The sequence below is a fragment of the Gossypium arboreum genome, chromosome 7, assembly GCF_025698485.1.
Source record: "Gossypium arboreum isolate Shixiya-1 chromosome 7, ASM2569848v2, whole genome shotgun sequence".
In the NCBI taxonomy this organism is placed as follows: Eukaryota; Viridiplantae; Streptophyta; class Magnoliopsida; order Malvales; family Malvaceae; genus Gossypium; species Gossypium arboreum.
In genome coordinates this window covers 52,541,583-52,613,671 of record NC_069076.1, presented here as the reverse complement: position 1 = coordinate 52,613,671, position 72,089 = coordinate 52,541,583, and the positions used below count along the sequence as shown (strand labels likewise).

General features: G+C 36.1%; 1 protein-coding gene and 1 non-coding gene across 2 annotated transcripts; both read right to left on the bottom strand.

Annotated features, from left to right (window-relative positions):
• Positions 1–36,758: 36,758 nt before the first annotated feature.
• On the bottom strand, positions 36,759–41,000 carry LOC108457710 (indole-3-glycerol phosphate synthase, chloroplastic-like). The gene is made up of 10 exons (XM_017756796.2): positions 40,707–41,000; positions 40,389–40,631; positions 40,103–40,279; positions 39,341–39,415; positions 39,201–39,245; positions 38,933–39,097; positions 38,560–38,638; positions 37,533–37,615; positions 37,350–37,418; positions 36,759–37,070 (listed from the first exon to the last, which is right to left on the bottom strand). The coding sequence occupies exons 1-10, from the start codon at positions 40,854–40,856 to the stop codon at positions 36,987–36,989; spliced, it is 1,170 nt and encodes a 389-aa protein (XP_017612285.1). The 5' UTR covers positions 40,857–41,000; the 3' UTR covers positions 36,759–36,986.
• Positions 41,001–69,886: 28,886 nt separating this feature from the next.
• On the bottom strand, positions 69,887–69,993 carry LOC128295867 (small nucleolar RNA R71). Its single transcript, XR_008286416.1, has one exon. It is a non-coding gene; the product is annotated as a small nucleolar RNA R71 (small nucleolar RNA).
• Between the last annotated feature and the right edge of the window lie 2,096 nt (positions 69,994–72,089).

Sequence of the window (72,089 nt, the reverse complement as noted above, 5' to 3'; positions counted from 1 at the left end):
ATGCGGAAGGATCGATTGAGCAATTTGCCCATTTATAAAAAACACGCGGATCCTTCCCGGGTCACGGGTCAACGCGCGATCCTCTACTAAAACGGTGCCGTTTTAGTGCTTATTGACTAAGCCAAAACGACACCGTTTTTATTATGCTATATATGCCAAAACTTAACCCAAAATTTATTTGGTAATCAGTTTTAAAAAAAAAACTTTAAAATCCTCTGAAAGAGGAGAAAAGGGAAGCCCTCCGGCTCCGGTCTCCGGCCTCCGGCCACTGGACTGCAAGTACCCACGCGCTGCACGCGCCACCTTACACGGCGGAGGGAAGGCTAAACACCCTTGTTTCTCAACGCAAATCCGTCGGTTATTCTCTTTTATACTCTTAGCAATATTTGTATGTAATCGTAGAAAAACAAAATAAAAGTAAATTAGCTCTGTTTTTTAATTTTTATTGTATATGCCTGCTAAAAGCTTTGTATTCTTGACAATCTGCTGTATTTTTTGTATATATGCCTATATAAAAACTCTCCCCCCTTTACATCATTTTGATTCGGGCTTTTATAGCCATTGAAAATAATATTCTATCTGTTTGATTTTATTCCCTGCCATATTTGGATTGCCTCTGTTGTTCTTCTTTCCTATTTTGCAGATACCAGTGCGAAATTCGGCGACGATGGGGTGTCGATTCGTGTGCAGATTATGGTAGTCACGACGCTGATGGAGGCATCGATGAGGGATCACTGACACGTTTCCAGACGAAGAGGCATGATGTCTGCGGCGCAAAGCTTCTGGAAACCCTAAGGTTTCCTATTTCAATTTAAGGTTTGGGCCTTATTGGGCTTTACTGATTTGGGTTTTAGGTATTTGGGCTGAAAGTTTTGGGGTGCAGCCGGGTATAGGGTCAATTTTGGGTTTAGACCAGTTAGGCTACAAGTGTAACCGAGTTTGGGCTATCGAGCCTTTAGGCCTGTTTATTGTAAATGGACTGTTAAATGGACTTTATTATTTTTAAATAAATTTTGTTTTTGTTTTTATTATTTATGGGTTTGGGTTATTACAGATAATGCATGCGATTCAATTGTATTGAAACTATTATAGCATGAATTGCTTGATTGTAGAAATGAGATAATGTAATGAGAATAGAGATAGTAAAATTCCCGAATGAACCTCAGGAAATAAATCGGATATTCATGCTATGACATTTGGGTCACTTGTGTGAGCTAGTGTAAGACATTTCTGGGACATGCATCAGCCACATTATGAGAGCCAGTGTAAGACCATGTTTGGGACATGGCATCGGCATTGAGACGAGCGATAGTGTAAGACATGTCTGGGACATGCATCGGCTATGAGATGTGTAGTGTAAAACCATGTCTGGGACATGGCATCGGCACAAATATACTAGAGCTTGTGTAAGACCATGTCTGGGACATGGCATCAGCATCTAACCCCACGATTGAGGCTAAATGAGTATCTAATAAAGTTCCAAATGGTTCAACGGTGACAGTATGATTTGAAGTTAACAAGGAAAGCATAACCGTGTTGTGAGTGGTATAGGTGCCTATATGATATGTACGAACTGTGAGCTCGATATATGTTATATAAGGTGTATTGAATATTGATAAGTAAGTTGTGCTTAGGCCACTTGTGTATTATGACACATGTTGATGAATGGTAAAGTTATGTTGTATATTTATTTATGTGCAACTTACTAAGCTTTATGCTTACTCCCTCTCCTTTTTCATTTTCTTATAGTGCGCCTATCTAGCTCAAGGATCAACGGAAGTCAGAGATATCGATCACACTATCAATCGAAACTTTTGGTATAGTTTGATTTATATTTTTGAATATGGCATGTATAGGGAACTAGACTTGTGTTTTGTGTCACTGAGAGTTGGTCAAATGTATTGGTTTGGATTGGAAACCCTTCATTTTGTATTAAGCCTTGAATGTTGGCTATTATTCATTTTGATTTATAGGCAAAGATGTTATTTTCATGGATGAGTAAAATGCACTAATGGAATGTGGTTTATTGTGGCTGATTTGGATGCATGAGATAGCCTTGTATTGGTTTTGGTTGCTTATGTGTAGGTTGTGTATATAAGGGTGTCAATGGGGCTTGGTAAATAGCCTTATATTTCCACACGGGGAGACACACGAGCATGTGTCTAGACCGTATGTGACACACAGCTTGCCCTATGGGCATGTGGTTCGACCGTGTGTCCCCTGCACGTAAAGATTTCAAGTCAGTATGCATGATAATAAACACACGGGCAGAGACACAACCTTGTGTCTTAGCCGTGTGATGTACATGGCCTAGCACACGAGCTTGTGCCTTGGCCGTGTGACATTTTGGGGATGCTAATGTCAGAAACAAAATGTCCATGTTTTTTCACACGGGCTAGGACACGCTGTCTCACACAACTTTAAATATCTCATTATCGGAAATTCCTTTGCTTACATGGTTTCTTTTATAAGAAACTAGACTCATTAAGATTTAATTCCATGTTTTATTCAGCCTCTAATTCAAGTCCATAAATTTATGGTGATTTTCTAAAACCACGTTACTGCTGCTGTCCTAAGCAGATTATTTCAAATTACACTTAAATTTCCAAGCTCAAACACTTAAGAACTTACCATTTGAGCTTAGAACATATCATGGCCCATCATATCTTATTAAATCAACTCAATATGTTCTATTATGATTGAATTTACTCAACGTTTAATCACTTAAAACTTACCTCGGAAGTGGTCGACGACTAGATATCCACGGCTATTCGTTTACTTTCTCTTTTCCTTTATCTGACTTTGATCCTCTCTGCTCTTAAGCTTAAGTGAAACAATAGATTGGCTTAGGTACTTAACTAATATTATTCACTTGACAATCACATTTGGCAATCACATATCATTTTCAATATGTATTAATTAATAAAACATGCCATGACTCGATTTCATGCTTATTTAATCTATATCTAATTCACATTCACAAGCAAAGAGTCACTTAATTTATCATTCTTTCTTATACAAGAATTTAATCATATTGCCAAATGTCCTTATGTGTACATGGTACATACATAAGGCATACATATACATAATTCATATTCATTCCATTTAAGTACTTAAAACTTACAAAGGAATCAAACTCAAATACTTAAGAACCTACTTTTCAAACACACCTATAGCCAAAACATATGTATATGAATATAAGATTTTCCTCATTTGAAGAAAGCACAAATACATAATTCACTCTCTCACATACCCTTTTGCACATCACATTATCATATCCATTCAACACTTTCACTAAGTGTAGCCCAATATCTTATTCAACAACTAATTCGGATAACACATAAAGAACATCTCAATTTATATTCATTCAAAATCAAGCTAAAACTAAATTTAATTACTCAACTTAATATGCGCATTTATCTACCAATTCAAATGACAAGTTGAATTCATGGTCGAATGCAACAATCAACCCAATTACATAATCAATTTATCACTTAGGTGCTAATTTGAATAATTCTCATACAACTATTATCAATACACATTAATTTTTGTATAAGCCCCCACATTGCCGATTTTCACAATCAACATAGTCACAAGGGCTCACCCTATCCACTCAAAGTTCAATTCACCAATTAAGCAAATGCTATTAATGCTAAGAAATTTTTTTACAATTTATCCTAGTTTGCCGAAAGAAATTATGCCCTAATTCATGAACTTAAACAACATTGGCCAACTTTCCAAGCTCATTTGAGCCATCAAGCACATTTAGTTTGTTCATACTCAACTAGAATCAATTATCCTCCCAAAATCATCAAACATACAAAATATACCCCATTAAGCTCATGACCGATTGCTACATGCTTCATGAACACAAAATTTTCACATGGGTCTTGTTGCAAGCTTCAAAACCAACCAAAATTCACAAATTTTCAAAGAAAATAACATGAACCTTACCTTATTTGAAGCCTTCTTTGCCGAATGCCCTAAGCTCAAAGGTTTCTATTTTTTTCTCAACTCACGGCAAGAAGAAGAAGAAATGGCCTTGTTATTTTCACCTCAAACATGTTTTATTCATTTATTTTATTAACTTTTATTATTTCTATTTTATGAAACCATTTTCTTTAATATAAACAAATATATTATTAACATTATTTACTAACATACAAAGCACAAAATGCCAAAACAAAGTCATCATTACCTTCCACTAACATTAAAAGGGGAAATTTGACATGCAACTCCACTATTTTGCATGCATGAATCAACTAGTCATCACACATTTCCCCATCATACTTTCAAAGTTTACTACTAAGCCCTTTTTAGTGAAATTCACATTTATAACTCTAAGTTAAAACATCAAAAATGTCACACATGAATTAACACATATTATAGGCATCAAAATGAATATTAAATTATTTTTATGTCTCGATTTTGTGGTCCCGAAACCACTTTCTGACTAGGGTCAAATTAGGGATGTCACAACTGCCATTCATCTCTGAGTGGGGGACACTTTGGTGGTTCTCGCACTGTTGAAAAGATTTTACAAGTAGGATTCTTTTGGTGTATGCATACGTGAAAAACTGTGATAGATGTCAAAGAACCGAAAACATATCAAAGAGGAACGAGATGCTTTTGACAAATATTTTAGAGGTAGAACTATTCGACGTATGGGGCATTGATTTTTTAGGCCCATTTCCTTCTTCTTGTGGAAACAAGTATATTTTGGTAGTTGTGGATTATGTATCCAAGTGGGTTGAAGCTGAGGCATACCCAACAAATGATGCTAAGTTAGTCATGCGATTCCTACATAAGCATGTATTTACACGGTTTGGGACTCTTAGAGCTATAATTAGCGATGAAGGATCTCACTTTGTGAATAAATGACTTAAGTGGTTGCTTGACAGTAAGATGTGAAACATAAAATTGCTACTGCCTATCACCCACAAACAAATGGACAAGTTGAAAGGGTGAATCGTGAAATCAAAGGTTTTCTTGAGAGGGTAGTGCACCCTAATAGAAAAGATTGGTCTCGAAGGCTCAATGATGCTCTATGGGCCTATTGAATTGCTTTTAAGACATCGTTAGGAATGACTCCCTATCAGCTACTTTTTGGAAAGGCATGTCATTTGCCGCTTTAGTTGGAAAATAAAGCTCATTGGGCCTTGAAACAATTAAATTTGGATCTCAAGCAAGCCAGTAAGAGAAGGATGCTACAGCTTGATGAATTGGAAGAGTTGAGGTTATTTTCATAAGAGAATACCGAGACGTGTAAAGAAAAATCTAAGAGATGGCATGACAGTCATATACAACCTCGTGAATTTAGAGAATGTAACGCCCCGTACCCGAGACTATCGCCGGAGTCGAACATAAGGTGTTAATAGACTTAATTCATTACTTAAACAGCTCAAACAATTTATTTTTAAAATTTTCAGTCAAGCTAACAATCTGCGTCATAGTTGCTTAAAAATTCATATCTCGAGTTATGAAACTCAAAATCCAATTCTGTAAATTTTCCCTGAAACTAGACTCATATATCTATTTACTAATTTTTTTATAGAATTTTTGGTCAAGTAAATTATTACAGTTTATTAGTTAAAGTCTCCCCTGTTTCAGAGTTTGACTGCTCTGACCTCTGTGTATTACGAATCAAATATCTCCCTGTACAGAGTTTCAATGACTATACCGTTTGCTTCTAATAAAACTAGACTCAATAAGAAATCTGTAAATATAAATTATGACTTCTAATTATCTTTGAACAATTTATGGTGAATTTCCAAACTCAGAACAGGGGATCCAGAAATCGCTCTGGCTCTGTTTCACAAAAATTTAAACATCTCATAAAATATAACTCATATACCTGTTTTGTTCCATCCATATGAAAATAGACTCATAATTATTCAATTCCATATTTGATTCACCATCTATTTGTATCTCTACTATTTTTAATGATTTTTCAAACTCACGTCACTGTTGTTGTCTGAATCTATTTTATGGTAAATTTTACCTATTCCATGTTTTCCATGGATTAGCTAGTAATTTAGCATACATAACACCAAATATGATCATGATTAGCCATTCCAATGGCTAATCATTACCAAGCATTTCCTTACCACTCAATAACCATATCATAAGACCATATACACAAAATGATTATAATGCTATACATGCCATACTCAAAATATACAAGCCATTATGCCAAGATGGTATACGGATAGTGTGAGCGTGCCTCCGACCGTTTCCGATTTTTGAGCTGGTTTGTCAACACTACAAGGAATGAAAAGGAGGGAGTAAGCATAAATGCTTAGTAAGTTCACATGCAAATAGCAAGTAACATAACTATATAAGCAAACATAAAACATCATTTGCATAATCATCGTCGAGACATTCATATCACATTTTCATTTATCATCTTACCATATTGTTGTTATATCGAGTTTTCAACGCGAGGGTTAAGTACATACCTGTTCAAAGTATTCATTTCACAAAACTTACCAATACGTGCCTTTCATCTCGAGTATTCCTCCTCTTGAGTAGAATTTTACCCGTTGAACACATCGGAATATAATTCGGATACATGGAAAGTTTGCACATAAGTGCTACATATGTAGCCAAGCTACCATGTAACCCGCCCATAAGTGAACTCGGTCTCAACTCAACGAGCTCGAGCGTTAACATCCATAAGTGAAATCGGACTCAACTCAACGAGCTCGGATGCCTAGTTACATCTCTTGAACTCGGACTCAACTCAACGAGTTCGGACATTCGCATCCATAAGTGAACTCGGACTCAACTCAACGAGTTCGGATGCCCAAATATCCTAGTGACATGTCACTTGTATCCTAATCTATTCCTAAGGTTCAAACGGGATTTTCCTCGAACACATCTCCATGCCATCTTCCGTAAAATACCGAAACCAATACTCGGTAGCACTTTATATTTAACAAATAATTCACATAATTTGCATTTTATTCGAAAATAACCACAAAGCATATATTTCATGATAAAAATAAGCATATCATATAATTAACATCAATAACTTAAAAATAACAATTATACTACATTATTTACACATGAACTTACCTCGTATGCGAAAATGGCTACTTTTACCATTTCGTCCACAACTTGGTATTTTCCCCATTTTAGCCCGAATTTTAGTTTTCCTTGCTAATCAAGCTTGGAAGCTTGAAAAACCCTATCCATGGTTTCTCCTTGCTACATTCGGCCATGGGGTTGAAGATGAGCAAAATTGGCTTTTAATTTTGTATTTTAATTCATTTTACCCTAAATGACCAAAATGCCCTTACTACTAAACTTTCCAAAATTCCATCCATGTCCAATTTTGTCCATAGACTTAGAAATTGGTAAAATTGCTATTTAAGACCTCCTAATTAATATTTCAAAACAATTTCATACTAGAAACTTCTAGAATGCAAGTTTTACAAATTATTCGATTTAGTCCCTAATTTCAATTTAAGCACTTTATGCATAAAATTTCCTCACGAAATTTTCACACAATCATGCAATCATATCATAGACCTCAAAATAATCATAAAATAATTATTTCTATCTCGGATTTTGTGGTCAGGAAACTGCTATTCTAACTAGGCCCAAAATCAGGATATTACAGAGAATGTCAGAAAGTGTTGTTTAATTCAAGGAAAATGTTATTCCCTAGGAAGCTCAAATCCTGATGGAGAGGACCTTATACCATCTACAAATTTTATCCATATGAAGTTGTAGAATTGTACGGCAACCATGGAGTATGTTTAAAGTTAATGGTCAACGTCTCAAGCACTAATGGGACAGTGAAGTTGAGAGAATTAAAACCTCATTCAAATTAATAGACCCTTAGTTTTTATGATCATACTTTTTAATAATTAATTATAAATTATATTTTCTTAAATTAGTACATTTAATTAATTCTGTCTAAAGAGATTGGAACTTAAGCAGGACTGTTGTGACCCCTACAACCTTTCCTGGGAATTAATTTAATGTAATATTTTAAGAAGAAATTTTCTAATTAAATTTGGAAATTTTATTACCATTTTAATATTTTTTTAATGTTCATTTTATTTATTTGTTTAATAAAGGGGTCAAATTGGCCCAAGTACTAATCAGCTTATTTTATCTTAAGCAATCTAGTTTGTAAATACAGTTTGGGCTCAAGGCCTAAAACAACGAAGAAGAGAAACTTACCCCACATTACCGTCCAAGGGTTCCCTAAAACCCTTAATTTTGCCAACATTTTTTCCCTTTCTCTATACTTTCCACCCAAGTCACCCTTGTAGCTAAATTTTTGCTACAAGTTTCCATAATTCACCACTATATAAACCCATCTCTACCACCATAATTTTCACAACCCTTCAAGAAATTAGTTTAAACTCTAGCAACTCATTCTTTTTCCTCTTAGTCATCAGTCTAAAACCCAAAAAATTTCCCCAATTTCCATCTCTTGTAGCAAAGCCATTGTTATTTGCCGTCGCGAGTCTTTTGTTAGAGCAACCTTATCGCTGCCACATGCCTATAACCATGGCAAACATCTTGCTAATATCCCTTGTTGAATTCTTTTATCTTCCTTTAACCGAAATTTTGCCTATTTTTCAAGAAAAATCATCATGTCTCATAAAAGAACTAGATCTTCTAAGACCTCTGCAGAAAATCCAATTGTCATTCAAGATAAGGAAGCAAAAGAAAGGTTTGGTTCCATCTTCAAAAATCAACCCATGATGTTGGAAAAAGGTTTCAACTTGGAGAACAATGATAAGATGGTTGTGTCGTAGCCAAAATGAAACACAATTAATGCCCTCAATTGGAACTATTTTTTGTGATGCACAATCATTTCCCAAAGAGGACTTAGTTCGAGAGTTCTATGCCAACCTAACTATGCCATATGCTACTGAATTTATTGTTTACAAGAAGAAGGTACCCCTAACTTCTAAGTCCATTAATTATTTGTTTAACCTACTTGATGTTGAAGAAGATGAGTACTTTGCCATGATAACAAATATAAATTGAGATTTTATTCAACAAGTGCTTCATGTTGTGACAAATTTGGGATCCCAATAGATTATAAGAAAGTATAATAGTCATTCTTGCCAAAAGGAATATCTAAAACAAATAGCTAAGGTATGGTTCTACTTTGTGCCTATCTCACATAGTTCCACCATCTCGATAGAGCAAATTCTTTTATTGTATGTAATTATGACAAAAAAGGTCTATCAATATTGGGAAGATTATTCTTAAAGAGGTCCACGATTGTGCTAGAAAGAAGATAGGAAGTGTTTAATTCTCATAATTGATAATTTCACTTTGCTTAAGGGCCCAAGTTTAAACAAAAGCAAACTTGAAGGGCTGGTATGTTCAAGGTTGCATCACAGCCCATGATCTTGAAAGGTTAGCAGAGAATGTCTATGAGCTAAACCCAAAGGAACCAAGTGAACCAACCGAACTAGAAACGAATGAGTCATCGAACAAATCCAAACTGGAAGCTAACTCAATTGATGAGACAAAAGAAACAGAATCTGAAGAAGAACTGAACAATTCAGAACTAATAAAGGAACCAGAAATTTTTGAACCAAGAAAGGAGATGAATGTTGATGAGCCCATTGAACCATGTATTGATCCTAAGTTGACCATTCCTATGCCCACTTCTTCAAATACTATGAAGAAATTAGAATTTTCAATTATGATGGATATGATGAAATTTATGCATAACCACAATAGGGTTATTAGAAATATGCGAAGATTAGAGATGATTCTGTATGAAATACTATTAAAAATATCTTTAACAATTTTGTTCCTGAGTTCCCAGATTATATCTTTGAGTCACTGAAGGAAGATGAGGATGAAAGCAAGAATGAAGCATCAAAGGAGGAAGACAAAGAGGATAAGTCAAATAAATAAAATGGGGGAATTTCTTGTCTTTAGTATTTATTTCTTTTTAGGTGTTTATTTTTATTTCCTAGTTAGAATTTTGCTTTTACATAATAAATAGCAAGCATGAATAAAATACACTATATTCCTCTTTGTTAGGAAAAGCAAAGTGATTTGGTAATGTGAATGAACATGTCTAGGGTTAGATTGTTGAGAAAGACTTGGTACTTAAGCAGTCTTTATGGCTCACCTCTCTTTTCTTACAACCCTAACTGGTGTTCAGTTTTCATTCATTACTTTGTTTTTACAATGAGGACATTGCTTCATTTTAAAAAGCGGTAAGGCAAAGGAAAATATTTTACAGCATGAATTTTTAAAATTTTCAAGTATATTTCAATCTTTTTACCTAAGTATGTTGAAATGAATGAATGTTCAGAGAGAATTTTTGTTTATAAGTTTGTTCAAATATAAGCATAATTTCTAATTTTATCTAAGTTATTCTTATGTTATAATGAGTGATGGAATGCTTGTATGCTCGTCAGTCTTATGTAGTATTTTCCATGAAAATTTAATTTCTTTGGAAGTGGACATGCATGAAGGTTTAAGTCTTTAGAATTGACTTAGTAACTTTCTTGATTCAAAATCCTAGGAGGTATAAGGATCTAAACATGATATAGGCACGTTTTCTTTAGATCGTTTGAGCCTTTCAAGCCAACCTTATTAAATTAACCCTTGAAACTTTACTTTTGAGCTCAATGGTCTGTTTATATTGCAAATTACCTACATTATAAGCCATATTATCATCTTTTTAAATTTATCCTGTTTTGTGCACCTATCTTAACTAAATTTGCCTTAGTGATCAAAGTTTGAGGAAAAATACAAAAGATGTACATGCTCTTCTCATTTTTTTTTTAAAGATGAAAGAACAAAGAAAAATTTGTTCACAAGAATAAAAAGCAAAGAAAAGATTGCTCAAATTTTGAAAAATAAAATCAAGAGCAAAGAATTTTGCTCAAAGTCTAAAAAATAAAGGTTGAGCATGAATTCGAAATAAGCTTGGAGGTGCTCCAAAGACCCATTTGTATGAAGGTTGTGACGCAGAAGGATCCAAGGCAAAGTTAGGGTTAAGATGATTGAACTTAAAAATTCACTTCTCTTTATCCCTACCTTTAGCCTAACCTTATTATAACCTAATAAAAGACCTATTGATTTGATGATTATACTGACTACATTAGTGGAGAGGAATTTCTAAGTTTAACATATGAAGACCACTAATTAAACATTGTTATTGTTATGTTTAGATTGATAAGAAAAGTTTATTGATTGGTGAATGTTATATATGACTCTGAAATGCATGCATACTATAACTCATGTTGACAATATGTTGTATTTAGTATAAAGTTTGGAAATAATATTTGCATTTAAGCTACTTATTAATAAAAAGCATTTTTTAGCATGATTTTGTTTATGCATGATTATGTGCAAAGATTGATGCTGCTTTATCATATTGCAAAATTGTCTTAGCAAAAGTTGTGATGTGCCTGAACATTTCGCCTGACGAGCCATGGTTTAAGTTTGGGGGTGTCTAAACTTGAAATTATATAGGATTTTTCTATATATTTTTACCACCTTTTGACTTAATAATTATATTAATCTTGAGTAATTGTTAATAAATTAAGTGGATTTTGCTTAAATGATAATATAAGACATGAATTTATGAAGTATGTGAAATTATGCTTTAGTACATAATTTTGTACATAAATTTTATTATTTTCATGTTAATTATTAATATGTGATTTTTATTATGCAGTGGGTCCATGGAAGATGAGATTACCATAATGATGCATGGACATGGACACATTCACCTTACTTGGACAGTAATACCATGCAAAATTGGGTCACAAGGATGCTAATTTGACCTAGTTAAAGTGTGTTACAAAGTGGACATGTCTGATTAATTTTTGGATTATGAAATCGTCCAATAATGGGGAGTCAAGCCCAATTTCAGCACAAGTATATGGCTACCAAAAAATCATCTTTGCAATCTTTCATTGGAGGTTCTTGCAATTGCAATTTAATCAGAAATTGTCACTGTAACACCCCGTACCCGAGTCCGTTACCGGAGTCGAACACAAGGTGCACAGACTTAACTTAATTGTTTTCACATCCATAAAAAATTTCCAGACAAGTTGGTTATTTGCGTCCACTGTCGCCTTTAAAAATCATATCTTGAGTTTCAAAACTCGAAAATCAGTTTTGTAATTTTTCCCTGAAACTAGACTCATATTTCCATCTACATATTTTTTCTAGAATTTTTGGTTGAACCAATTAGTACAGTTTATTAGTTAAAGTCTCCCCTGTTACAGGGTGCGACTACACTGACCTTCCTGCATTACGATTTGGATATCTCCCTGTACAGGGCTTCAATACTGATGCTGTTTATTTCCACGGAAACTAGACTCAAAAAGGAATCTGTACATATATTTCATGACTTCTAATTGTCTCTGGTCAATTTATAATGAATTTCCAAAGTCAGAACAGGGACTCCAGAAACCGTTCTGGCCCTGTCTCACAAAAACTTAAATATCTCTTAACATACTGTTCATATGATCGTTTCGTTACTCTCCTATGAAATTAGACTCGTCAAGGTTCGTTTACAGAATTTATTCACTATTTAATTCCATTCTTACTATTTTTAGTGATTTTTCACATCCACATCACTGCAGCTGTCAACATCTGTCTTTAAGGTAGGCTTTACCTATTTCATAGTTTCCATGATTCAACTAGCCCTTAAACATAAATAGCACAAAATATGATCATGATTAACCATCCCAATGGCTAATCGTCTCCAAACATTTCCATACCTCTTAACGAACAACATACAATGATTATAATACCATGCCCAAAGTATACTTAAGCCATTTTCGCATGGCTATCCAAATTTACACAAAACCGAAAGGTACATGACCTACAACAACAAAAGGGTAGTCCTATACATTAACCAAGATATCCTCTCACTACTAGTCTGTTCTATACATGCCATAAGATATTCCAAAACATAGCAGTACCAAACAGTGGATAGTGATAGTGTGACTAGTTCTTGACGATCCCCGAGCCCAGTAGCTTCCAAATGAGATCTATAAAACAGAGGAAACAAAGTACACGGAGTAAGCATTACAATGCTTAGTAAGTTTCAAGCAAAGTGTCAACAGATAACAATCAAATTATAACATAGTTGTTCGTATTTTTATTTCACTCTTCCTTCGGGCATACCGCCCCTTTTTCCGAATATGCACATCTCATCATATACAATAGGCAGATAAACTTTCACATAAAAGTGAGCTCATGTGACATAGATATATTGTATGATTTCACATAACCTCTCACACTGATCCGATGTTACATAATCATAGGAATAGTCTCATAGATTGCTCTCGTATGCATCATGATTTAGTTCAAATCAAGCTCACATATAAACTTGGAGTACATACCTGTTTAACCTTTCGCATTGCGTATATTTATAAGCAATTTTTTTTTATTACGAAGTCTTACCCGGACATAATCTCCACACGTAGTCATCGGGTCTTACCCGGACATAATCTCCACACGTAGTCATCGGGTCTTACCCGGACATAATCTCCAAGTTTCATGTACATTTAATCACATGTTACAACATTCACATTAGCCATTCGTCTTTACCACATATACATATCACACATATATTTCACATTAGCCATTAGGCCTTATCACATATATATACACTTTCACATTCACCACATCGGCCATTAGGCATTATCACATATATATACACTTTCACATTCATCACATCGGCCATTAGGCCTTATCACATATATATACACTTTCACATTCACCACATCGGCCATTAGGCCTTATTACATATATATACACTTTCACATTCATCACATCGGCCATTAGGCCTTATCACATATATATACACTTTCACAAATTTTAATATCAAGGATCCATCTAACACTCATATATCATTTTACAATATCACGATTTAGAATTCAAGTATGGGTTCAATCAATAGCTTATGAGCAACTAAAACAAGTTTTATCCATGTGTACAACAAAATCACATATTCGCTACGAGCTGTTTTCCTGAGCAATGGTCACTAAATTATTTATAACAGGAGCTAAAAGACTCCAAATCACTTGCCGTTAATTTTCTCTGAATATAGACTCATACATCTTCCATCCATAAAATTTTCAGAATTTTTTGTTTGGCCAATCAATACCATATTTTTCTTAAAGTCTCCCCTGTTTCACTGTTTGACTAATCTGACCACTCATCACTACGAATCAAATTTTTCATTGTACAGAATTCATAATGAGTTCTATTTGATTTCATTTGAAACTAGACTCATTAAGGAGTCTAAGCATATAAATCTTATCTTATAACCATTTTTTTACAAATTATAATGATTTTCCAAAAACAGAACAGGGGATTTCGGAGTCATTCTGACACTGTCCCACCGAACTGTAGATATCTCTTTATAGGAAATTTCTTTGCTTCCACGGTCTCTTTTATAAGAAACTAGACTAACTAAGCTTTGATTACATATTTTATTCAGCCTGTACTTCCACACCAACAATTTATAGTGATTTTCTAAAATCACGTTACTGCTGCTGTCCAAAGCGATTTATTATAATTTGCTCTTAAATTTCCAAGTCCAAACCCTTATGAACTTACCATTTGAGTTTAAGACATATCATGGCCACATCATATCTTATTAAATCAACTCATTATGTCCTATTATGATTGAATTTACTCAACGTTTAATCACTTAAAACTTACCTCGGAAGTGGTCGACGATTAGATGTCCACGGCTATTCGTTCACTTTCTCCTTCCCTTTATCGGATTTAGATCCCCTTTGCTCTTGAGCTTAATTTACACAAATAAATTCATTTAATTATTTTTCACTTGGGCAATTCCATTCAATACATGTATGTCATACAATTCAAGTACAATGACCTTGCTCAATACTATTTAAACATCATGCATTACCGAATTTCATCAACACCATCTAACTTCATATAGAAACACATATTGTCCACACAAGTCAAATGCATCATTTAAATTGTCAAAGTCCACAACTTAGTCATATTTCTCTATCATAGTTTCTTCACTTAAACCGAATTAGCAAGCCCATATAGTCCTTGGCCGAATGCTATTTAACCCAAGTCGTCAAGAATTTCATTATTTAACACCTTAGATATCCATAGCTAGATAGGTTATTTGTACATACATATATATACATAAGTGCATAAATACTATGTTACTAACAATTATTTCCTTGCTTAGCAGCCGAACCAATATACACATTACTTCATATCTACCCGTCACGTTTTCTCTACTTAAACCGAATAAACTTGCACATAAGGTCCTTGGCCGAACCTCACTAAAAACAAGTCAACCAAAATCTTAGTATTTATCATGTGTATAACCTTATTTACCTTCCAAAAATCACAAAAACATCAAACTCTTAATGTTATGTACAAGGTCGAATCTTAACATGATCCAACCTCCAACTCATTCCTTTCAACAACCAAAACCGAATGCTCAAGCCATCACCGAGATTTCAAAATTTTGCCATGGTTTGTGTAAGAAATTAGCTAATTAACTAGAAACAAGTTTAAAACTTAAGAATTTAACACAACATACTAACCTTCCCTTAAGCTCAAGGTGACCGAAACCTCTCTTCTTCCTCCTTTCAAACCGGCCAAGAAGAACCAAAGGATGAAGCCTTTCTTTTTTTCTTTTTTTTTTTCCTAGTTTCGGCAAAATGGGGGAACAACCACAAACCTTTTTTTTTTCTTTGTTTCCATCATATTCCCTTTCATTATTTTACTCCCATGCTCCTTATTTTATCATACCTCCCATGAAACACTAACTTAACATGTTTATGACATGTTTTTGCCCATTACACTTGGTCCACCATACCTGTCATGGCCGGCCACTACTAATTAGGGGGGGGGAAATTGACATGCAAGTCCCCCCTTTTATTTCATGCACTAATGGATCCTTATGTTTTAACCTATCACATTTCAAAATTTTCTCACATAAGTCCTATTTACTAAAATTCACCTACAATTAAACAAAATTCAAATATGAAATTTTCACACATGCATGTATACATATAATAAGCATCAAATATGACAGCTAGTTATTTTTATGACTCGGTTTTGTGGCCCCAAAACCACTTCCCGACTAGGGTCACATTAGGGGTGTCACAGTCACACAAACTATGCCTTTGAAATCGTCCACTCTATGCTAATTATAACATGATTCTATGTTTGAAATAATCAACCAGACCACCTCCCTTTCCACAATTTATGGCTGACCATGCAATGGATAATATGGAGAGATTTTAAACTCTATTTTTTCTAAACTTCACCCTCACCTTCACCTATAAATACCACACTACTCATCCCTCATTCTTCATCCCTTCATTCATAACACATCTCTCATTCTACATTCTTTTCTCTCACTTCATTTCCCTTTCCTTTTTCCCCATGCCTAGCCACTCCATTTTCCCTTCCATTCTTTAGCACAAAAGCCTTGACAAGACTATCTCTTGGCCGACCACCTTAAGAAACCCTTAGAAAAGGAGCAATAGGCGGATCGGAGAAACACCTCAGTCAAAAAGATCCGAATGGCTGCTGAATTGAATTAAAGTTTAATTTTTCTTCCTTGTTGTTTAATTTAAACATGTTTACTAAGTGTTTATTGATCTTGCAATCAACAATGATAGCTTAATTCTATTTAGCTAGGATGATTATGTTAGTTCAATAATATTTGTTTGATTCATGTTTAACGTGTCATTCAATCATGTTTTCAATTAAAATCAAGATGTATTCCACTCATACGTGATTGGATGCATTCAGATTAGCTGAGCGATCCTAACTAGAGTACGGCTAGTAGACACATAATTGAATAGTGCAATGCTCAATTTAGATCATTAAACCGACTAAATTAGAGGTTCATTGTGACAGCCCAAAATTGACCCTAGTCAGAATGTGGTTTCGGGACCATAAAACCGAGGCATAAAAATAATTTAAAATTTATTTTGATGCCTATGATATGTGTTAGTTTGTGTGTGACATTTTTGATGTTTCGATTTAGAGTTATAAAGGTGAATTTCACTAGAAAGGACCTAGTAGTAAACTTTGAAAGTGTGATGGGGAAATGGGTGATGACTAGTTGATAATGCATGCAAAAATAAGGGATTTGCATGTCAAATTCCCCCCCCAACATGTAGTGGCCGGCCATGACAAGGGTGTATGGGTTAAACATGTCATGAAACATGTTTTGTTGATGCATTAGGGAGAAATGATAAAATAAAGAGTATGGGTAAGTAAAGAATGAAAAAAAAATGTGGGTGAGTGTGGTATTCCCCCCCCCATTGTCGTGTAAGTAAGAAAGAAAAACAAAAAAATTTGTTCATCTTTTCCCTCCTTCCTTTGGCCGAAATTTCTAAGAGGAAGAAGAGATTTTTGCTTCATTTTCTTTATTTAGAAGAGATCTAGAAGGAGGTTTGGCTATACTTGCATCAAGATTAAGGTATGTTTGAGGTTGTGTCATGAGATTAATGCATGTTTTAGTTGCTAACTTGATGTTCATGTTAGCCATGGTTCAAATCCTTGTTATGCCATGGAAATGGTATTTGGCCAAGGTTGTTATTGTGTTAAAGCCATTGCATGCTAAATGTGAAGCTTGCTAATGATGCATGCAATGATGGATTGACTACTCTTGAAATTTCTTTGTAGCAATCTTGAGTAAGACATTGAGTTTTTTTTTGTTTAACCATGACCGAAGTTGAATGGGGTATGATTGTGATGTATTCGGCCATGATGCATTCATGAGCATGGTTTATGCTTCTTGCATGTTAGTTAAAATTTGTGTTTTGGATGGTTATGAACACTTTGAAATTCGGCCTTGCACCTATATGTGTATATGTGTTTGCACATGATGATTTGGTTATGAAGTAAATGATAAATATGTTGTTTAAAGAAGAAATGGTTGAAGAATGTTGTGAAATTTGCATGTATAATCGGCCATATGAGTGCTTGATGCTATGTTATAATTATTGAGCTTAAGTATGTGGATGTAAGTGTGTGCGGCCTTATAAGGGCTAAGTACCTTGGATTCCCCTTTTGATATTCAAAACGATTAAATCAATTTATTTGTTAACATAAAGCTCAAGAGCAAAGGGGAACTAGCTCCAACAAAGGAAAAGAAAAGGTGATTGAATAGCCGTTGGAAGCGCTCGATAATCTCCAAGGTAAGTTTTCGAGTATCGAAACTTAGATTTTGATTCGATTGAACGAAGTAATAAGCAATCGAAATTGTGCCTTGTATGTGGCCATTGGGCGAAATGATATTCTTGATTAAGTAAATTGTGCATAAAAGTTTGTTATGAAATTGAAACAAAGATGTGTATGAATGTGCGAATTGTGATATCCGGGCTAAGCCCAAGGCAATTGTGCGAGTTGTGATATCGGGCTAAGCCCAAGGCAATCGTCGAGTTATGATATCGGGCTAAGCCCAAGGCAATTGTGCGAGTTGTGATATCCGGTTAAGTCCCGAAGGCATTTGTACGGGTTACCATAACCGGGCTATGTCCCGAAGGCGTTTGAACGAGTAGCTATATCCGGTTAAACTCCGAAGGTATGTGATTTGAAAATTATAAGCTTGCTGTAAAATTTTCAGCAAATGCACTTGTGAAGTTCCCAACAACAAGGTATGTTTTGTGTGTGCCTTGCACACTATGAGTAAGTGCGTATGAATATTCGCTCCAATGATAAATGAGCTATCGGCATTAACTAAGCCGTTATTTGTGTATGAACATGAGAGTTGGGATTGTGAAGTAAGCATGTCTTTGAGAAATTGTGCATATGAATTATTGTTTAGCTACTTGAATGCTATGCTTTGGTTGTGTGTATATTATGGCTCGAAACTTACTAAGCATAAATTGCTTACTCCGTTTCTTTGTTTCTCTGTTTATAGATTTTGCTCGTTAGCGATCGGATTCGGGATCATAGAAGTTGAAGTCAACCACACTATCAAAGCCCTTTTCGGTACTCCTTTAGTTGAGTTTTGGATATGGCATGTATAGGACTACCCTGGGTTATTTTTAAGTACTTGTGATGTATATGTGTACGGCCATGCAAAAATGGTTCGTAAAAGTGGAGTATGGAATTTGACCATATGTGGTTTGTAATTATATTTGGTTTCATGATGTGATTATGGTTCGGAATGATAGAGTTGGTCACATGATCAGCCATTGGAATGGCTAAATATGATCATATGTGGACCTAAGTATGACTAGACTATAGTTGGTCCATGGGAACTACAATATAGGTAAAGCCTACCTTAAAAACAGAGGCTGCCAGCTGCAGTGACGTGGATGTGAAAAATCACCAAAATTTGTAGGAATGATGTTAAATAGTGAATAAATTATGTGATCGAACCTTGACGATTCTATTTTCATATGAAAGTAACGAAACGATCATATGATCAGTATACCGAGAGATATTAAAGTTCTCGTGAGACAGGGCCAGAACGGTTTCTGGGTCCCCTATCGCGACTTTGAAAATTTGCCATAAATTATCCAGAATGAATTAGAAGTCATGCCTTATATTTGCAGATTCCTTTTTTAGTCTTGTTTCATTGGAAACAAATGGTATCAGTATTGAAACCCTGTACAGAGAGATATCCAAGTTGTAACGCGCAAAGGTTAGTGTAGTCGACCCCTGTAACATTGGCGACTTTAACTAATAAACTGTACCAATTGGCCCAACCAAAAATTCTAAAAATAAATCCATGGATGGATATATGAGTCTAAATTCAGGGAAAATTTACGGAATCAGTTTCTGAGTTCTGAAACTCGAGATATGCTTTTAAAGGCGACAGCGATGCAGTTTTCCAGCTTGCCTGGAATGTCAAATTGGTCGGTGCCATAAGTGGTTTTGGCTTGTTAACCTCGTGTCCGACACGGCGACGGTCTCGGTTCGGGTGTTACAATTTTATTGGTATCAGAGCTACGGTTTAGTCGATTCTAGGACTACCGCGATATGTTTGGGGTCTAGCTATACATGCCATTAAGTGATGAATTGATAGTGTGGTGATTTCTGACAATTTGAATTTGTGTTTGTTTTTTTTGCAATGGATCCCGATCCCAACCGAGCAATAGCTGATGATGTGGAGAGTGTGGCGCCTGCTCCCGCGTAAGGGACAGCACCGGCGGACTCTCAACCTATGGCTAGCAATCCAAATGATGAGGCTAAGCAAGCCTTTTATAGTGTGATGAATGATTGGTTCAACCAATACATTCGAACTAACACGGCTGTTCCACAACCTCCATTCCCAACTAATGCAACCCCAAGACCTACAATACCTCCGTGAATCGACCAAATAAGGTCAAGTAAGCCCCAATCGACGAATTAGTAAACATGGGGCCACCGAATTCAAAGCTACGGATAGCGACGATGCTTAGCAAGCTGAATTTTGGTTGGACAACACTATCCGGTGCTCGATGAGCTATCTTGTACACGATGAGTGCTTAAAGTGTACTATCTCCTTGCTACGCGATTCGCCTACTATTGGTGGAGTACTCGACTTACATTGTGCCTAGAGAGCAAGTAACTTGGGAGTTCTTTCAAACCGAGTTCCGAAAAAAGTATATCAGTCAGAGATTCATCGACCAAAAGCGAAAGGAATTTCTTGATCTTAAGCAAGGCTCTATGTCAGTTACCGACTACGAACAAAAATTTATGAGGCTTAGCCGGTACGCGCGAGAATGCATTTCGTCCGAAGCTATTATGTGTAAACGCTTCGAGGATGGGCTGAATGATGATATAAGGATGTTTGTTGGCATTCTCGAAATACGAGAGTTCGTAGTACTTGTTGAGCGAGCTTGTAAAGCCGAAGAGCTTAGAAAGGAGAAACAAAAAGTTGATGTGAGAACTGGAGAATTTCGAAAAAAGGTCCTCGGGAAAGTCTCTTCAACAGGCATCGAAGAGATTTCGAGATGATGTGAACCGGTCTAAAGGCGCTTCGGGCTTTTCTAGACGAGATCGCGATCGACCCCCTGTGACCACACAAGTCACTTCGATCGCCAGTGGTGGAAATGATCGTCGAGAGAGAGCGGAGTGTCTGCATTGTGGCAAATGGCATTCGGGGAGCTGTAGGTTCCGTGATCGCTCCTGCTATAAGTGTGGATCGGCCGACCACTTTATCAAGGATTGCCCGAGGTTGCTTGAACAAAATGTAAGTCAAAGTGGAAACTCGGGTGCTACCACTGCTCGAGGTAGGCCATCCAGAAATGCGGGCAATGCTAGTGGCGGTCAGAGAGGGTCGAGAGATGTTACAACAAGACCCGAGGCTCGTGCTCCTGCTAGGACTTATGCCATACGCGCACGCGAGGATGCTGCCTCACCAGATGTTATTACCGGTACTTTCACTCTTTTCGATACTAATGTGATTGCTTTGATTGACCCTGGTTCTACTCATTCTTATATATGCGAAACCTTAGCATCCAAGAAGACTTTGCCTATTGAGTCTCTCGAGTTTGTAATTCGGTGTCAAACCCTTGGGTCATTACGTGCTTGTCAACAAAGTGTGTAAGAAAAGTCCCTAGTATTTTGAGGTTCTTGTTTTCCGCGGACTTGATGCTTTTGCCGTTCAACGAATTCGACGTTATTCTTGGTTTGGATTGGTTGACCATGCACGATGCGGTTGTAAATTGCAAAAGCAAGACTATCGATCGAAGTGTGCGAATAACGAGATAATTCGGGTTGAGTCTACGGACTTAAAGGGTTGCCGACTATAATATCGCAATGTTGGCCCGAAATATGTAAGAAAAGGGTGCGAAGCGTACCTTGCGTATGTGCTCGATGACAAGGAGTCGAAAAGAAACCCGAATCTGTGCGATGGTTTGTGAATACCGGATGTTTTCCTCAAGAATTGCGGGTTTACCTCTGCTCGGGAAATAGAGTTTGGCATCGAATTGGTACCGGTACCACTCCAATTTCGATAGCTCCGTATCGTATGGCACCAATGGAATTAAAGGAGTTGAAAGCTCAGTTGCAAGAATTGGTGGATAGAGGTTTTGCTCGCCCGAGTTTTTCACCTTGGGGTGCACCAGTGTTGTTTGTGAAAAAGAAGGATGGAACCATGAGGCTGTGCATCGACTATCGTCAGCTTAATAAAGTGACGATAAAGAACAAATATCCATTACCGCGTATCGATGACTTGTTCGATCAACTGAAGGGAGCCTCAGTGTTCTCGAAAATAGATTTGAGATCGGGCTTTTATCAATTGCGAATTGGAGATTCGGACGTACCCAAGACTGCCTTCAGAACGAGATATGGTCACTACGAGTTCCTAGTGATGCCGTTTGGGCTTACTAATGCCCCTGCGGTATTTATGGATTTGATGAATCGGATCTTCAGACCATATTTGGATCGGTTCGTAGTTGTCTTCATTGATGACATTTTGGTCTATTCGAAAAATGAGACCGAACACGCTGAACACCTAAGGTTAGTGCTGCAAATTTTACGGGATAAGCAATTATATGCTAAGTTCAGCAAGTGTGAGTTCTGGTTAAGAGAGGTTAGCTTCTTGGGGCATGAGGTATCTGCATCGGGTATTCGAGTCGACCAACAAAATTTCAGCCATACTTAATTGGGAGCCTCAGAAATATTACCGAGGTTCGAGTTTTTGGGGCTTGCTTGGTTATTACCGACGATTTGTAAAGGTTTCTCAACGATAGCCACGCCAATGACGGTTACTCCAAAAGGATGTTAAGTTCGAATGGACGGAGAAATGTCGAAAAGTTTCGATCAACTGAAAACTTATTTGACTGAAGCCCCAATTCTAGTGCAACTCGAATCTGGCAAAGAGTTTGTCATCTATAGTGACGCCTCCCTACTTGGGTTAGGTTGCGTACTGATGCAAGAAGGTCGAGTTATGGCCTATGCGTCGAGGCAATTAAAGCCACATGAGAAAAATTATCCGACCCATGGTCTCGAATTGGCTGCCATCGTATTCGCCTTAAAGATATGGCGACATTACTTATTTGGTGAGAGCTGCCATGTGTATTCGGATCATAAAAGTCTCAAATATTTTATGACTCAAAGAGACTTAAATCTGCGACAAAGACGTTGGCTCGAGTATTAAAGGATTATGAGTGGTCATTGACTATCACCCGAAAGGCGAATGTGGTTGCGGATGCCTTAAGTCGTAAATCATTATTCGCTTTACAAGCGATGAATGTGCACTTGTCCGTTCGATCCGACAATGTGTTAGTAGCTGAATTGAAAGCCAAACCATTATTGATACATCAAATTCGTGAAGCTCAGAAAGTCGACGACGAGTTGGCTGCAAAACGGGCTGAGTGTGTTCCGAACAAGGACTTGGAGTTTCAAATCGATGATGACGATTGTTTGAGGTTCAAAAGTCGTCTGTGTGTTCCAAAGAATTCGGAACTTATTTCGATAATTCTGAACGAAGCCCATTGTAGCCAAATGGCAATCCACCCGGGGAGTACGAAGATGTACAACGATTTGAAACGTCAGTTTTGGTGACATGGTATGAAACGAGACATCTCCGACTTTGTTTTGAGATGTTTAATATGTCAACAAGTGAAAGCGGAACATCAAGTGCCTTCAGATTACTTGACCGATCACGATACCCAAGTGGAAATGGGATCGAGTCACAATAGACTTTGTATCCGGACCGCCATTGTCGCAAGTAAGAAGGATGCGATTTGGGTCGTTGTAGATAGATTGACTAAGTCGGCTCACTTTGTCCCCGTCGTCTGTGTTCTTCAATGGACAAACTAGCCGAATTGTACGTTTCTCGATTGTGAGATTACACGGTGCCTATTTCCATCGTGTCGGATAGAGATCTGAGATTTACCTCGCGATTTTGGAAGAAGTTGCAAGAAGCTTTGGGTACCAAGTTGCATTTCAAGACCGCCTTTCACCCCCAAACCGATGGTCAATCCGAGCGGATAATTCAAATACTTGGGGATATGTTGAGATGTTGCATCCTCGAGTTCGATGGTTCATGGGAACGGTATTTGACTTTGATTGAATTCGCTTACAACAATAGTTTTCAATCAAGTATTAAGATGGCACCTACGAGGCTTTGTACGATCGTAAATGCCGTACACCATTGTTTTGGACCGAGCTCGGTGAAAGCAAAATTTTCGGTGGATTTGATTAGAGATGCTGAATGAAAGTGAAAGTAATTCGTAAAAGTCGAAGATAGCCTCCGATCGTCGAAGTCGACGCTGGTCTCAAACGAAAAGACATCGAGTATCGGTGGGAGATAAAGTGTTTCTCAAGGTTTCGCCTTGGAAAAAGATACTCGATTCGGTAGTAAGGGCAAGTTGAGCCCGAGGTTCATTGGGCCATATGAGATATCCGAGCGAGTCGGTCCAGTTGCATATCGTTTGATTTTGCCCCCTGAACTCGAAAAGATTCACGATGTCTTTCATGTTTTGATGCTTCGACGCTATAGATCTGATCCATCGCACGTGATTAGTCCATCAGAGGTTGAAATTCAAGCTAATATGAGTTATGAGGAAGAACTGATTCGTATCCTATCACGTAAAGTGAAAGAGTTGCGAAACAAGCGGGTTCCGCTAATGAAAATGCTATGGCTCAAACAAGGGATAGGAGAAGCTACTTGGGAAACCGAGAACTCTATGAAAGAGCGATACCCAACCCTATTTACCGGTAAGATTTTCGGGGACGAAAATTTCTTAAGTGGGGGAGAGTTGTGACAGCCCAAAATTGACCCTAGTCAGAATGTGGTTTCGGGACCACAAAACCGAGGCATAAAAATAATTTAAAATTTATTTTGATGCCTATGATATGTGTTAGTTTGTGTGTGACATTTTTGATGTTTCGATTTAGAGTTATAAAGGTGAATTTCACTAGAAAGGACCTAGTAGTAAACTTTGAAAGTGTGATGGGGAAATGTGTGATGACTAGTTGATAATGCATGCAAAAATAAGGGATTTGCATGTCAAATTCCCCCCCCAACATGTAGTGGCCGGCCATGACAAGGGTGTATGGGTTAAACATGTCATGAAACATGTTTTGTTGATGCATTAGGGAGAAATGATAAAATAAAGAGTATGGGTAAGTAAAGAATGAAAAAAAATGTGGGTGAGTGTGGTATTCCCCCCCCCCCATTGCCGTGTAAGTAAGAAAGAAAAACAAAAAAATTTGTTCATCTTTTCCCTCCTTCCTTTGGCTTAAATTTCTAAGAGGAAGAAGAGATTTTTGCTTCATTTTCTTTGTTTAGAAGAGATCTAGAAGGAGGTTTGGCTATACTTGCATCAAGATTAAGGTATGTTTGAGGTTGTGTCATGAGATTCATGCATGTTTTAGTTGCTAACTTGATGTTCATGTTAGCCATGGTTCAAATCCTTGTTATGCCATGGAAATGGTATTTGGCCAAGGTTGTTATTGTGTTAAAGCCATTGCATGCTAAATGTGAAGCTTGCTAATGATGCATGCAATGATGGATTGACTACTCTTGAAATTTCTTTGTAGCAATCTTGAGTAAGACATTGAGTTTTTTTGTTTAACCATGACCGAAGTTGAATGGGGTATGATTGTGATGTATTCGCCATGATGCATTCATGAGCATGGTTTATGCTTCTTGCATGTTAGTTAAAATTTGTGTTTTGGATGGTTATGAACACCTTGAAATTCGGCCTTGCACCTATATGTGTATATGTGTTTGCACATGATGATTTGGTTATGAAGTAAATGATAAATATGTTGTTTAAAGAAGAAATGGTTGAAGAATGTTGTGAAATTTGCATGTATAATCAGCCATATGAGTTCTTGATGCTATGTTATAATTATTGAGCTTAAGTATGTGGATGTAAGTGTGTGCGGCCTTATAAGGGCTAAGTACCTTGGATTCCCCTTTTGATATTCAAAACGATTAAATCAATTTATTTGTTAACATAAAGCTCAAGAGCAAAGGGGAACTAGCTCCAATAAAGGAAAAGAAAAGGTGAGTGAATAGCCGTTGGAAGCGCTCGATAATCTCCAAGGTAAGTTTTCGAGTATCGAAACTTAGATTTTGATCCGATTGAACGAAGTAATAAGCAATCGAAATTGTGCCCTTGTATGTGGCCATTGGGCCGAAATGATATTCTTGATTAAGTAAATTGTGCATAAAAGTTTGTTATGAAATTGAAACAAAGATGTGTATGAATGTGCGATTGATATCGGGCTAAGCCCAAGGCAATTGTGCGAGTTGTGATATCCGGCTAAGCCCAAGGCAATCGTCTGAGTTATGATATCCAGGCTAAGCCCGAAGGCAATTGTGCGAGTTGTGATATCCGGGTTAAGTCCCGAAGGCATTTGTGCGGGTTACCATAACCGGGCTATGTCCCGAAGGCGTTTGAACGAGTAGCTATATCCGGTTAAACTCCGAAGGTATGTGATTTGAAAATTATAAGCTTGCTGTAAAATTTTCAGCTAATGCACTTGTGAAGTTCCCAACAACAAGGTATGTTTTGTGTGTGCCTTGCACATTATGAGTAAGTGCGTATGAATATTCGCTCCAATGATAAATGAGCTATCGGCATTAACTAAGCCGTTATTTGTGTATGAACATGAGAGTTGGGATTGTGAAGTAAGCATGTCTTTGAGAAATTGTGCATATGAATTATTGTTTAGCTACTTGAATGCTATGCTTTGGTTGTGTGTATATTATGGCTCGAAACTTACTAAGCATAAATTGCTTACTCCGTTTCTTTGTTTCTCTGTTTATAGATTTTGCTCGTTAGCGATCGGATTCGGGATCATAGAAGTTGAAGTCAACCACACTATCAAAGCCCTTTTTGGTACTCCTTTAGTTGAATTTTGGATATGGCATGTATAGGACTACCCTCGGTTATTTTTAAGTACTTGTGATGTATATGTGTACGGCCATGCGAAAATGGTTCGTAAAAGTGGAGTATGGAATTTGACCATATGTGGTTTGTAATTATATTTGGTTTCATGATGTGATTATGGTTCGGAATGAGAGAGTTGGTCACATGATCAGCCATTGGAATGGCTAAATATGATCATATGTAGACCTAAGTATGACTAGACTATAGTTGGTCCATGGGAACTACAATATAGGTAAAGCCTACCTTAAAAACAGAGGCTGCCAGCTGCAGTGACGTGGATGTGAAAAATCACCAAAATTTGTAGGAATGGTGTTAAATAGTGAATAAATTATGTGATCGAACCTTGACGAGTCTATTTTCATATGAAAGTAACGAAACTATCATATGATCAGTATACCGAGAGATATTAAAGTTCTCGTGAGACAGGACCAGAACAGTTTCTGGGTCCCTTGTTGCGACTTTGAAAATTTGCCATAAATTATCCAGAATGAATTAGAAGTCATTCCTTATATGTGCAGATTCCTTTTTGAGTCTTGTTTCATTGGAAACAAACGGTATCAGTATTGAAACCCTGTACAGACAGATATTCAAGTTGTAACGTGCGAAGGTCAGTGTAGTCGACCCCTGTAACATGGGCGACTTTAACTAATAAACTGTACCAATTGGCCTGACCAAAAATTCTAAAAATAAATCCATGGATGGATATATGAGTCTAAATTCAGGGAAAATTTACGGAATCAGTTTCCGAGTTGTGAAACTCGAGATATGCTTTTTAAGGCGACAGCGATGCAGTTTTCCAGCTTGCCTGGGAATGTCAAATTGGTCGGTGCCATAAGTGGTTTTGGCTTGTTAACCCCTCGTGTCCGACACCGGCGACGGTCTCGGGTTCGGGGTGTTACATTCATAGCATCTTTAGTTAGCTCTATTATCTTGCATAGTTTTTAAGTTTATGTGATTAAACTATTTCAAACTTAATTGTCCCTGTTACCTCGCATAAATACTAAGAAACCCGTAGTTAATATGATCAGTAAAATGCATGTTTCACTAAGTAAAAGATCCGAAAGGATTTAATTTGGTTTCTAAACTCATGAAAGACCGAGTTGTCATGGAATGTTTTTCGAATACTGTTATGCATGATGAAAATAAATTAAGTTGAATAATGTAATTATCCTAGCCTATACATGTTATTGATTGTTGAAGTTGTGTTTCTATTGCTAAAATCCATTCATACATTTAGATAATTTTGCGCACTTATTTAAAATTGCATTAGGGATCGATTTTGCATCTATTTAAATTATTCTAGTTAAATCATCATCACTCAAATTATTATGTTTTTATACCAAATTGTGAGTTTATAATTTTGCAAATAATCAATTAACATACATAGTCCTATGGAGATAATAACTCATTTTACTTAATTATTACTTGAATGACTGTGTACACTTACACAAAAATCCCATTACAACTCCACCTACAATTCCTACATCGGTTATTCATAGGTCCACTAGGCCTACCAGACCTCTACTTAATGTAACTCACCCAACACCACGAAGATTGTAATATATTGGAAAAATCAAAATAAACCCCTTGGAAAACTGTAAGATTCTTTTGTTTCCAAAGCTTCCAATAGACATACCATAAAAAGATTGTCACATCACATCCTAATATTTTAAGTCAAAAATATTCCTCAAGTTTGCTAAAACTTGCAAAAAGAAAGAAAAAAAATTGAGCTAAGAAGCTAGAGGGAATAATATGTTTTCCCAAACCTCCTATGCTTGACAACAATCTCTTAATACGTGAATACAAGATTCCTTATCTTTCCAAGAAATCGCACAATAAGGGTCTATCGAAGCTCCTCTTTTACAACGTTCCATGTTAGTCATTAGGTGCTCCTTAAGTACCAACCAAAGAAACGAACCCACTGAGGACCATCCAAAGACCAAACAAGCTTCCATTTGTCATCCGGAGGGTTAAGAGAATTTTTCAAAAGCATACTATAAGAGAATTTGACTGTATAAGCACCATTTCGAGATAAGAGCATCCTGTCCAACCAGAGAATCCAGAGTTGAGATTCTCGCGATATAAGAGAGAGTATCTATAACAGCCCGTTTTTTTAGGGTTGATCGGAATAGTGGTTTCGAGGCCACCAAATCCGAACGAGTAGGTTGGTAAATATTATATTTAATATTTACGAGTTAATTGTGATTTTAAAAATGTTTTTGATATTGTGATTTTTGTTTTATAAGCGATTTATTAAGTTCAAGTGGTATGACCCTAAGGTCAAGTGGGTTTAGAAAATGAGGTATCGGGACCTTGTTTCTATAAACCGAGTCGTAAATATTTTTATAAATATTTACGTAGTGGCAATAAGATGGTATTAAAGTTTCGTTGAAAAATTTTATCATTTTGATAGTTAATTAAACAAAAAGGATTAAATTGTGTAAAGTGCAAAAGTTGTGTTCTATAACCTAAAGGTATTAAATAGATATAGAACTTAACATTACAATTCCTTATTTGGTAATTAGCCCATTAAAGAGATAGTGGGATATGATGGCTTGGCATTTGGTGTAATAAATAAAGTGTATAAAGGTTAATATTGTAAATTAGTTAAAAATAATAATAAAATGACTATAATAAAAGAATCAAGGTGTCATCTTTTTCATTTTCTTTTTACCAGCCAAATATGAAGGCTTGAGAAGCCATGGAAGAAGCTTCCAACTTTCAGCCAATGCATGGTAGGCATTTCTAGTCCCGTTTTTAATTATTTTTATATTTTCGGGATCGTTGTTGCTTAATCTATCTAATGAGGGGACTATTTTGCAAAACCATTGAATAGTTTGATATTTGCCATTGATGAGTATAATAGGGCTTTGAAGTTTAATGGAAGAATATGAGTCCTTGTTGATAGTTAAATACTTTTTGTTAAGTGAATTTTTGTGAAATTGACAATTAAGGGCTAAATTGATAAATGTGAAAAATTTGTGGTTAAAATGTCAAATAAATGAAATGTGTGGGCTGCTAGAGACACTAGTGATATTCTTCTATAGTAGAATTTTACTCAATTTCATGAATTTGCATTTTTATGATATAGGGACTAAATTGTAAAGAAGTTGAAATATTAGGGGCAAAACTATAATTTTGCCATAAAGTGAATTATGGACTGTTTTGATACCATGAACATTTGGCTAAGCTTAATTATGGCTAAAAATGGTTAATTTGCATGTTTTGAGCTCAGGGACTAAAATGAATAAAAGTAAAAGTTTAGGGGTAATTTTGTAAAAATGACAAAAATGACCAAATTGTATGAAATGAGGTGTTTTAATGTATAAATTAATATACTGAATGAAATTATTAATTTAGATCAAGATCGGGTGGAAAATCGAGAAAATGATAAAATTACCAAAATGCCCCTAAACTTTGGTATCTCTACAATTTAGTCAGGTAAGTTCGTATGCAATAAGCATTGTTAAATTAATGTTTCTAATGCTTTAATATTCTATAAATTGTATATACATGTTTAAATAATGTGAATGCAAAGAATGTGTGAAAGAGTAAATTTGTAATAAATCTGCTTGGGACAGCAGCAGTAATGTGATTTTGAAAAATCACCATAAATTGTTGGAGTTGAGTTAGAAGCGGAATAAATTATGTAATTAAAGCTCAATGAGTCTAGTTTCTTATAAAAGAAACCGTGTAAGAAAAAGAATTGCTGATAATGAGATATTTGAAGTGGCGTGGTATAGAGTCAAATGACTTTGGGGTCCCCTGTACTGTTTTTAGAAAATCATTATAATTTGTACAAAAATGGTTATAAGATAAAATTTATATGCTTAGACTCCTTAATGAGTCTAGTTTCAAATGAAATCAAATAGAACATATTTTGAATTCTGTACAATGAGAAATTTGATTCGTAGTGAAGAGTGGTCAGATTAGTCAAATAGTGAAACAGGGGAAACTTTAAGAAAAATCTGGTATTGATTGGCCAAACCTAAAATTCTTAAAATTTTATGTATGGAAGATATATGAGTCTATTTTCAGGAAAAATTAACGGCAATTGATTTGGAGTTTTTTAGCTCCAGTTATAAATAATTTAGTGACTATTGCTCAGGAAGACAACTTGTAGTGAATTTGTGATTATGTTGTAAACATTGATAAAACTTGTTAATGAGTTGCTTATTGTTTTCTTATGAACTTACTAAGCGTAAAGATTACTCCCCTTTTCTTTCCCATATTCCCTAGGGTTGCCAAGTTAGATCGGGTTGGAGACCGTCAGAGATATTATCACATTGTCAAGTCTACGCTATCGGCGTAAGTAAATCTTAGTGTTTCGAGTCTATGGCATGTATAGGGTTGTAAAGTTGAGTAAGTAAATGATACAAGACTAAGATATTGGTAAATATTTAATAATGCCTCATGAATATTTTGGTCCTTGTAAGCCCGATTAAAGGATAATATACGTGTGTATGAAAAGTTTAAAATTGATCAAAAATTTTACTGTCTGGTTTTATATAAATGGATGAGTTTAAATCTGGTAGCACCTCGAACCCTGTTCCGGTGAGGGATACGGGTGAAAGGTGTTACAATATCACTGTCCAAAAAGTAGCGTAAATAATCCCAGTTCCAATTTCCATTTGTAGTAACAACCTCACTCAAGGTGATATAAACATCAGTAAGGGACGGGAACCAAAAAAAATTAATTAGAGGACCTACATTTGCTATCTAATTATCAATAAAAATTTTCACAAGATTTCCATCACCAACAGACCAGAATAGCCTTTGGCGTAGCAGAGGCCAAACCTTTGAAAGCGATCTCCAGATGAAAGAACATTTACTACGATAGATGTCGTCTAAATTTACCTTAGTAATCTTATATTTGGATCAGAGGACTCTAACCCATAAAGCTTCCTTACAATTAAGGAGATTAAAACCCAGCTTAAGCATAAAAAGAATTATTCTGTTCTTTAAGGCATCGTACCCCAAAGCCCCTATTAGATAAGGGTCAGCAACAATCTCCCCAATTAACCCAAGATATCTTCTTTCTAGAATCTGTTTTCCCCCAGATAAAACCCCTAAAAATTTTCTCATTTTTTGCACAAATACCATGAAGGATATTCACAGTTTACGTGAAATAATTAAGTATCGGCAACAGAACAACCTAAACTAAAGTGACCCTCTCAGCCATTAAAAGCATACTAGCATTCCAACTATCGAACTTCCACCTAACTTTATCGATGATAAAGTTAAAGGTATTCTTTGCGGCTGACTTGTGAAACAAAGGCTATCCTAAATATGCTCCCAGATCATCTGAGTGACGAAAACCAAGAATTCTACAAATGGCAGTAGCATTGATAACATAATTTTTATTTTAGAAAAACACCGTAGTTTTCAACCCATTTTTCAACCCATTAACTCAATGTCCTGAAGCCACTCCAAAATAATTAAAAGCATCATTAATTATATGCATCTGATCAACATCAGCTTCAGCAAACAAGAAGAGATCATTTTCAAAGAAAAAGTGCGAGATGGGTAGTCTATTCTTCCCCCAAAACAATTGGTTTTGAGTTCTTATCCTCAACATTTTTGTGAATTAACGAACCTAATCTCTCTATACAAAGAACAACAATGGACAGCCTTGTCTAATACCCCTCTTAGGAACAAACTCATTAGAAAGCCTTCCATTCCACACAATCTGCATGGAGACCAATGTGATACATTCCAAGATGACATTAACCAAGTTCAAAGGAAAACCAGCATCCAATAAAGTCTCCTCAATAAAGTCCCAACGGAGTCTATCATATGTTTTGTCTAAATCCACTTTGATGGTCATCCATATCTTCTTCCTTTTTTTGGTACACATCGAGTGCACAATCTCTTAAGCAATTATAATGTTATTTGTGATTTGCCTCCCTGCCATAGAACTAACTTGATTTTGAGCAATAAAGGAATGGAGAATTGGCTTGAAACAGTTTGCAATAATTTTGGTATCAATCTTGTAAAGAACGTTATAGAGGCTTAGATGATGATATTGCGATAGACATTCATGGCTTGTAATATTGGGAATGAGAATCAAGAGCGTCTTATTGATAGAACAATTAAGAGACTATCCAAAAAAAAAAATACCAGAAACCCAAGAACACACATCCAAACCAACCGTGTCCCATTGACTCTGATAAAAAAGTGCAAAAAGACCATTTGGACCCGGGGCTTTAAGAGATCCATACTAAACAACGCATTTCAAACTTCCTCATCAATGATTTTCAAAGATAAATAATCCCAATTTCTAGAATCAAGTTTCGAAAAATAACCATGTAAGGGAAACAAAACACAAGGTGAATCATCCAAAGAGTAGAGAGAAAAGAAAAAACGAACTGCCTCATCATTAAGAGCCTTATTATCATAGCACCAACTATTGCCAATTGTAAAAGAAGAAATTTTATTAAAATTTTGCCTTATAAGAGCTTTGTTATGGAAGAACTTCGTGCTACGATCCCCAAATTGAATCTAGTCCAATCTCGACTTTTGCTTCCAAAGTAATTCTTCCTCGCCGAGAACTTTCTCAAATTCAATTCACATGTTGGTCTCAAGATTTGGAAGAAAATTAGCCCATTTACGATCCAAAGTAACTTGAATCCTTCCCATACAATGAGCGATTGATCATTTTCTTTGAATAATGTGACCATAAACCTCATAATTCCATCTTTTAATATCATTAGTGAGAGAAATAATGTTACCAGATAAATTTAACCCATTCCTCCAATTATCATGGATAAATTGTGCAAAATCCAGTTGAGAGACCCAATAAGCTAAAAGGCGAAAAGGCTTAGTGTGATAAGTGTGACTAGGAAAGCAGATGGATAACAGGATAGACCCATGATCAAATTTGAGACGAGGGAGATGAACAATAGTCACGTCATAGGAAGATCAACACCGCTCGCTATTCCCAATTGCACGGTCAAGATTTTTGAAAACAACCCCTCTTCTCCAAGTAAATTGCAAACCTTTGAAACCAAGATCCCTTAAACCATTATTAAGAATAAAATTCCAGAATAACTTACAACCAGAAAATTATGTCTACCCCGTCTCTTTTCATCCAAAGAAAGTAGGGAATTGAAATCCCCCATCAAAACCCAAGGCTCATTGACGGAACGGGCAACAAGATCCAACAAATCCCACAAGACCTTATGTTTCTGTTTATCCAAAAAATCATAAACAAATGTCACAAGAATATTTTGAACCCTATTTTCTTCCCCAATCGACAATGAACAAACTGCGGGTCATTTTGGAGAATATGGACCTAGACACTATTCTTTCAAAAAATCCACAAACCCTCAACAAAACCTCGAGCTTTAATCCTATGGGAACAATCCAAACTAATCTTTGAAATGATTCCATTGGCCTTTGGACCACTACCTCGTGTTTCAAGAAAAGCAGCAATATTAACCTCAAACTCCACAAAATACTCTCTAACAATTCGAACAAACTTAGGAGACGCGCACCCTTGACAATTTCAAACATAAATACTTGGTAACATCCAATAATAGTTATAAAAAAACAAGTTAATAGACCTAGCTTAAACATCCAAGGTAGCCACCTCACTGGGATCCGTCGAAGCCCCCTATACATATTTTAAGTCCGTGATTAAACTTTCAGAACCGATTCTTTCAACCACCTTTGACATCGCTTCAGCTATCAATTCACGAGTAATAGCCCTGACCTTAAATTTGTTTCCTTTACCCCGAAAGGCGTTTGGTATCTCCAATTTTCAACGCAGCCGAAACAATAGCAAGCCTATTAGAAATGGAACTATCGGGGTTACTATTTTCAACAAAGTTAATGACCGAATGACAATCCAAGTTCAAAGTCGCTACTCCTGTTTTTTTCCACAAAGTCATGGGATTCTCCTTGCTTAGACAAAACAGTATCTCTGCTGAGAATTTTCTCAGTCGGAAAAAAAAAAAATTCTGTGGGGTTATTAATTGTGGATTGGATGGCGAGCTTCTGAATTTTGACTCAGCCATTTTAAAATTTAAAGCCCTATGACCCCATTTAAAACAACGGGCCCAGAATCCACCTTAGAAGATCTAACACCCACTCTCGTTTTTGTGTCTTGAGGTCCAGCTATAAAACTAGGCTCAGCCAAGCCCAAATCCGTGGCACCCCGTTCCTTTTCAAAACCCTGGTCCTTAATACCCTCTTAAAAAATTAGGCCTGAAACAGAAGAGCAGCCCAGTTGTGTTTTATGCGTTGAGCCTTCTTCACTTAAAGGGTTATAGTTTTAGTTAAAGATAAAAAGTTTTCGACATTGAAAGAAATTTAAAAGGATACTTTTATATCGATGATAAATATAAACTATATAACTATGTAAAAACCCTTAGTGTTGAAAAGTTACCCATCCTTTAAGAATTTATGTAGCTGCCAAACTTGTCACAGTACCCGTTGCTAAAATACGATTGCACGACAACTTTACATCACAGCTTAAGACGCTATTTACTACTAATTTACCTATAGCATGAGTTCTTGCTGCTAAAATGATGGCATTTGTCAGTGTTAGTACTATAGTAATGAAATATTTACCGTTGCAGAAACCTCTTACAATGATAGAATCCTAGTCATTATAGATTTATAGCAAGAAAATTATCCGTTGTAATATCCTTTATAATGGCGAATATTTAATCCATTAATAAATAAGTCCCTAGCGTCTGAAAACTTATAGTTCTTGGCAGTGACAGAGACCTAATCATCACTAAAATTTATGGTAGTGGTTACCGATCAGTACCTACCATTTCGATATTAAATTGGTACCAAGTAGTTTATATCCCGTTTTAATCAAAATTTCAGTGAATTTCAACCATTGCAGTGTATTTCAACCTGTTTCAGTTAATATCAGCTTTGTATTGGTACATACCGGCCCATACCAATTGGTACAAAAATTTTACATTTTAAACTAATTTTTAAATTTATCTTGACCAAATTAATTTCTCCATAATTACATTTAAAATTAAAAGTTATTAAATTGAATTATTCAACTTAATTAACAATTTTAAAACTTACATTTATATATAAATATATTTATACGGATATAATTGAGATATATTTGCATGTATATATAATATATAATTTATTTTTATCAAAAATATATTATTTATGAAGAAACTAAAACTAAAACTATAAATATATATGTGAAATTTTTAAATGTATATATAATATATCAAGAAATTAAAAATTACATTAGAAATATGTATATATGAAAAAAATTTTAAAAACGTCAATAAACTTAAAAATATATATTGAACCATGCCAATACCAGTACAAGTACGTACCAATATCAAGATAAAAACAGCACGCCCACCAATAAAATACTAACTACCTTACTAAAAATGCTGATCTCTCATTGCTAAAAACTATTTATAGTGACATGATAACTAAACCCGTAAAAAATCTATTGCCCCTAAAACGTTCCTAACAATGATGAGAATGTTACCTCAAGCCAAAATTGTCATGGTTCATTGTTAATGCATTCTAGAGTGACGAGGTAACTATAGAAACATGAAAATGTTACTTAGGATGACAAGAATTCATATTGAGAAATATTTAAACCACTGTAACAAAATAATTGTACCAACAGAAAAATTCATTGTCAGCTATAAATATTAGCTTTATTGACGTAACTTTAACCCGTTTCTAGAAAAAATGATTCTTAAACTAATGCTAAAGTTAGTAGGCATAAACGTATCTATAGTGACACTAAATTATACGTCACCTACAGTACTCGACAAAAACAATATACATAAAAGAAATTAATAATACATTGAACCATTAGGTTAAGAAAGAGGATTTGAACTTTCTAGAATTCAGACCCTCCACTAGCGTCTTTAGTTATGACTAATTTAGCAAGCATAAAAACAATAGAGTAGAAATAATAATAGGGAAGGATACGGAAAAGTAAATGATTAAAAAACACGAGAACAGAAATGCACATCCGCAATTTATTCTATTAGTATTATAATTTATACAATCAAGGTACAAAGATTATGTAAAGATGCTCCACTTGGAAATATGGATTCAACATGCTGAAAGATTCTGATCGATTAACTGCACTGTAGTAATTGTAAATGAAGTCTCGGAAGCACACATCCAGAGTCCACTTTTCCCTGTGTGAACTCATAACGAAATGTCTTTACCAAAAAGTCCACTTATTCCTTTTCCAGGGTCGCTTTGCTTCACTATCGACTCCCCAACCAAAACCTGCCAGATTGCATTTCATGGATTTCAATAACAATTTAACTTCAAATTTCTCACCTAATTTGCAGCACATAGGTCACAAACTTGATCATTTTATTGAATTCAAGGAAAAAAAAAAAAACCTTTCTTTAAATATAACTTAAACCATTGCCACTTGGCACTGGTCAGTATTTTTCTGTATGTAAATACTTTCACTTCTATAACATAGCTATATGCAGCAGAAGGGAAAAAAGATAAATATCAAACGAAGAATGCAATATGCTAAGAACTTGCATAACTTACTGCTTTAACACCCGCTTCTTGGACATAAGCAACATCATCAGGAGTAAAAAGCCCTGATTCTCCTACAACCTGATGGTTAAAATTAATAAAATTATTTGAACAGCTTATGACATGTTTGCACGGACATGCACTAACTTTATCTTTCAATACATAGATAAATGAATGTTCTGAAGCCTCACTTACAATTATATCTTTCTTGCGAATCATCTGGCCACGCTCTCCTTCAAGAAGCTTCTTTGTGTTACTGATATCTACCTCAAATGTTTCTGGGAAAAAAAGGGATGAATTTTAATGCCTAGCAATTTGTGATTGCAGTCGATATGGCAGAGATGTTATTTTCTGATAGACTCTGTTTGTTACTGTTGTTATGGGATCAATGGATGCTTCAATTGTTAACAATATAGTAATTGATACACTTTGCGCTATCTCAGAAGTTGATTTACATGAAAATTGTTGAATCCTAATACTTAAAGCATTAACATGTTATATACACAAAATGCAGAAACGTAGGGAGAAAACCAAAAACTGAAAAGCTAAAGGCAATCAAGAATTTAAACACATTAGATTTAAACTTTCTTGAAAGATATAAAGATTTTAAACACATTAAATTTAACATGTCGAAAAGTTAACCTTATGCTTCGTACAATAACACAGGTTATATCATCTTAGTATTGTTATAAAGTAAAAATCATTCAGGGGTTAATGAATTCACATCCTACAACCACAATTAGGTCATATTATCATAGCCTTATTTTTGAATTATCCAAAGGCAGGTCAAGTTTAAAATTTTTCAAAGATGTTAGCAAGAACTACTCTATTGGAATTTACTTTTTCACCTTCTAGATTTGGTGGGTGCAAGGGTTAAAAACCTGCAACTCTATTCATTCTATCACACATTTATTTTAACAATTGGAAATAATATCCATGTAAATATTCTAAGTGATGTGATCATATGCATATGTATATAGAGTTATGAACTAATCTTTAAATTATTTTGAATTCATTTTCCCCCTTCTGCTCTGGCTAGCATTGTCCCCAGAAAACCAGTTTTCAAAATACCAATTGTGAACACCTGTGATTCGGATCCGATCCACACTTTTATGCCTTCTCAAACAAGTCATACAAGTTGGCAACATCAAAGAAACAAGTTTAAACTATGATCAGAATGAAGCAACTCAATTAGCAATTGCAAAAACTTGAAAAACCTTACCAAGGTTACGATTATTGATACCAATAAGTTCAATCCCCTCTATACCAAGAACACGGTCCATTTCCCTCTCATCATGCACCTAAAGGAAAACAATAAAAAAAGAGCATATATTGGAAAGAAAAAGTTGTATATGAACCGTTAATAAAACCAAATGTTAGAATCTGGTTATGATGCCATAAGTTCAAATCATAGCATCATACAACTTGTAAAAGCATAAAAAGCATTTCCAATTGAAGGGAAAAGAACGGCCTCAAAATGCTCGATAATTATGAAAATTAGCTCCCAAAAGAAATAAGTTTCATGAATCCAAAAATAACCTGAACAATTCAAAACTGATGAAACCATAATAATAACAAAGAAAGCTCTGTCTAACCTCTACAAGAGCCGCCAAACCAAGCATCTTGCAGATTTTAATCATGTATCTGATGTCAAGATCGGGCAAAACAGCAGCAATTAGAAGTATAGCATCTGCTCCTTTAATTCGAGCATAATATATCTGCCATGCATCTATTACAAATTCTTTGCACAATAGAGGACACTGCATTCGTTATGATGGCAAGATGTATACTGATTAACCAAGTGTATATAAAAGAAAAAAATCAAGATTACAGATCAAATAACAAATGACGTATCCAACAAACCTTTACTCCAGCATTACGTATTGCCTCCAAATTTTCAAAGCTTCCCTTGATTGACGAGTAGCAAGTCAGAGAATTAATAAATAGACTAAGCAACTGGATACAAAATCTTCAAAAACAAAAATAAAAATGGCAATGTTTACCTTAAAATACTTTTCATCAGTCAAAACACTCAGACAAGCGGCTCCACCCTTCTCATATGCTCTAGCAATCTCAGCCTATCACAAGAAACATAAACATATCACAAATTACTCAGTAATAAAAAGAAATAGAATGATACAATAAAAATAGATATAGAAGGTTAGTTCACTCTTTCTCCAAGGTTTTACCTGGATTGAAACATACTCTAAAATATCAAAACTTCCTCCCAACCATAATTCCAAGAAGACAACTTTAATCTTATATAAAAAAATATATGGAAGGTTAGTTCACTCTTTCTCTAAGGTTTTACCCGGATTAAAACATACTCTAAAATATCAAAATTTCCTCCCAACCATAATTCCAAGAAGACAACCTTAATCTTATAGAGCATCTATACTTGTATTATCTTATAAACCATGCAGGAGATAGAAAGCTGACAAATGTTTACTGAAAAATATTTGATTAATTCATTAATAACATCATAAATATACCAGATGGTGTTTATAAATTCCAACCATCAAACCTCACTAGCGGGTTTTCATCAGCAGGACATTTTATGAGTCCTCTAATCTCGTTGGGGGAAGAACCTCAATTTTATGACAAATCCAGTCAAATTTTCGTATCAAATAGTAAGTATCATAAACGCGGTTAGATGATTGATAAATGTACCATTAGATATATTTATTTATAAAATAAGTATATTATTAAATTAGGATAATTTTCTTCCAAAAAGTATGGACTAGAAATAAAGAAAGGTACTTAACTGGGTCAAAATTCTCTCTGAGAATTCCTCTGCTAGGCGAAGCCTTCTTAACTTCAGCAATTAAACCAGGCAATCCAGTCCGCAAATGGGCAGCTTTAAGAGACCCGACGAAATCTCTAGTTGGAGGTGCATTCTCGATAACCTTCTTCAATGAAAGCAAAGGCTTCTTCTCTTTCATCTGCCAAACCCAAAAAATCATTATATCACCATACAGTTAAAAAAAAAAAGGCAAGGACGAATACCTTGACCTGATTAAAATTGTAAAATATAAAATTAAAAAAATTTACTTGGGAAACTTCCACATCTTTGTGCCAAACTATTTCTTCAAGCATGTTACGAGGAGTGTTTCCCTCATTCTGTAAACGGAATTCGAAGGGACCCACGTAATGCAAAGGCGGACCCGACGGTGGACGCCGCCGTATTCTAATCCCTTGACTCGCTGCGACTTCGTTTTGCAACATTCCAACTTCCCATTCCCTTAGCTTCAAAGAATCTTCCTCATCTTCTTTTCCCGGAAATATCGTCCCCGACTACACACAAATTTTATTTTAGAAAGAAGAGTATTAGATTCAATGTGTGTAAGTAAAATGATTATTATTAATAACCTGTTGAGCTCGAATGGAGGGAAAATGGAATCGCCGATGCTGAAGGTCCATTGAGGAGCGTCTGAGGAAGAAATTAGGTCGCTGATTAGGGGAAGGAATAGAGTGGAAGGAAATTCCAGGAGCTGTTTTCATTGAAACTAATCCCTCCATTTTTGCAATTGATGGAAACCCTAGCTCCTGCACTTTGATTTTATACACTTTTTACGGTCGAAGTGGGGAACATGAAAGATATATTTGGTATGTATAAATGGTAATTTCTCCAAGATTTTTGTTTCTTTTTTTTAATAAAGATTTTTCTTTCCTTTTATTATTATTAATTTCGTCGTTTTATCTGAATGTGTTTTTTTTTTATGGAAGATACTTTTGGGCTTAATATCAAAATGGTTTGTCAGTTTAATTAAGTAACAAAACGGTATGTGGGAGTGGTGCCTTTCTCGCACATATTTTCTAAATAATTTTTTTAAAAAATATTATTTTATTTAGCGATTCTATTTATATAGATAAAATTACTTTTATATAATAGATATACGGTTAAAATATGGGTCAAACTTAGACCCATGACCGGCCCGTTTAAAATGACGTCACTTGAACTAGCGACAAAAGTCATACCTCCTTGATAGGCGACATTGGTTTTAATCATTCGTCTTCTTCGTCAGACTTTTGACACTATAACTTTTCAGTATTTAGTCCCTGAAAAAAAAAAGAGAGAATGAGAGACCTTATAAACATGGTCACAAGAAGGGTCTCGCAATGAGAAAAAAAAAGAGGGAAAGATAAGTGAGGAAGGGGAAGAAAGAAAGAACGAAAAACAAAAAAAAGTATGTATTATTTTAGTAATTAATATTTTTTAATTTAAAGGGATTAATTATTTTATATTGCTTTTATTATTAATTATTATAAATTGTTTGTGTTTAGTTTGGTGTTTTGTGATTTTTTTATAAATGTTATTTTTTAATTATTTGAAAGTTATTTTGTTAATAATTTATGATTAGGTTATAAATTGTTTGTATTTAGTTTAGTGTTTTATGAATTAATATTAATGTAAATTTTTTTAAAAAATTATAGTTATTTTGTTAATAATTTATGATTAGGTTATAAATTATTTGTGTTTAGTTTAGTGTTTTGTGATTTTTATGAATGTAAATTTTTATTTTAATTATTTTATAGTTATTACATTAGTAATTTATGATTAGGTTATAAATTTTTGTGTTTAGTTTAGTGTTTTGTGATTTTTCATGAATGTAATTATTTTTTTGTATTTTTAAAATTATTTGAAAGACATTTTGATAGTAATTTATGGTTAGGTTATAAATTGTTTGTATTTAATTTAATGTTTATTGTGATTTTTATGAATGTAAAATTTTTGTTTTTTTTAATTATTTGAAAGTTATTTTATTAGTAATTTCGATTAGGTTATAAATTATTTGTATTTAGTTTAGTGTTTATTGTGATTTTTATTAATTTAATTTTTAAATTATTTTGAAGTTATTTTGTTAGTAATTTATTATTAGGTTATAAATTGTTTGTGTTTAGTTTAGTGTTTAATGTGACCTGTTATAAATGTAATTTTTGTGTTTTTTAAATTATTTTAAAGTTATTTTGTTAGTAATTTATGATTAGGTTATAAATTTTTTGTTTAGTTTAATGTGTATTGTGATTTGTTATAATGTAATTTTATTTATTTTTGATTTATTTGATAATTTTTTTTGATTTATTGAAATGTTGATTAAATTTGTTTTTATATAATTTTATAGGTTGTTTGAAAGAAACTAAACATGTATGTTTCTATTTTATTTTTTGTCGATTCGTATGTTTTTATGTTTAGATATTTTATGTTTATTTTAATTATATTATTATAAACTAACATAATTTTTTTATGTAGGTAAAATATGATAATTTATGAGATATTTTTATTGTGTTTTTCCTGTGTTTTTTTTTGTTACTCAAATTCCAAATTATTTATTGTGCTTTTTGCAACAAATTAAATGAATTCCTTTTTTTAATTGTAGATTTGCAACAAATAGGTTCTTTGATTAATAATGATGATCGTATATCAAGTACTATTAATGAGATGATAATAAAATTGTTATTTGTCACTCACGTCATTTACGAAATTAAATTAGATTATATTAACTATTTTGCTAATTTAATAATGTCAAGGCTCGTACCGCGCATTGAAGGGTCGTGTTAATAGTATAGGCTATCCGCCAGATGAACGTCTAATGCCATACTTGGAGTTAGCTAGATCTGGATCAGTGGCATTGATCCGGACCTTTAATCTGCTATATGACTTAATATCTGCTTTGATAGAGCGATGGCGTCCGGAGACCCACACATTTCATTTGTCGTGTGGAGAGTGCACCATCACTCTACAAGATGTTGCACTGCAGCTCGGGCTCCCCATCGACGGGAATGAGGTCACAGGCGTAAATTAGATATCTAGGTCGGCCGCCCTTTGCTATAACTTACTTGGACGCTTGCCTAATGAGGGAAAATTTACCGGTTTGAGGTTTTCATGGCTAAAGGCCAATTTCAAGCATATACCGAGTACTACCAGTGAATGGGAGGTGATGCACGCCGTTCAAGCTTACATTATGCACATTATAGGGGGTGTACTTGATGTACTTGCCCCTATTATCTGATTTGCATAACATCCGTTCGTACAGTTGGGGTCCGCAATGCTAGCTATGTTTTATCGCGAACTTTGTCGGATGACAAATCCTTTTGCGGTGGACATAGGCAGATGCCTCATATTGCTGCAGTCTTAGGCGTTTTATTGGATGCCATTCTTGGCATTGATTAGTCACCAATCATGTAACAGCCTAATTTTCAGTGGTGCCGAAAATAGTGATTCGAGATCACTTAATCCGACGAGTGAGTTTAAAAATTTAAATAAATTAACATTTATAAGTCAAGTATGACATTAGAAGTATTTTTGAATTAGTGAATTTTGTGATATAAAAGAATTTATTAGAAAAATTGGGTCAAAAACGAGTTATCGAGACCTCATATTCATAAACCGAGCCATAAATATTTTTAGAAATATTTATGGAGTTTTATTGACTTAGTATTAAAGTTTCGTTAGGAAATTTTAATGTTTTGATAGTTAATTAATTAAAAAGAACTAAATTGTAAAAGGTGCAAAATTTGTTAAAGTGATTAAGTAGCATAAGTGATAATTAAGGGAGGACCAAATAGATAATTTGGCACATGGGTAGTGGTTGGACAGCATGTGGGAAGAAGAAAATAACAAAGCTAGTGTGAACAAGGGCAAAATTGGAAAATAAATAAAATTAAATGTTAAAGTTGAATTAAATTGAATTTGTAGACATTTCTTTCTCATTTGTTCATCTAAAAAGGCTGTAGCAGGTCTTCTAAGCTGGTTTTTCATATTTTTACATCATGTGAGTTCAATTCTTGCTTTTTCTTTGTAATTTTTATGTTTTTGTGACTTTTACAATTAGGTCTAACTATTGAATTCATTAGTTTTTGATTCTATGGGTGATTTTGAAAGTTACCATGAATGAGTACTGGAGGTTTATGATGAATTATCATGTATTTGAAGCTTTAATTTCATTATATGATGATTTTATTAAGTGATTTTAATAGAAATTGATTTTTAGGACTTAATTGTGAAAAGTTAAGAATTAGGGTTTGGTGCTAAAATTTTAAATGCCAAAGGCTTTGTAATAGTCTAAAATGATTAGGTAAAGTGTTAATTGAGAAAAATAAACTCACTTGATGAGTTAATTGATCAGGGATTAAATTGTAAAAATTGTAAAATTTGGGGTAAAAGTGTAATTTTGAAAATTTAAGGGCATAAATTGTGAGGTGAATTAGATGCTAATGAATGGAAAATTTTATGTTATAGACCAAGAGCTCAAAGAAAGTCGTGGAAAAGAGAAAATAGTTAATTAGTCCATGAATTTTCTACAACTTTTGCAAACTACACTAGATAAGTTCATATGGTTGAATTTTATGATTGATTGTTAAAATTAGAGATTATATAATGTATTATTTCGTATCTTTGTTATGGAATCATGATTATTGTGATAAAATGAAAATCGAAACAAAAGTTCAAATTAAATAGAACGCAGGACTGAGTACTATCGTTCTGTGATTAGTGACAAATTGATGGATAAGACCATGACAAAGTGTGGAATGTAAGACCATAGCTAGGCTATGGCATTTCAGCGAAAAGACCATAACTGGATTATGGCATTGTCAATGAAAGACCATGGTTAGACCATGGAAGTACATGTGTGTACGTGTAAAACTATAGCTGGGCTATGGCATCGTAATGAAGTGTAATACCATAGCAGGCCAATGGCATTGTGATATGTGTAAGAATGTGGCAAGGTCATGGTAATATATGTGTAAGACCATAGTTGGGCTATGGCATTAAGCAAATGATGTACTTAAATTCGTAAGACGTTCTCTAATTTGACAAGAATTGGCAAGTGTTATACGAACTAAAGTGATAGAATTCATTTAGTTGTGATATTGAGCTTAATCAAGTAAATTCATCATTTGAGATTGTGATTGGCAGGGAATATTAATGAAATGCTCTAATGTTTTGTTATTTCTTGTTCGGTAAGATTTATTTGAAAACCTATAAACTTATTAAGCTTTCATAAGCTTACTTTTGTGTGTTAAATGTTCATTATAGATTAACAAGAGTTCGGTGGATCGGATCAACACATCAGGCCACACTATCTAGATTTCACCGGTAGATTTTGTAATACAACTTATGGTTTATATGGCATGTATAGAATTGAATGAAAAGGAAGTAAATGAAAAAGAAGTAAACTTGTAAGATAGTTATAAATGGCTCTTATACATATATGTTAGTTTAAGTGCATGTATTTAATAGTATCTAATAATAGTCAATAAATGGAATTACATGGTAAGTTTTTGCAAATGAGTACTGTAATGACTTATTACGTTTAAAACTTGATATTTGACTTAAATTTGGTTGCTTGGTTGAGATATATTGGTATAAGGAAATGTGTATGCAGGTTGATTTTGGAATGGGTGAGAAAAATGGCCTTAAAATGGCCTAATTTCGTCCACAATGGTAGACACATGGGCGTGTGTCTTGACCGTGTGTGACACACCGCCTAGGCCTAGCATATGGGTTTGTAGTCCGACCGTGTATCCTCTGCGCCTTAAATTCGAGAAACAAAATACTCAGGATTGTGCACACGGGCAGAGATATGGGTGTGTGTGTTGGGCATGTTAAAACTGCATCTTCATGTTTTACAAGTCAGAGAGTTACACGAGTTAGGGACACGGCTGTGTGACCTGTGTCACTTGGTTGTGTGAGCCACACGGCCTATCCACACGAGCGTGTGACCTCTGTTTATGAGAAAAAAATTTAAATTTCACTAAAAAATCCTACGATACTAATTTAATTTCAACCCGATTCTAACTTTCATTTTGGGCCTTGAGGGTCTATTCTAATGACGTTATGGATAATGTCATGAAATGAATAGTAATTGGTATCAATTGTCTGTAATTATTCTGAAAACTCCAGTAATACTTTGTAACCCTATTTTGAAGATGAATTCAGGGCTAAGGGTGTTACATTTATTGGTATCAGAGCTTTGTTTTATCGATTCTTGAAATGAATATGATGTGTGAAGTGTCTAGAAATACCTGCTATATAAATTTGTGATAGTGTGATGTGTATGGTCCGATCTAATCCTTGTTTTTCTTATAGATTGTAAAGATGTTATGTAAAATCCAAATCCAGCCTAGATGTTATGGCCGAATCCGGCAATACCATATGAGAGTGTTTTGGCAAACCTTTCGACACATAAAAATTGTTCCAAATATTATCTGCTACTCAGTTCGAAAGAAACCATAAATTTATTAATTGGCTTGAAAATATTTCTTAACTCGCGGAAGCTTTAACATCCAAATACTTCTTGTTACCATTTTACTTACGAAAACCATAGTTAAGTTTTAAAAAAAACATGCTTTAGCGTTGCAATTAGTATTCCAAAATCACAGTTCAAAAACCCAGATTAAAACCAAAAGTCCAAGTCCAAAATTACATCAAAATTCCCAGAAATAATGAATAAGCTATAGTTAAAAGTTCATAAACCAGAACATGTGTGGTCGTGGTCACCGTCAAGTCGTCCACTGTGCCAATCTGCCTACCGTTGGGATTACCTGAACTGGTAAACAAACAAAGGGTGAGTTTTCGCAAACTCAGTGTGTACATCCCCACAGTTCAGCATGCAATCAAATAGCAGAATACAATCATAATCCGGGCCTGAGCCCTTCACAGAATCGTTAGGGACTTTGGCCCATCCAGAAACAGAATTAGATCCAGACTTAGGGCTTTAGCCCATCACAGATATAACATGCATAACAGATCAGAATATCAGAAACATGCCCACCAACCCTGCACACCAACTCCGTCTAACCCAACACACCATGTAGGGATAAAATTGACCCACCCATCCTTACACAACAAATATGGGGATAATATCAACCCATCCAACCCTACACACCATAGTGTACCGTAATGCGGCACATAACATAAATACGCAGCTTAGCTGCCAGATAACGGGCTTATAAAGCCCTTCAGTTCTTCCTTCACTTCATCAAACCCACCCCAATGCAATGCATCATACAAGAATGCCATGCTATAGTGCAGATTAACAATCATATACTCGTAGTCATATCAGAACATATACATATACATGCATCACAGTATCATATCTCAGAATAGGGGTCTAAGTAATGCTTACCGACCCTATGATAGATCACAGTCGTCTTGGGTGACCCATGCAACCTTATAGTATATTTCAGACAAATGGGCTCACACGCTAATATGGCCTGCTCGTGTGGCCCCACACGCCCTTGTGGCCTACACGGCCCAAATTGGCCTTGGCCGTGTGGATCACACAGCCTGGCCCAAATTTCCACAGGCTCGTGTGGTTCACCCGTGTGGGGCCACATGCCTATGTTGCCCACACGACCGAATTGGCCGAGCCCATGTCTCACGCACGGCCTACCAGCCTTCACACGGCCTACCACCCTTCACTCGGCCTGGTTTGTCGACCACACGCCCGTGTACTGTCACCCGTCTTTTGCTGAAACTCATTTTCTATGCAATCAGAGTATACACCTATTACGATTTGATGTTTAAACGATCCCGGAGCACTCTAGAACCGCGACGAAAACGATAACCATCAGTCATACACAGGAAACCTGATTAAAACTAGCATCGACAGAACGCTTTTCTGCTTTTGTCGAAACTCATTTTCTGTGCAATCAGAGTACACACCTATTACGATTCAATGTTTAAACGATCCTTGAGCACTCTAGAACCTGACGAAAATGATAACCAGCAATCACACACAGGAAACCTGATTAAAACCTTCGAATAGTACCTAACCGAGAGTAAAAATAAACCTTTCATTATTCACTTAAAAATGAAACCTTTCATTATTTTCTTAATCAAAATATAACTAAAACGACCATAACGTACTTACCGAAAACTTGTCGAACAGTATGCGTAGGAAAAAGTTGAAGAAGGATCGAACAAGAAAAGAACAAAGACGACAGCAAGTTGAGGAAGAGGAAACAACAGAGAAAGGAAAAAAAAGAAAACTTTCAAGAAAAAGGAGAAAAACAAGAATAGGATTCTATCAGATTTTCCCCCAACTACCCACTACCTACTCAAGCTCAACTTCTTCAGTATTTAAAAATCACTAAAATTCCTTTGCAGAACCGAGCAAAAATATAAACTCCCCTACCCACGTAGAGACTCGAACTCCAGGCCTATAACATATTAACACTCCACTTAACCACCAGACCAGTAGGCCCATTCTGATATAATCTCACTTACATTTAAACTTAAGTCTACTGAACCAGAGTAAGGCCTTATCCATAAAAATACCATAATTTACAAAATGCAAGGCTTTAACTTGGAACCTCTCACACACACCCTTAACTACTGAAGCAAATACAGATTTATGTCACAGACAAACAAAAATAAATATATGAGATTTTGGGGCGTTACAACTCTACCCCCTTAAAGAGAATTTCGTCCTCAAAATTTTACTTGATCAGCAAAGGTGAGGATATTGCTGATGCATTGAATCCTCCGACTCCCAAGTGGCCTCCTCAGTGCTATGATTCAACTACAGCACCTTTACTAGCAGGTTAGATTTCCTACATAGTACCTTAACGTCACGATCTAGGATCTGAACCAGCTCCTCTTCGAATGTTAGATCTGGTTTAACCTCAATCTCCTCCACAGGCATAATAGGCTTGGGATCAGAGCGATAACGTCTCAACATCGAGATGTGGAACACACCATGTATGCAATCTAACTCTGGAGGTAGCTCCAACTGGTATGCAACTCGCCCCACTCGCTTCAGAATCCGGTATGACCCAATAAACTGAGGGCTCAGCTTACCCTTGCGACCGAACCTCAGAATTTTCTTCCATGGCGAGACCTTAAGAAAAACCATATCCCCCACAGAATACTTGATGTCTTTCCTCTTCAAATTAGCATACGACTTCTGTCTATTAGAAGCCGCTTTCAAATAATCTCGAATCAAGCAAACTTTATCCTCAGTCTCCGATATCAACTTCGAACCTAGAACACGTCACTCACCCAACTCAGTCCAGCATAAGAGAGTGCGACACTTACGACCGTACAGCGCCTCATAAGGTGCCATCTGTATACTAGACTGATAGCTATTGTTGTAAGCGAACTCAGCTAGAGGCAAGTACTCCTCCCAACTACCTCGGAAGTCAATCACACAACTCCTTAACATATCCTCCAATATCTGAATCACCCTCTCTGACTGACCATCTGTCTACGGATGGAAAGCAGTACTAAAGTCTAATCTTGATCCCAAAGCCTCATGAAGCTTCTGCCAGAATCGAGACGTAAAACGAGGATCCCTATTAGAAATGATCATGACAGGTACCCCATGTAGCCTCACAATATCTGAAATGTGGAGTTTGGCTAACTTCTGTAGGGAGAAGTCTGTCTTCATAGGGATAAAATGCGTAGTCTTAGTCAATCGGTCCACGATGATCCAAACAGAATCCTTCTTAGTGGGTGTTAGGGGTAACCCACTAACGAAGTCCATCGTTACTCGTTATCATTTCCACATCGGTATCTTAACCAGCTGCAGCAAACCCGAAGGTAATTGATGCTCAACCTTAACCTGCTGACAAGTCAAACAGTGAGTAACAAAGTTGGTAACCTCACGTTTCAAGCTTGGCCACCAGTACAACTCCCAAAGATCTCGGTACATCTTGTTCCCATCGGGATGCATAGCATATGGACCACTATGCGCCTCCCTCAGAATCAACTGTCTCAAATCTTCATCCTTTGGTATATAGATTTGTTCTCGAAAACACAATACCCCATCATTGTTAATTCTAAAATCAGTCGTAACACTATCCTCTAATTGACGAAAACGCAACTCCAGAGACTTATCCTCCTTCTGTTTATCTCTGATCTGATCAATCCATGTCGGTCTAACCTGAAGTTCCGCCAACAGACTCCCATCATCAAAAAGACTTAGTCGAGTGAACATCGCTCTTAGATCGATCATAGACCAACGACTTAACGCATCAGCCACCACATTGGCATTACCAGGATGGTACTCAATACTACAGTCATAATCCTTAAGCAGTTCTACCCATCGACGCTGCCTAAAGTTTAACTCCTTTTGGGTGAGGAGATACTTGAAGCTCTTGTGATCAGTGTAGATGGTACACTTCTCACCGTACAAATAGTACCTTCAGATCTTAAGAGCAAAGACTACTGCTGCTAGCTCCAAATCATGCGTTGGATAATTAGCCTCATGAGTCTTGAGTTGACGAGACGTATACGCAACAACCTTACTGTCTTGCTTTAGGACACAACCCAGACCCACATACGACGCATCACTATATACTACAAAATCTTTATCGGGTTCAAGCTGGATCAGAACAGGTGCCTGAGTTAACACGGTCTTGAGCTTCTCAAAGCTCTCCTGCTGTGCATCATTCCATACAAAAGGAACTCCTTTACGTAGTAACTTAGTCATCGGTGCAGTAATCAAAGAGAACCCCTCTACGAAGCGATGATAATATCCTTCTAGCCCTAGAAAAATGTGGATTTCTGACACATTCTTTGGCTGTTTCCAACTCAACACAACCTTAATCTTACGATGATCCACACAAATCCCCTCAGAAGAAACTACATAACCTAGAAATGTCACTTCTCGAAGCCAGAACTCACACTTGCTGAACTTCACATACAACTGTTTCTCACGAAGAATTTGTAGAACCACTTTTAAATACTCATCTTGCTGATCCTCTGTCTTAGATTACACCAGAATGTCATCGAAGAAAACCACCACGAACTGATCCAAGTAGGGCTGAAACACACAATTCATCAAGTCTATGAATGCCACTGGTGCATTAGTCAACCCAAAGGGCATAACTAGGAACTCGTAATGTCCATAACGAGTCCTAAATGTCGTCTTATGCACATTAGCCTCCTTTACTCTCAACTGATGATACCCTGATCGTAGATCGATCTTAGAAAACACTAAAGCCCCTCTGAACTGATCGAACAAGTCATCTATCCTCGAAAGTGGGTACTTATTCTTGATCGTCAACTTGTTCAACTAACAACAATCGATACACATCCTCATTGTACCATCCTTCTTCTTTATGAACAGAACAGGTGCTCTCCATGGAGACATACTAGGCCGAATGAACCCACGATCCAACAACTCTTGAATCTGAGCCTTAAGTTCAGTCTGCTCCTTTGGTGCCATTCGATAAGGGGCGATAGACACCGGAGCTATACCTAGAAACAACTCAATTCTAAATTCTACCTCACGATTCGAAGGTAATCCCGGTAGTTCCTCTGGGAAAACATCTGGAAAGTCCCTCACTGTTCGAATGTCTTTAACCGAAGAGTCTCCAGAATCAACAACACTGATATAAGCCAAATATACCTCACACCCCTTTCTTACTAACTTCTCTGCCACTAATGTGGATATCACATTAGTCAGATAATTTTGTCGTTCCCCAATCACGGCTACCTTAATATCCTTCTCGATTCTCAAAACAATCCTTTTTACAGTACAATCCAGACTCATTCGGTGTTTGACTAACCAGTCCATACCCAAAATTAGGTCAAACTCCCCAAATGGAAGCTCCATCAGATCAGCCAGAAACACAATCCCTTAAACCTCTAATGGTACGTCTCTAAATAGTTTATTAACTCCAACAGACTACCCCAATGGACTCACCACTATTATTTCACTAGAACTGCTCTCAAATGGTAACCCCAAGGTCTTAGACACTGCACTAGCTATGTAAGAATGTGTAGAGCCTATATCTATCAATGCAAAGTAAGGTACATTAAAATTTAAGAACGTACCCGTGATGACGTTCGGAGTATCTTGGTCCTCACGACGATGTACAGCATAAACCAATGCAGGCTGTCTCACCTCAGTCGATACAGCACCTCTGCTTGGTGCTCTCTGTCATTGGCCCATGCCGTTACCACCCCTAGCTTGACCTCAGCCCCTAGGTGGCTGCTGAACTACCCTCGGTAGTTGTGCAGTCTCCGTAGTCGGAGCTTGCATCTAATTAGTCCTTAATGGACAATTCTTAACATGGTGCTCAGTAGACCCACATCTAATACAGGCTCCAGTAGACCTCCAACACTCGCCCGGATGGCGTCTATTACAGAGCTGACAAATTGTCACCCTAGCAGGTGCAACGGTAGGCCGAACTCTCACGGGCCTATCAGACCTGGCCTTTTTCTTAGGCGTCATCCTAGAATTTGAAGGCTCTGCATCCCTTTTAGCCTTCCCTCTATCACAATTTTGGCGTTCAACGCACTTTACTTCCTCAGCAATCTTGGCCTTCTCGACTAATACAGCAAACTCATGCTCCCTCTGTGAAGCTATTAGCACCCTCAAGTTATCCCTAAGGCCATCCTCAAAATAGACACAGTGCTCATACTCGATCGTCACCATGCCGCTTGCATAACGGCTCAGCCTTAGGAACTTAGCCTCATACTCAGCCACTAAACGATCTCCCTGAGTAAGATTTAGGAACTCACGCCTCCTAGCATCGATATAGCTGGCTCCCACATACGTGCTCTGGAAAGCCGTCTTAAACAGATCCTATGTCAACCGGTCGGGCTGAGTGCCCTCTTTAACCATCAACCACCACTGATACGCTTCATCGCAAAGCAGTGAAACAGCCCCATTGAGCTTCTGCTCAGCAGAAAATTCCAGATCGTCCATAATGCGTTCTGTGGCGTCCATCCAGCACTTAGCCACATTAGGAGCAACTCTAGCGATGCCCCTAAATACCTCAGGCCCATTGGACCTGAGTCGTTCCGTAACTAACCCATGGCCTCCAAAACTAGTGTTGGGTCCAGCGACCCTCTCCAGAATTCGTAACATGGCTTGGGACAATGTGTTGTCCCCATCCACACGATCATGAGACCCAGTCCCAGATCCAGTCTCAATAATAGAGGACACCAGCGTCTCACTAATGTCCAGATTCAGAATCGTGTCAGATACGAAAGGCTTAGCTCGAGCCCTTCTACTGCCCCTACCACGGCCTCTAGTACCCCATCCACGAGTACCATGTGTGCTCATCGTAATATCGAATTAATTTGTAATAAAAATTTTATGCAAATCAATTTATAGTTTCGATATTTCTTAACAGATATTTTATGCAGTAAAGTTATCAGAGTATTTAGAGTCTGTTATCGTAAGTCACAGTTTACTACGGTTTTTGGTTTACACTACTTAGAGTGTTTCAATAAAGTATTCTACCTATCGTAGTTTCATAGCATACATCAGTATTTTCAAACAAATCCAAACAGTATATTCTAGACATGTTTTCAGACAATTCTAAATAGAGTTTCAAAAACTTACAGGATCGCTGCCGGAGACTCGGTGCACCACGGTTTATCAAAAATATTCCTGGTCATTTTGCAAATCATTTCGTAAAAACCAAATTTAAAACCCAATCTACAATCGAGTTTTGCAACCTGACTCTGATACCACTAAATGTAACACCCCAAACTCGGCCTAGACATTATGGTCGAATCCGGCAATGTCACATGAGAGTGTTTTGGCAAACCTTTCGACACATAAAAATCGTTCCAAATATTATCTGCTATTCAGTTCGAAAGAAACCATAAATTTATTAATTGGCTTGAAAACATTTTTTAACTCGTGGAAGCTTTAATATCCAAATACTTCTTGTTACCATTTTACTTATGAAAACCATAGTTAAGTTTTAAAAAAACATGCTTTGGCGTTGCAATTAGTATTCCAAAATCACAGTTCAAAAACCCAGATTAAAACCAAAAGTCCAAGTCCAAAATTACATCAAAATTCCCAGAAATAATGAATAAGTTATAGTCAAAAGTTCATAAACAAAAACATGTGTGGTCGTGGTCACCTTCGAGTCCCCCACTGCGCCAATCCACCTACTATTGAGGATTACCTGAACAGGTAAACAAACAAATGGTGAGTTTTCGCAAACTCAATGTGTACATCCCTACAGTTCAGCATGTATAATCAAATAGCAGAATATAATCATAATCTGGGCCTGGGCCGTTTACAGAATCAGTGGGGACTTTGGCCCATCCAGAAATAGAATCAGATCCAGACTTAGGGCTTTAGCCCATTACAGATATAACCTGCATAATAGATCAGAATATCAGAAACATGCCTACCAACCCTGCACACCAACTCCGTCCAACCCAACACACCATGTGGGGATAAAATTGACCCACCCATCTCTACACATCAAATATGGGGATAAAATCAACCTATCCAACCCTACACATCATAGTGTACCGTCATGCGACACATAACATAAATATGCAGCTTAGTTACCAGATAACGGGCTTATGAAGCCCTTCAATTCTTCATTCACTTCATCAAACCCACCCCAATGCAATGCATTACATAAGAATAGCATGCTATAGTGCAGATTAATAATCATATACTTGTAATTAGATTAGAACATATACATATACATGTATCACAGTATCATATCTCAGAATTGGGGTCTAAGTAATGCTTATCGACCTTATGACAGATCATAGTCGTCTTGTGTGACCCGTGCAACCTTACAGTATATTTCAGACAAATGGGCTCACACGCCTATGTGGCCTGCCCGTGTGGCCCCATACACCCCTGTGGCATACACGACCCAAATTGGCCTTGGCCGGATGGATCACACGGTCTGGACTAAATTTCCACATGCCCGTGTGGCCCATACAAACCATTTAATCGAGCCCATGTCTCGTACATGGCCTACCAGCCTTCATACACTATGTCCATCACACTCGTGTCACGTGTGCACGGCCTGGTTCGTTGACTACACGCTCGTGTACTGACACATCGCCTACCATACGAGCGATCATATGCCCTTATGGCGTTGAGAGAATGCTTTTTGACTTTCGCTAAAACTCGTTTTTTGTGCAATCGAAGTACACACCTATTACGATTCGATGCTTAAACAATCCCCAAACACTCTAGAACTGCGACTGAAATGATAACCAGCTGTCACATACAGGAAACCCGATTAAAACCTTCGAGGGGTACCTAACCGAGAGTAAAAATAAAACATTTCATTATTCACTTAATCAAAATATAACTAAAGTGGCCACAATGTACTTACCGAAAACTCGTCGAACACGATGCGCAGGAAAAAAGTTGAAGAAGGATCGAACAAGAAAAGAACAAATATGACAGTAAGTTGAGGAAAAGGAAATGACAAAGAAAGGAAAAAAAAGGAAACTTTCAGAAAAAGGGAGAAAAACAAGAATAGGATTCTATCAGATTTCTAGCTAAAAAGTTTAGAGACGATTTAGGTCGATCCACCTCAATGCCGGAATGATCGAACAAGAACAGAGTAACTTCACAAGAATTTGGGGAAACTACTAAACCTGCAGTTAGTGTTAGTAGTGTGTAGAATGCTCCCAGGCCTAGATGTTAATATTGTGGGAAATCACATGCTGGTGAATGTAGAAGTAAGTTAGGAGCTTGTTACAAATGTGGGGCTACCGATCATTTCATTCGAGATTGTCCTCAATTGTTAAAAGAAGAAGGTGAACAAAAAGAAAAGCAAATAATTACTTCCCAGAAAGGCAGATGTTCGGGTCAAAGTAGTGCTACAGGGACTACTCGTTAGGGTATGAGAGATCAGCTGCTTAGTCAGAAGTTAGGGCACTTACACGTACATATGCCAACTGAGCAAGAGAGGAAGCTTCTGCTCCAGATGTAATATGTAACAGCCTAATTTTCAGTGAAATCGGAACAGTGGTTTCGTGACCATAAATCCGAGCTGAAAATAAAATTTTTTTTAATTTTATTACATGGTCCGTATTATGTTAGAAATGTAATGTGAAAATTCTGATAAGAAAATTTTATCGATTATGTGTTTAATTATACGAAGGACCAAATTGCATAAAATGTAAAAGTTAAATTCTAGTAGCTAGAAGGATGAAATAACTATGGAATCAAAACTTGAGGTCCTTATATGGTAATTAGACCATTAAAGAAAAGTATGTAGATATTTTTGTTGACTCGTCCATGAAAATTTAGAAAAGGGCAAAGACTAAATTGAAAATTGAATTAATTTAATTAATTAAAAGATGATAAAAGAAATATCATTTTATTTTATGTCATCTTCATCCCCAAAATACATGAAAACCCTAGAAGAGAGAGAAGAAGCTTTCTTGGCTTAATTGGGTAAGTTTTATTGTCTCGTTTTTAGTAATTTTAATTTTTTAAAACCGGGATAGCTTAATCTATCTATTTGGGGGATCGATTTGAAAAGTTATCAAAGTATGAAAATTAGGTCATGGATGAATATGCTGAAAATTTGAAATTTATAGCAGGAAATGAAAGGTTGTTGATAGATAAACAACTTTTTACAAAGTGAATTTTGATGAAAACATGATTTAGGGACTAAAATGTAAAGTTGTGAAAGTTGAAGAAAAATTTTAAATTTTATAGAGTGTATGTCCTGTAAATTTTATAGTGAAATTTTGGTTATGCTTGGAATAGGGAGTAAATTTCATAAATTTCATTTTTCTAAGCCTAGGGATGAAATTGGAATTTATGGAAAAGCTGGGGGCAAAATGGTAATTTTTCTTAGGATGCAAATTGAGTCCAATTGAATGTGAAATGTGATAAATTGATGAATAAATTCATTTATATAGATCCGGATAACACAAATTCAAAGTTAGATCGAAGAAAAGAGAAAGTTTCGAATTAGTAGATTTATATACACGAACAAGTGTCGACGTAAGTTCGTGTAACTTAATTGATCTTGCAAATGTGATGATTGACTGTTGTGTTGTATGGAATTTGTTTTATATTTATGTGAGCTAATTTGAATGTTACAACATAAGTAATGATTGCATGCTTGAGATTTTTTGAAAAGGGTTAAATTTCGTTTGAATATTGGATTTTGATGGATAAACTAAATTTCCTTACTAAATGAGGTCTTGCATTGTTGCTGACAAGATTTAGCTTGGATTGGTAATCTTGGTATAATCCTTCTCGAGCATATGTTACAATTAGGATTTAGTCTGGACTGATAATCCTAATTAAGCTCTTCTGAGCATATATTTCAAAAAGGATTTAGCCTGGACTGGTAATTTTGTTATATGTTATGAGGCTCGAGAGTGTGATTTCTAATTTAGTGCCCTAATCAATATTCCTGAATATGAATGGGTAGGTTGTTAAATTGTATACCTTGAGTGTACTATTTAAATATCCATCGAAATTTCAATAATTCAATGGATAAAATACTTGACATGATATGAGAATTATGAGACGAAATGAATGATGTCTTGAAAGAATATAGTATGATGAGCTCATCTATGGTTAATGTTTATGTGAATATTAGTGTAACTAACTTGTTTGATTGAGTGTATGTGTATAGTTCCAAATTGATGAAAAAGCACGTTATTGAATGCTTAATGTTAATAAATGTAAATTGGTAAGTTTTAATTCATGTTATACGAACTTACTAAGCATGTAATGATTATTTAGTTTTATTTTCCTTGTTTTATAGTTCTTGGAAGCTCGCGAAGGTTGGGGATCAGTTGGAGCATAATCACACTATCCACTAGCTTATTTTGGGTATATATAGTAAAAATCATTTTGATATAATGACATGTATAGGATACTTGGTCATTAGTGGCTTGAAAATGATGTTTGTAACCTAGCCATTGGAATGACTAGTAATGATTTATTTTGATATTATAAAGTAAGTTATTATGATAAACACACATGTGTTATGTTAAGTGTATGTGGTCAACTGATGTTAATGCCTAGGTTAAACCAAGGTAAGATTATAAACATATGTGTATGTTATGTTATAGCATATTTAGATGTTAAAATTTGCTTGAATCAAATGCTTGAATTCATATTGAATATAATGCTTGGATTGGTTGGTATTTGGATGTAAGTTTTGGTGCAGGACATTGGTAAAATTTTGGGTGAAAAACGAAGCTAGATGTGACAGTCCTAATTTGACCCTAGTCGGAATGTGGTTTCGAGACCACAAAATCGAGTCATAAAAATTTACTTTAATTTTTATTGCATATATTTAATGTGTGATAGTGTGTGTATGAAAATTTAATGTTTTAATTTAGTCTTAGGAATGTGAATTTTTTTGAAAAGACTTAGTTGAGAAACTTAGAAAAGATGATAGGTAAATTGTCAGGATCAAATAACAACAAGGAGAGAAAGCTTGGGTTTGCATGTCAAATTGCCCAAAATTCAAGTAGTGGCCGGCCAAGCAATGATGCTTCTTCCACTAAGCTGAATTTTATTGTAATTTTTTTATATTATATTAGTTAATGGTTAAAATAAATTAAAGAAAGGAATTAATAGGAAAAAGATGAATAAAATAGGAAAGGGAGAGAAAGTATTCATCTTCTTCCTCTTGCAAATGCCGTAAGCTAGGGAAAGAAGGAGGAAATTTTCTAAGACATTCGACCATCCTAAGGTGTTGATTAAGCTCAAGAACTTAAAGGAGGGGAATCAAGCAAGGGCAAAGCAAAAAACATCGAGTAGCCGAGTTGGAACCGTTTTACCCAGCACAAGGTAAGTCCTTAAGCATTTTGTAAGGTTGATTAGTTTGTGCATAAATAATACTAGTGAATCATGAAAGAATACATTTTGTTAGGTGTTCCTTTGAAGCGACATATATATTATTAATGTGACCGTATATGCTATTTGAATTATGTAAGTTGCGATATTATAATGAGTTAACATTGGCACTATGTGGGCGGAATTAAATGTCACTTTGTGTACAGATTTTATATGCTATTTGAATTAAGTAAATTGCCTTATTATAATGAGTTAACATTGGCACTATGTGTGCGGAATTAAATGGCACTATGTGTGCAGATTTGAATGTCGATGCATGAGTGAAAATTTCAGGCACTATGTGTGTGATTTAGTATGGCACTATGTGTGCGAGCTTAATTAGCACTATGTGTGCGAATTTGGTTGATAATATAATATGTGCAGGAAAAGAATAAAGTGATAGAACTATTAACTAAAATATCGAATTTGAGACATGAAATGTATATGTATGAATTTATCTAGTGCATCATTGTTTCATGCTTTGAGGAAATGGATCTAGATCAATTGGGTTATTTTGATATTTGATTGGGTAGAAGGACTTGGCTTAAGATTGAACCAATAATCTAAGTAATTATGGCATAGTTCGGTATGGATGGAGTAATAGATCTTACATTATTTTTCTTATGATCTTTTATCAATGGAATGTATTATATTGCTTATGACTTCTTGAGTTGAATACTCATTTGGTGTGTTTACTTGTCTCTTATTTAGATTCCTTGATCCATTTTGTGTGCTCGGGACCATCGTCAAGTCATCACACCACTTGCAACATTTGGTACCCTCTTCTTAGTTGGTCTAAGTGAACATTTTGGCATGTATAGGCTAATATGTATTTGTTTGAACTTTGATATGTATACTTCTAGCCATGCGAATATGGCTTAAATACTAAGTTTGAATTTGGTTATATTTAATCATGGTATAATTTGTCTTGGCTATAATGTTTAATGCTATTAATGAATGATAAATATATATATCTATAAAAATTATACATATGCTTGAGGGTTGATAATGCTAAGAAATCTTGACTATGTGTTTTTGGGTGGTTTGATTATGACACAGTTATATAAGTGATTAATTGCAACGTGGCTATTGTATATGATCTTAGTATCTAAATTGAGATAGCATAATGGGTAGTCTGGTTATGTCTGAACATAACATGCAATCGTATGGTATGGTTGTTATATGATGTAAACTTATGTAATAGTTTTGATTGAACTTGATAATGATTAACTATGTGTTCCGGCTATGTATGAATAAGGATCGTATATGGGAGTATAATGAATTATGCATTATTAAAGATGAACTTAACGCAATGAAGATGATAGAAGTAAATGCATGGAAATTTTACGAATAAGTATTTGCTTCGGTAATATCTCGTAACCCATTCCAGCGATGGAAATGGGTTAGGGGTGTTACATTTTATTGGTATCAGAGTTACGGTTTAGTCGATTTTAGGACTACCATAGCGCGTATGAGTCTAGCTATACATGCCTTAATGTTAGTATTTGATAGTATGATGACTTCTGACGGTTGGAATTATTGTTTTGATTAGTAAATGGAACCCAATTTAGAGTGAACCTTAGCGGATGACGTTGAAAGTGTAGTGGCTGCTCCTACGCAAGGGACACCGCCTGTTGAACCTCAATCATTCGCGAATAATCAAGATGATGGGGCAAAATAAGCCTTCTTTACCATGATGAACGAGTGGGTCGCACAATATGCCCGAACTAACCCGACTGCTCAACCATTCCTGAATTTAAATAATCCGCCTCAGGTGCCTATAATACCACCAATTACTGATCCTGTGAGGCCGAGTAAACCTCCTGTGGATTTGATTAGGAAGCGCGGGGCCGAGGAATTCCGAGCCACAGCTACTGATGATGCTGAAAGGGCCGAGTTTTGGTTTGATAACACCATCTGGGTTTTTGATGAGCTGTCTTGCACACCTGATGAGTGTTTAAAGTGTGCCATATCTTTGTTACGAGACTCGGCCTACTATTGGTGGAGAACCTTGATTACTATTGTCCCGAAGGAAGAAGTTACTTGGGATTTCTTTCAGACGGAGTTTCGAAAAAAGTATATTAGTCAACGGTTCATCGATCAAAAGCGTAAAAAATTTTTGGAGCTTAAATAAGGCCGTTTGACAGTATCCGAATACGAACGTGAGTTTGTAAGACTCAGTTGATATGCTCGGGAGTGTGTAGCTGATGAAATTGCCATGTGTAAAAGATTTGAAGAAGGATTGAATGAAGATTTAAAGCTACTAGTGGGTATTTTAGAGATAAAAGAATTTGTAACACTAGTTGAACGAGCTTGCAAGGCTGAAGAACTTGGAAAGGAGAAAAAGAAAGCTGAATTTGAAGCTAGAGACTTTCGTAAAAGATCGACGGGTAAAACTTCATTCTCGGCTGTAAAGAAGTTCAGGGACGATACTAATAAATCAAAGACGATTGCAGGAATTTCTATTAGAGAGCGACCATCAACGGACTCTCGAGATACTTCGGTTGCTAGTGTGGGTAACAATCGCCAAGAAAAACCTGAATGTCCACAATGTGGAAGACGACACATGGGTGAATATTGGGGTAAGTCTACTAACAGAGCCTGTTATAGGTGCGGTTCGAAGGATCATTTCATTTGAGATTGCACGGAACTTGACGAGAAAAATAAGATGTAAGGTGTGAGACCTAGTGGTACAACGACTAGAGGTAGACCACCGAGAATTACAGGAGGTAGGGGTGGTAGTCAGAGAGGGACTTCTGATACGACTGTTCGATCTGAGACTCGTGCTCCTTCCAGAGCTTATGCCATCCGCGTACGAGAGGAGGCATCCTCTCCTGATGTTATCACTGGTACTTTCACTCTCTTTAATACTGATGTGATTGCATTGATGGACCCTGGCTCTACTCATTCATATGTATGTGAGACTTTAGCATCCAGTAAGACTCTACTTGTTGAGTCTACTGAGTTCGTAATTCGAGTGTCAAATCTCTTAGGTCGATATGTACTTGTTGACAAAGTGTGTAAGAAATGCCCTCTAATAATTCGAGATTCTTGTTTTCCGGCCAATTTGATGCTTTTACCATTTGATGAATTTGATGTTATTCTTGGTATAGATTGGTTGACTGTACATGATGCAGTGGTGAATTGAAAAAGAAAGACCATTGATTTGAGGTGTGCAAATAATGAGATAGTCCGAGTTGAGTCTACTGACTTGAAGGGAGTGCCAGCAATAATATCCTCGATGATCGCTCAGAAATATGTGAGAAAGGGGTGTGAAGCATATCTTACGTACGTACTTGATAGCAAAGAGTCAGAAAAGAAACTTGAATCAGTACCAGTGGTTTGTGAGTATTCAGATGTTTTTCCTGAGGAGTTACCGGGATTACCACCTGTTCGAGAGGTAGAATTTGGCATCAAACTTGCACCTGGTACCACACCAATTTCGATAGCTCCATATCGTATGGAACCAACGGAATTGAAAGAATTGAAAACTCAGTTGCAAGAGTTGACAGAGAGAGGTTTTGCTCGACCGAGCTTCTCACCTTGGGGTGCACCAGTATTATTCGTGAAAAAGAAAGATGGAACCATGAGAATGTGCATCGAATATCATCAATTGAATCAAGCAACAATAAAGAATAAATATCTGTTACGATGTATTGATGATTTGTTTGATCAGTTAAAGGGAGCATCAGTATTTTCAAAGATAGATTTGAGATCGAGTTATTATCGATTCTTGAGTTCGAGACTCGGACATACCCAAAATCTTTTAGAATGAGATACGGTCACTACGAGTTCTTGGTGATGCCGTTTGGGCTCATTAATGCCCCTGCGGTATTTATGGACTTAATGAATCGAATTTTCAGACAATATTTGGACCGATTTGTGGTTGTGTTTATAGATGACATATTGATTTATTCACGAGATGAAACTGAACATGCCGAGCATTTGAGATTGGTATTACAGATTTTACAAGACAAGCAGTTATACGCGAAATTCAGTAAATGTGAGTTTTGGTTGAGAGAGGTTAGCTTTTTGGGACATGTAGTATCCGCATCGGGTATTAGAGTTGATCCGAGCAAAATTTTGGCCATACTTGATTGGAAGCCTCCAAGGAATGTTACTGAAGTTAGGAGCTTTTTGGGCCTTGCTAGTTACTACCGACAATTTGTAAAGGGTTTTTCAATGATAGCTACACCGATGACGAAACTACTTCAAAAAGATGTTGAGTTTGAATGGTCAGAAAAATGTCGAAAAGTTTCACCGATTAAAAACTGCTTAATCAAGCTCCAGTGCTTGTACGACCGAATTGGTAAAGAGTTTGCTATTTACAGTGATGCATCCTTACTTGGGCTGGGTTGTGTGTTGATGCAAGAAGGTTGAGTTGTGGCTTACGCGTTGAGGCAATTAAAGCCGCATGAGAAAAATTATCCGACCCATGATCTTGAATTAACGGCCATTGTATTCGCCTTGAAAATATGGCGACACTACTTGTTTGGAGAGAGGTGTCATATTTATTCGGACCACAAAAGCCTCAAATATTTGATGACTTAAAGAGATTTGAATCTGCGACGAAGACGTTGGCTTGAGTTGTTGAAAGATTATGAACTCGTCATTGATTATCACCCGGGAAAGGCTAACGTTGTTGCCGATGGTTTAAGTCGTAAATCACTGTTTGCTTTGAAAGCGATGAATGGTCACCTGTCCGTTTCATCTGATAATGTGCTAGTAGCAGAGTTAAAGGCCAAACCATTATTGATTCATCAAATACTTGAATCCCAGAAAGTCGACGATGAATTGGTTGCTAAACGAGCTGAATGTGTTTCAAATGTGGACTCAGAGTTTCAGATTGACGACAATGATTGCTTGACATTCAAGAGTCGATTATGTGTTCCAAGAAATTCAGAACTTATTTCGATGATTTTAAGCGAGGCTCATAGTAGTCGAATGTCAGTCCACCCAGGGAGTACAAAAATGTACAACGATCTGAAACGTCAATTTTGGTGGCCTGGTATGAAACAAGATATTTCTGACTTTGTTTCAAGGTGTTTGATATGTCAACAAATGAAAGTAGAACATCAAGTGCCTTCAGGATTACTTCAACCGATCATGATACCCGAATAGAAATGGGATCGAGTAATGATGGACTTTGTATCTGGTTTACCGTTGACACAGAGTAAGAAAGACTCAATCTGGGTTATCGTTGATAGATTGACGAAGTCTGCTCATTTTATCCCTGTCCGTACGGATTTCTCGCTCGATAAATTGGCAGAATTATACGTCTCCCAAATTGTCCGATTGCATGGAGTACCTATTTCTATTGTGTCGGATAGAGATCCGAGATTTACATCCCGATTTTGGAAGAAATTGCAAGAAGCATTGGGTACCAAGTTGCATTTTAGCACCGCTTTTCATCCCCAGACTGATGGTCAATCTGAACGGATACTTCAAATACTCGAGGATATGTTGAGATGTTGTATCCTAGAGCTTTGTGGTTCATGGGAAAGGTATTTGCCTTTGATTGAATTCGCTTACAACAATAGTTTTCAATCAAGCATTAAGGTGGCACCTTACGAGGCTTTGTACTGATCGTAAATGCCGTACACCGTTGTTTTGGACCGAACTTAGTGAAAGTAAAATCTTGAGGTTGATTTAATTAAAGATCTTTGAACAGAAGTAAAGGCGATCCGTGAAAGTCTGAAAGCGACTTGGATCGTCGAAGTCGTATGCGGATTTAAAAGAAAAGACATTGAATATCGGGTTGGAGACAAAGTGTTTCTTAAAGTTTCACCTTGGAAAAGGTGCTCGATTTGGCCGTAAGGGCAAATTGAGTCCGAGATTTATCGGCCGTATGAAATATCCGAACGAGTTGGACCATCAGATACCGATTGATTTTACCTCCGAGCTTGAAAAGATTCACAACGTTTTCATGTTTCGATGCTTGACGTTATAGATCCGATCCATCGCACATAATTAATCCATCTGAGATCGAGATTCAATCTGATTTAAGTTACGAAGAAGAACCGGTTCGCATTTTAGCACGTGAAGTAAAAGAATTACGAAATAAAAAAATCTCATTAGTGAAGGTACTGTGGCTTAAGCATGGGGTTGAAGAAGCTACTTGGGAGCTTGAAGAATCTATGAAAGAACATTATCAGAATTTATTCGCTGGTAAGATTTTCGGGGACGAAAATTTTTAAGTGGGGGAGAGTTGTGACAGTCCTAATTTGACCCTAGTCAGAATGTGGTTTCGGGACCACAAAACCGAGTCATAAAAATTTACTTTAATTTTTATTGCATATATTTAATGTGTGATAATGTGTGTATGAAAATTTAATGTTTTAATTTAGTCTTAGGAATGTGAATTTTCTTGAAAGGACTTAGTTGAGAAACTTAGAAAAGATGATAGGTAAATTGTAAGGATCAAATAACAACAAGGTGAGAAAGCTTGGGTTTGCATGTCAAATTGCCCAAAATTCAAGTAGTGGCCCGCCAAGCAATGATGCTTCTTCCACTAAGCTGAATTTTATTGTAATTTTTTTTATATTATATTAGTTAATGGTTAAAATAAATTAAATAAAGGAATTAATATGAAAAAGATGAATAAAATAAGAAAGGGAGAGAAAGTATTCATCTTCTTCCTCTTGCAAATGCCGTAAGCTAGGGAAAGAAGGAGGAAATTTTCTAAGACATTCGGCCATCCTAAGGGGTTGATTAAGCTGAAGAACTTAAAGGAGGGGAATCAAGCAAGGGCAAAAGAAAAGAACATCGAGTAGCCGAGTTGGAACCATTTTACCCAACACAAGGTAAGTCCTTAAGCATTTTGTAAGGTTGATTAGTTTGTGTATAAATAATACTAGTGAATCATGAAAGAATACCTTTTGTTAGGTGTTCCTTTGAAGCGATATATATATTATTAATGTGACCGTATATGCTATTTGAATTAAGTTTCCATATTATAATGAGTTAACATTGGCACTATGTGGGCAGAATTAAATGTCACTTTCTATGCAAATTTTATATGCTATTTGAATTAAGTAAATTGCCTTATTATAATGAGTTAACATTGGCACTTTGTGTGCGGAATTAAATGGCACTATGTGTGCAGATTTGAATGTCAATGCATGAGTGAAAATTTCAGGCACTATGTGTGCAGTTTAGTATGGCACTATGTGTGCGAGCTTAATTAGCACTATGTGTGCGAATTTGGTTGATAATATAATGTGTGCAGGAAAAGAATAAAGTGATAGAACTATTAACTAAAATATCGAATTTGAGACATGAAATGTATATGTATGAATTTATCTAGTGCATCATTGTTTCATGCTTTGAGGAAATGGATCTAGATCAATTGGGTTATTTTGATATTTGATTGGGTAGAAGGACTTGGCTTAAGATTGAACCAATAATCTAAGTAATTATGGCATAGTTCGGTATGGATGGAGCAATAGATCTTACATTATTTTTCTTATGATCTTTTATCAATGGAATGTATTATATTGCTTATGACTTACTGAGTTGAATACTCATTTGGTGTGTTTACTTATCTCTTATTTAGATTCCTTCGATCCATTTTGTGTGCTCGGGACCATCGTCGAAGTCATCACACCAGCTTGCAACATTTTGGTACCCTCTTCTTAGTTGGTCTAAGTGAACATTTTGGTATGTATAGGCTAATATGTATTTGTTTGAACTTTGATATGTATACTTCTAGCCATGCGAATATGGCTTAAATACTAAGTTTGAATTTGGTTATATTTAATCATGGTATAATTTGTCTTGGCTATAACGTTTAATGCTATTAATAAATGATAAATATATATATCTATAAAAATTATACATATGCTTGAGGGTTGATAATGCTAAGAAATCTTGACTATGTGTTTTTGGGGTGGTTCGATTATGACACATTTATATAAGTGATTAATTGCAACGTGGCTATTGTATATGATCTTAGTATCTAAATTGAGATAGCACAATGGGTCGTCTGGTTATGTCTGAACATAACATGCAATCGTATGGTATGGTTGTTATATGATGTAAACTTATGTAATAGTTTTGAATGAACTTGATAATGATTAACTATGTGTTCCGGCTATGTATGAATAAGGATCGTATATGGGAGTATAATGAATTATGCATTATAAAAGATGAACTTAACGCAATGAAGATGATAGAAGTAAATGCATGGAAATTTTACGAATAAGTATTTGCTTCGGTAATATCTCGTAACCCATTCCAGCGATGGAAATGGGTTAGGGGTGTTACACTAGAAATGGCTTTATTTTGTCCGCATAGGCAAACACTCGGGCGTGTGTCTAGACTATGTGTGTGTAGTTAGGCCATGTATCCCGTGCATCTTAAATTTGAGAAATAGAATGCTCAGAATTGAACACACGGGCTAAGACATGTGCTACACTACCTAGAATATGGGCGTGTGTCTTGGTCTTGTGAACCCTGCACTTAATTTTTGAAAATTAAATTGATTATATGGTCTACTCACACGGGCATGTGGCTGGCCATGTGGCACAAGTTAGAGAGTTACACGGGGTCGAACACGGCCTGTAGCACGGGTGTGTCTTAAGGTCACACAGGCATGTCCCTAAACCACAGGGGCGTGTGAGCCCTGCACCTAGGAAAATTTTAGAAAATTTTGCAAAAAATTCTTCGAGTTCCCGATTAAGTCCCGACTCAATTGGGGGAGGTTGTTGTACAACAGGGTTTGTTCTTAAATACTTAGTAAACCATTCATTCATCAATTGAAAAAATGCCTCTTTTGCCTCCTCACTTCGGCCCTCAGATACTGGTCTTTCACTATCAGATGCAGATGCAACTCTTTGAATTGAAGCTGATGTATTTGATAAATCGTAATATATACATATTTTTACCCCATGCTTGGCATATTTATGAATGATTTTTCCTTGGTTTTAGTGAATTTGATGCTCCAAATCCTTTAATTTCATGTTTTATACTCAGGAGAGCTTAGGATAGCAAAAAGTGCAAGAAATGGGCCAAAAAGGGACAAATTGGGCCTAATTCAGTGTTTACACGGCCTAGGCACTTCCACACGGGTAGACCACACGCCCGTGTGTCACACACGGGTAGACCACACGCCCGTGTGTCACACACGGGTAGACCACACGCCCGTGTGTCACCCACGGGTAGACCACACGCCCGTGTGTCATGACCGTGTTGACACTAAACCGAGTCAGAATTGCACACGGCTTGAACTTCTTCACACGGGCGTGGCACACGGCCGTGTCCCTGTCGAGCCCAAGTCTAATTCTACTCAGAAAAGGCTAATTTTGGGCTAATTTGGGCATTTCGAAGCCTATTTAAAGACCCTAGAAAAGGATCAAGGGGGACACGGAAAGTTGAAGGCAGAAAATACTTAAGGACAGCGATCAGAATCACCTCGGACGTAGGATATGCATCAAGACTGAAGATTTCCATCCAATTTCCTAGAAGTTATTTTGGTTTCTTTATGCTTTGTTTTTTTTCCAAACTTTGAGATGTTTTCCATTATTATTATGAACTAAACTCTCTAAATACCTAAGGGAGATAAAACCTAAGATGGATCTTATTATTATTTGAGTTATATGATAAATACTTGTTCTTATTTTTAATTGTGAATTTAACCCTTGCTTTAATATTTCAGGATATTAATTCAGGTTTTTGATGTTCTTATTCAGTGGAGCAAAAGTCCCTGTTTAAGAGTAGATCATTCATAAGTAAGCGGAGTTGCATGTAATCTTAGAGATAGGATGACATAAATCTACCGGATTAGAGTCAAATCTAATAAGGGAATCTATAGATCGAGTTAATGCGACAATAGGGGTTTTAATTAGAAAGAGATTTCAATTAATGAACCTAGAGTCAGTTGTTTTTAGTCTCGAGAGAGATATTAACATAAATCAGGGATTTCTACAGATTAAGTCAAGTGAATAAATCGTCTAACTCAAAGGTAATAAGTGAAGTCTAGGTGGATTCTTCCTTGGGTATTGTCTTCTCCATCAGTTTTCTAAAAAGTATTTTTCAACTTTAATCTCTGTCGTAATCTTAGTTAATTAGATAATTAGTTTTAATTTAAAAAAAACATTCTTTAATTCTTAGGCTAGATAATAAAAAGATAGTAATTACTAGTACTTTTAGTCCTCGTGGATACGATATTTTCGATCTCACCATAACTATACTACTGTTCGATAGGTGCGCTTGCCTTAGTCAAATTTTTAGTCAATTTAGCGACCATCAAGTTTTTGGCGCCGTTGCCGGGGACTAAGATATTAGAAACAATTAATTTTTATTACTTTAGCCATTCTTTATTTTTATTGCAATTTAATTTTGTTTTTTTACTAAATCTTCTTTTCTCTACTTCTGGCAAGTTTTTGTAGTTTATGACTAGAAGAAAATCATCAGGACCTCTACTTTTTGACAACGAAATCGAAAGCACAGCTTGCAGAAATCGAAGAGAAATAAGGCGAAGCCTACAATACATAGAGGAAGAGCGAGAGGCCGATATCTATACCACAACCGAGGAGATGGCTGATAATCAGAGTAATCCATTACCTCTTGTGGTTGCTGCAAATCAAGTAAATTAAGATCCTGCTCCTCGTACTATGTATGATTATGCTAAACCTACTTTATCAGGAACTAAATCGAGTATAGTTAGACCTGCTGCAAATAATTTTGAATTGAAACCTAACACGATTCAAATGATACAACAATTTGTTTAGTTTGATGGTTTGCAGGACGAGGATCCAAACACTCATTTAGCAAATTTTCTGGAATTCTGCAACACCTTTAAGATCAATGGCATTTCTGACAATGCCGTTCGCTTTCGGATGTTCCCATTCTCATTGAAGAATAAGGCTAAACAGTGGTTAAACTCGTTGCTACGAGGATCAATCACCACTTGGGAACAAATGATCGAAAAATTTTTAATCAATCACCACTTGGGAACAAATGATCAAAAAATTTTTAGCAGCTAAAACAGCTAAATTAAGGAATGATATTTCTTATTTTGTGCAGATGGATTTAGAAACACTCTATGATGCGTGGGAGAGATACAAGGATCTATTGAGAAGGTGCCCTCACCAAGGGTTACCCCTTTGGCTACAAGTTCAAACTTTCCACAATGGTTTGAATCTCTCGACTAGACAGATGATTGACGCAGCTGCTGTTGGGACTATTAACAATAAGACACCTGAAGAGGCTTATGAGTTTTTAGAAGAGATGTCACTGAATAATTATCAATGGCAAGTCATGAGGACAAAGCCGACAAAAGCGGCCGACATTTTTAACGTCGATTTGATTGCTATACTTTCCAATCAGGTAGAACTTTTGAATAGAAAAATTGATGGGTTACTTTGTTCTTCATAGGTTCATCTAGTAATGCAGTGTGATGCAAGTGGAGGCAGAATGAACAATTTAAACTATCCATCCTACGACCTTAACATGGAGAATGAGCAAATGAACTATATGGGTAATAATCCTCGGCCTCATAATAATCCTTATAGTAACATTTACAATGTAGGTTGGAAGAACCACCCAAATTTTTCATGGGGAGGCCAAGGAAATCAAAGACCACTACCTCTCCCAGGCTTTCAACAACAACCTTACCAGCAAGAGAAAAAGCCGAACCTTGAGGAGATGATGACAAAGTTTATTTCAGTAGCAGAAACTTGTTTTTAGAACACTAAAACTGCACTTAAAAATCAACAGGCATCAATTCAAGGGCTCAAGAATCAAATTTGGCAACTGGCTAAGATGATTTCAGAGAGACCACTAGGGAGCCTACCTAGCAATACCGAACCCAATCCAAAAGAGTATGTGAAAGCAGTTACATTAGGGAATGGGAAGGTGTTAGCGGAATCTGAAAAGAAGATGCCACCAGAATCTGGAAAAAAAGAAGATGAGGAGGAAAAACCCAAAAACAATGAAAAATCGGTTTGAGGGAATATAAACCACCAATCCTATACCCAGCAAAGTTGAAGAAAGACCACATGGATGCACAATTCGGTAAATTTCTTGAACTTTTTAAACAATTACATATTAATTTACCCTTTGTTGAAGCTATCTCGCAGATGCCTAAATATGGAAAATTTTTAAAGGAGATTCTAACAAATAAAAGGAAGTTTGAAGACTTGTCTACAGTGGAACTCAACGAGGAATGCTCGGCCATACTCCAAAATAAACTGCCAACCAAACTGAAAGATCCAAGAAGTTTTACTATTCCCTGCTTAATTGGTAGTTTAAATATTGAGAAAGCACTAGCTAATTTAGGCGCTAGCATTAATCTGATGCCCTACAAAATGTTGAAGAAACTTGGTCTTGGGGAACCTAAACCTACTAGGATGAGTATTCAACTAGCTGACAGATTTGTAAAATATCCTAGGGGTATTATAGAGGACGTACTTGTAAAAGTAGCTAAATTTATATTCCTTGCTGATTTTGTTGTGCTTGACATGGATGAGGATGTTGAGGTGCCTTTAATTTTAGGTCATCCATTTTTAGCCACTGCTAGAGCTATTATTGATGTGGGTGATGGTAAACTTGTACTTAGGGTAGGTGACGAAGAGATTATTTTTAAAATTTATGATACGATGAGATTTTCTAGGGAACAGGATGACTCATGTTATTTTATTGACTCTATTGATCAGGCTACTCAAGATTCTTTACAAGAAATCGTACATATGGACACGTTGGAACTGTGTCTTGCCCAAGGAGAGGAGGTAAATGATGATGATTCTGCGGTAGGTAAGATAAAAGCTGAACTAAATTCCAATTAGCCTTTACTGAGATAGAAGAACTACGAGGGTATTGAGGTCAACAATGAATTAAAATCAAAACCCTCTGTTGAAAAACCGCCTAAATTAGAATTAAAACAACTACCAGACCACTTAGAATATGCATTTCTTGGAAATAATTCCACATTACCAGTGATTATTGCTTCAGATTTACAGCCAACCGAAAAAGACGAGTTACTCAAAGTATTAAAGGAGCACAAAAGAGCTATAACATGGAAGATTTCTGACGTAAGAGGGATCAACCCTTCTTTTTGCACCCATAAAAATTTAATGGAAGATAAATATAAACCCTGTGTGCAAGCTCAAAGACGATTGAATCCTAACATGAAAGAAGTCATAAAAGCTGAGGTAATTAAACTTCTAGATGCTGAAATTATTTATCCTATTTTTGA

Excerpts from the sequence above, each read along its gene's own strand:
- LOC108457710 (XM_017756796.2), bottom strand. The coding sequence starts at position 40,856 with ATGGAGGGATTAGTTTCAATGAAAACAGCTCCTGGAATTTCCTTCCAC. Across the intron at positions 38,639-38,932 it reads GTTTGGCGGCTCTTGTAGAG|GTGCATGATGAGAGGGAAAT; the intron begins GTTAGACAGAGC and ends GTTTTCCTTTAG. Across the intron at positions 37,616-38,559 it reads TATCAATAATCGTAACCTTG|AAACATTTGAGGTAGATATC; the intron begins GTAAGGTTTTTC and ends TTTTTTTCCCAG.